Below are 72,089 nucleotides of genomic sequence, written 5' to 3'. Positions count from 1 at the left end.
GTGTTTTTTTTCAATCTGATACTTTCCTTTATTTCCTTAGACATCCATGGCTGACTATCTCTTTTCCTACAGTTCTTCCTTATTTTTGGAATATACTTCTGCTGAGCACTGTGAAAAATCGTTTTGAAAGTCCTCCACTGTTCTTCAATTGACCCACCATAAAGTTTTTGCTCCCATTCTACCTTAGCTAATTCCTCCCTCATCCCATCATAGTCTCCTTTGTTTAAGCACAGGGCATTGGTACTGGATTTAATCTTCTCACGCTCCACCTGTATTTTAAATTTGACCATACTGTGATCGCTCCTTCCAAGAGGATCCCTAACTGTGAGATCATTAATTATTCCTGTCTCATTACACAGGACTAGATCTAGGATAGCTTGCTCCCTCGTAGGTTCCATTACATATTGTTCAAGGAAATTATTGCGGATGCATTCTATGAACCCCTCCTCAAGGCTGCCATGACTGACCTGGTTTGACCAATCGATATGTAGATTAAAATCCCCCATGATAATTGCTGTACCGTTTTTACATGCATTAGCTATTTTTATGTTTATTGCCTGCCCCAACGTGATGTCATTATTTGGTGGCCTATAGACCACACCTATCAGTGACTTCTTCTCCCTGCTATTTCTAATTTCCACCCAAATGGATTCAACCTTTTGTTCAGTCGAACCTATATCATCTCTCACTACCGCCCTGATATCATCCTTAAAAATCAGAGCGACACCACCTCCCTTACCTTCCTGTCTGTCCTTCCGAACAGTTTGATACCCCTGGATATTTAACTCCCAGTCGTGACCATCCTGCAACCATGTCTCTGGATTGGCCACTAAATCATACCCATTTGCCATGATTTGCGCCGTCAACTCATCCACCTTGTTTCGAATGCTCCGAGCATTCAGATAAAGTGCCCTTATGCCAGTTTTTGCACCTTCTTTTTGAGTCCTATCACCTCCATTACTAACAGCTCTTGAGTTCTCCTTCCCTTTAACTTTTTTCCTAATTTTCAATGGAGTTGAGGCTTCCTCGTCACCTGCTAACCTGCTGCTTTGCCTTCCATTAATCGTTATACTCCCTGTACACTCATTCCTCCCTTTCCCCCTACTTACTAGTATAGAGTCCTATTGACCACCCTATTTACTCTTTTCGCCAGAACACCGGACCCGGCCCTGTTCAGGTGGAGTCCATCCCAGTGGTATAGATCCCTCCTGTTCCATAACTGATGCCAGTGCCCCATGAAACCACTCTTTTAGCTACGTGTTTACTTCCTTGATCCTCGCCTCCCTATGCCGATTTGCACGTGGCTCGGGCAGCAATCCAGAGATTATGACCCTTGAAGACCTGTTTTTTTAAATTTTCTTCCTACCTTTTCATAATCCCGAAACAGGTCTTTTTTCCAATCCTGCCTATGTTGTAGGGGTAGCATCAGAAGGCTAAAGGGACATGGTAAATATATTGAGTGAGTAGTTACTGCAGATGGAGGGGCCATCTTCATAACTTCATAATCCTCCCAATGTGCTCACCACTGCTTCCTCAAATACAAAGTACAGAGAGTGAAAAGCCCATGTAACCATCTACCAGGAATAATGACAGAAGCACAGGCTGGAGGAACCACTGCCAATGACACCAGTGCCTCGAGGTGCCACAGAGACAAATGCCACAATACCAGGGTCTTCACAGCCTCAGGTGAATCGATGACTTCCAATTGTGCGCATTCACCTTTATCAACAAATGAAAGCATTAGTCCAGGTGTAAAACCAGATCCCTGTCAGCAATATGTTTCAATAACTGGGTCATTCCAGCCAGTAGTGAATAGGCCAGGTTAAATTCCTTATTGTTTGAGCCAGTAATCCCAAGAAAAATATATTTTCTTTAATTTTTATTTAATTCATAATTCTTCCTTAATCTTCAAACTTCTTGCAAAGAAATAATACAATAAAGAAAAATCTTTTGGAAGTCAATAATTAGGCATAATTATACATTCCTGCAGCATTGAAGATTGTCAGTGATTCAAATGTATTCTTAAGCTGCTGTTTAGTCTCAGACCTGAAATATCTTTCTGGTTTAAATAATTTTTCAAAAACCAAATCCCTTATTAACATTATTTTATGTTAGGTGGTTAGGTAATGTTGACAGGGAAGCTTTCCATCAGACCTGGGTCAAAAGAAGTGCATCTCAGTACTTCAAAGAGTTATAACTCTAGCAGTTTAAAACCACTATTTATTACCTGAACTTTACAATCAGGCATTATTAATCTTTACCTGACACTAAAGTATGTTAATATATGACCACACAGATTCAAAGGCAGAGCTCCACAGGCTTTATCTGATGAGGTATGTCTGCCTGTCAGTTAATTTTTTGCTGGCTGTAAATAAAAAAATTGCTAAATGGGCACTTAAACATTAGCATTACATACATAAACAATAGAACTACTGTAACCTGTGGGATAACAAATGCAATGTTACCACAGAGAAGAAAATGCCCTTCTGCTCATAATATAAAACCTACTTTATATTACTCAAAAAGGTGGTGCACAACAGCACAATGGAGAGAATGCAACATTGTAAAATCTTAAAAGTAAATAGTGACATTTCAAAGAGATGGGAACTAATGGAGCAATGAAATCTGTTCCAGGAACACAGAAAACACCAATCTTTCAGTACTGTATTGCTTGAAGGTAAGCAGCAGGGGGCTCATCAGTATCAGCCTAGTATTAGAGCTGCTCTACCCATTTTAGAATGATCTCACCAAGCTCGCAGGCAAAGCTACCTTTTGAAATGGAGACCACAGTTTTAGTAAACAACATCAGCTGCGCTAATAACTTTTCACCAATTAGAACCCATACTTATCAAAACTATAATTCTTAAGATAAATAATATACTTGCAGCCTTATGTAACACCTAATTGAATATGACGTTGCATTTCACTTCCTAAGTCCAAAATTATAATCTTCTAATAATCAAAACAATGTGGATTGGCAGAAATAACAATTAAGGAACTTCTCTAAATCTTATACTTTAATAAATTGGGAGAAACATCTTTAATTTTTTGAACACCAGTTCATATATATTTGTGTTTTCTGCTGATAAAAAGTAAATTAATTGAAAGCATAAAAATTCTAGCTGCAGTAGTTTCAGGTTATGAAAGTGGTTACAGAATGAAATAGCACTAAATGCAGAACAGCACATTAATTAACAAATAAATTTTGCATTTTTCTAAATAAATGAGCATGTTTATTACAGAGAAATAGTCGCTAAGCTGTGATAAAGGATATCTATTTTAAACGAAATTGACAATATTGAGGAGAAATATTGTTGTATCATTACAAAGAGATGAAACTTTAAATTACAAAGAACCACAGAAAAACATAGATCATTTCAAATGTATTATTATATTTTCTTTCTACTAATTTAATAGACCAGACCCATTTATGGCATGTTCCAGTGTTTAATAATGACATTTAGCTATGCATTTATTTGAAATATCTGTGATAGCCTCGTCCCGTTAACACAGATAATTATCATCATGCATTGCTGCTGATTTGACCTGGAGCTTCTGTTAGCAGGCATTCTTTTCTAGTTCTTTTCTGGTAGTACACTCTCCAGTTACAGCTATTATCCCAATCTCTCTGCTTTTCGACAACTCACCTATGCGAACACTCCTGCGAATCATGATACCAATTTCCTGTTTATTATCTTAGAATCTAGAATGGATAGCAATAGAATGCATTCACTGAGACTATTATGTTTGTGAAAAAGATCACTAATGCTAAAAATGACTAAACATGTATTTAGAAATGTTCTTACCTTTTATTCCTGTATTTTGTTATAACAATATCTACAATTTCTTCTGTCTGGCTGACTGGCAGTGAGATTGGGTGTCGTTTACATCCATTACATTCTCAATGATGGTGTTTTTGTGGCCAGTTACTCATGTGTGTTCAGATCCAATGCTAGCAGGATGAAGACAGCAAAGATTTATGGTACTGGGTCTGAACTGCACCATAGACCTTACCCCCCAACCCCCACCACCCCACCACCTCTACCCCACCCCTCGACACAAGGCTTGATTTTATGTCATGATCAATCACTAGATATGTGATTTTGTATTATCTACAACTAGACATTAATTTTTTGTATATTTCATGCACTTTACAGTACAGAATTTACAGATTTGAATGTATTTATCATATATATTGAGCACTTGTGCTGCATTTATAGGTAAGAGATTGGCATTGGTTGATAGTTCAATCTGGGTCTCCTTGAGTGGGAGTCTGCAAGTTTAAACTGGGTCCGCCAATGAAAAGGAGGATTGAAACTGTCCAGGGATTGGGGATTATTGTCTCTTCAGTAGATGTCCTTATAGCACACTTAGAAACAGATTTAAGAAAATCCATGGCACTGCCTACATGTTGGAAAACTCTGTCTCTTCCCATTCCACCCACCTCCAGCCCCCAGCAATGGAGAGTTGTGGGGATTTAAGGGGTTACTGAACTGATTGTAAATTAAAACCAAAAATGACAAAGTAGAATTTTGCATAAAAGGGCCTTCTTTATCCCTGTTAACAGTAAAGCAAGTTCTTTCTCCATTCATGTGAATTATTCAACAAATTCAAAGGGCTTGATATCAGTAATATTCCATATAATAAAGTAACAGCAATGCTAGAGATTTTCAGTTAATTAAAGCATATTTCTTCATTTCTTTGTACCTCAAAAAGATTATGAAGTAGGTACCTAGGAAAGTAAATGTAAGATGCTGCAGTGTCTAATACATATGGGATAATAAATGGCTGACAGCAAGCTAAGCTTGAGTAGTTTATGAATGTCAGATGAACCCCAAGATTGAATTACTGCCTTGAAGTCACTGGCGGACATTTATTATTTGATGTAATATATAGTTTTTAATGTTATGCGACAGACTGAGCAGGGTAGAGGCAGCGTGAGGTAGATGGAAAAGTAATAAAGATGGTTGTGATCTAGGAGCTGCCAGTACACTGTATCACATGACTAAAAGCATGTAGGAGCAGCTTTCTCAAACAGATTATAGTAAAGTGTACCCCATGCTGCATATCATTTCTAATTATTGTACATCCAACAAAACTCTTATTCACTAGTGCCCTAAAACCATCTTGTTTCCTTATTTTTACCGTAAATGTATTATTATTTGTAAGTTATTTTTGTAAATACCATTTGTACCTGTGAATTGAACAAGTCTCTAAATCTGTGTTTGGAATACGCAGTGTTGCTAAATGCCTCGAGTGTTACATTATGCAGTGAACTTTGTTTCCTTATATTGCTTACATCTAGTAGCAATCTGATAATCATTCAGCAACAAGTATAATATTCAGTTGTGAACCTGTACAAGGGAATAAAACTGTTTGTGTTGAGTACTTGAAAGCAGACGTAAGTGCTTCGAATTACACAGAATCGCACAGAAACTGGCCATTCAGCCCAACATGTCACTATTGATGCTCCCTGTGTGTCTCTGGCCTCCTTTACTTCATTTTATTCTATCAACTTGTCCTTCTTGTCCTTTTCCCCTCATGTCTAAAGACACTTTATTTACAGTTCTCAGCACAGGTTAATGTAGGCAAAATGCTACTCACTGGGCCAGCCAAACCTCAGAGGAAAAGAGCAAATAAATTGCCTTCTCCTGAAATATGCTTCTGTTCTCATGTCTACAAGATCATGCCAAACAAATCAGTTTTCCAATGTGCAAACAAAATACATGGTGCCTATGCCTGAATAAATACTTAATAAGTAAAACATAATTAATTCATTATTTTAATTATCATGTGATCATATTTCATTGCTAGGGCTGGAACATCTAATTCTTTCAAATACTTCTTGCATGGCATTCCATTTTACCAAATAAAGAACCCATTTATAAATTGGTTAACATTGAGCTGTAATAAGTAAATGCCATTCTTCTAATATTTATAGTCTCAGAAAAAAATGACTATTAATAAATAACTACTCATTTATAACAATTTAGGTACATAATCAAGTTCTTTAGCATCGGCAGTTTTACTATCTCTACATCTTACTACCTCATCACTATAAGTTGTGATGGGACAGTGGCAGCTATTTTAGACAGATACATCCAGTTGAAATTAATATATCACCTTTAACATTAGCTGTTGTCCAGATCCTTGGTCCACATGAACTACTATTTTATCATCAATACTCTTTGTATGGCTTTAAAAATGGACATAACACAACTCTATTATGCTTAGGAAACTTGAAATATATTTCTGAAGGACAGTTTAGCTACAATGAAACATAATTTACTAAAATCTGATGAAGAACAATGGAGCTAAAAATCAGTGGTGTACCATCAAACCTGAAACTTAAAAGGCCACTCTGGTACCTGTACAAGCAATAGTTGTGTAAGCAGACAAATCATACAGCAACATAATACAATGTGCTTTCTTTCACCATCTACATTCGTGACATTATTAGATTTTTCCTTTTGTTTACCTGGCATTGGTTCAGTTGAAGTAGGCTAATTAATTAAATGAACAAGTTACACATATAACTGTATTGATTGCAGTCCCAGACTAACTCAAAAAGTTTTCCTTATTGTACTCAGTTGACAGGTTCTACATAATGTGCTCCATCATGATTTATCCCCTTCCCTTTTCTGCCTCGCCTAAGTCTTATTCTGTTATATTTGACAATGGCTTTATCATAGTAATATGTAGTGTCCTTTTCAGTCAGCACTGCATGGGGTACCATAAATATCCAGATCTCATTGTTGCTACTTTTTAAATTTTTTAACTGAATGTCATAAATAGAACAACTCTTCTGTCACAAATGCCACTCAGTTTGAATATATTCACAGTTATAGTTCTAAATAATATCTTACTCTAAAAGTCTTTATTGCATTCATTTTTAAATAAATACTAAGACATCTTAATTTGAAATGCCTCCTGCTATTCTACACTGTGTATACACCTAAAGTAAGCTGAAAAGCTATCATGGGCCATTCTTCTTTTAATTAGAATCTTGCAAAGGGGTTCTGGAACAACTCCTTTACATATTATTCAGGGGAAACTACGTGGTCCATATGCAAAAAGAGAGTCTGTAATCAAAACAGGGAAGGATGGATTAATATTTCTATACTGATGTAACGTATAACATTCTTTCTCTTTCAGATACTATTTGACTTGTTGGATATAGTCAACATTTCCTATTTTTTCACTGGCAGGGATTGTTTCAATTTTGATAGGATTTTATATTTCAATGTGATACTTTAGACTAAGTAAAACAAACAACTGCACATCCTGAACATATTTACATTAAAAAAGAAAGGAAGGCACCTTCCTGCCTTAGCACAATATTCAACAATTTAGCTTCATATGTACAATTTAGTCCAGCAGTGCTCTTCCTAAGTACTATGAGCCGTGAGAGATAGGTCAAAAGTGAAATTTTGTGGTCTATTTCCTGGATGAATGAATTATTAGCACCTTTTTGATGTTAAACATAGAAGTCTTTAAACCTTACATTATATGGTTCTATCTTATTTGGACAAATAGGAAAATAAAATCTATGTGGAGAAAGAGCCTCTCTCTCGACAATGGATGACAGCTTCATAGATGAAAATATGCAATTTTCCTGTTTGTTCATATGTTGTCTAGATATTAAGTACCAAGGTTTGAAGTATTTCTAGCATTTCTGTCCACTGTGTGTGGCCTTGGTGCAGCTATTAACTGAAAGTTAAGTTAACCAGATTAAAGGCTTTTCAATTTAAGCACGTTTGTTTAAGTGACATTACCATCACTTAATGTGATGTTCTAATGATCTTTTGTGACCTATGGTAATTAAATTGTGAACACAGGCCTTTAAGCAGCAAAACTGGATTTTTTTATTTGTTGCATTTTTTCTTTGTTATATAAATTCTATTCCAAAATAAAATATATTGCATCAGGTCTGAATATACGAGAAAAGCTAAAGACAACAGTCGTTGAAATAAGTAGTTTATTTGAATATTAAATGATAGCCTTATGATTAAGAATGCTACCTTTTAAAAACATCTCCCTGAAAATAGATAAAAACCAAATGACTCAATAGTTGTCAAGCTAGACAGAATTACGGTAATTTTCAAAAGTTTACAAATCTTTATGATGTCTGTACGTTTTCTACTTCCCTTTTACAATTACTCCTGGTGGGGAGGCACAGTCTGGTTTGATTCCTAAGAAACCTTATTTAAACACTGTCTTTCTGCTGAGTGGGGAGTGCTGGTGATAAGTGATTCATGTTGGATTTACTCTCCCAAAATGTAAACAAAAGCAGAGGAGTTCCTTTCACCCTGTTGTAAAAGAGCTTGAACTTTTATGACAACTTTTATGGTGTCAGATCAATCCTGCTGCTTTTGGATGAAAAATCAGCATAAACCTGGAGTTATCTACTTAGTAGAAATTGTAACATAAATAGCAGCAGGCATGTAGTGTCTTACTTTCAAACAAAGATGTTTGTTTCTGTAAATGTAAAAGAGTACACTACATAATCAGTCTTTTTTATGCTTAATTTGCAAAACTGTCGTTTTGCCCAGTGCAAACAGAACAATGTGCTTCCTATCTGCATGACATTCCAACCTTATCAACCTGCTTACCAGACACAGGCCAGTTACCAGCCATCGGTGATTTTGCACTTAAGAGGTGAAAATAAACATGATTGTTTGCCTGAAGAATACAACCAAACATGCCTTTTAAACACACTGAAAGTGTAATTGAAATTGTTCTGTGACTTGTCCTCTTGTTATGTATATACTTGACATAGAGGTGAAAGTTTAGACTTTAATTATATGCTGTCTAGTGCATGGCACCATTTATCATGTAAAAGTGATCCTATTAGAATACTATTGAGTTGGTGACATTCCTTTACACACAAACTAATGCCCAGTTCACAGGAAGATTGAATTTTCTTCACATTTATTAGTCCAAACTGAATTCCATCTTCTGCTGTGTTTACATTGCACCTTATCTCAAACTAAAACATCACTGAATAGGATCAATTACAGTCTGATGTATGTACTGTATTGTGCAAAGCAATATAAAATCAATAGGGGTGCCACCGTTCTGCTTCTGCAATAGTGATGCTTTGTTTAAATCTATTTTATATGTACCATGAGGTAAGTATTTTTTCACTCTGCAGTAAGAATTACCTGCCCTATTTATATGAAGTATTTTTGTTTAAAATTACTGTAAATGTACACAAAATAAATGTGCAGCTGCCCTCTAAATAGGGCATTGAGGGCTGACACACTCAACGTAATAAAAATCCAGAAAAAAAGGCACAAAATGGAGGTAGGTGCAATGAATATGTCATGTGATAATGAATTCTTCCTGAGGTTAATCCCAGCAATGAAATCACAGTAGAACTGGCTAGATCTGGATGAAAGCTTACAGACGTAACAATAAAAATGGCGCCAGGCAAGCTATACTGTGTAGGAATGTCAAAGCCAGCTGTTAAAGATTGTGCCACTTCAGCAAACAGACACGATTCCTATGCCGACATTCAGTAACTCTACATTTTGTGTTAAGAGATATGATGAAAAGAAACCATGTAGGAAAATCACTGCAAGAAAAGTTGCCTTCACATCCATGAATTGTCTGCCTGTGCTATCTCTTGGAGCCTGCTACATCAACAAATAAAAAGCTCTCAGCATTCTCTCACACCAATTAGAGCCATTCATCCTGACTGGAATTGATGTGCATGTCTGTGGTCACACAGCTAATAGTAAGCTGTCAATTGAAAATAAATAAGAGGGTTATTTTATACTATTTTTGATCTAATCATATCTTTAAATTATTAGCTGTGCTGTAGAAAAGCCTTGCTGTCAGTCTTTTAGACACAGTCTCAACAGAATGTGCTTAACATTGAGGAAAAGCAGGAATTCAGAATTCTAGCCATTTAGTTAATTTGCACAAGCAAATGAATAAAGGTACACCAAGATGATGTTTACAGAATCACAGTGTCTCTAATATCTGCACTGAGCTCAAGGCCACTAGAAATTACAAAATGATATAGCATTCAGCTTATTGGTTGATGGTAACCAAAATTCATTACAATAGCGGTACCGAGTTCCTTATAACGGCTGATTACCACTAATGGAAGACAATTAAAACATCTTTGAATTTATCAACTGTTTTCTTAAAATATGTTGGAAAGCAAAAGCAGATGGGTCAATGCCTTGTTTTCTCATACTCCCTTAGCCTTGTCATTGACCCTGTATATTCCCAACATTAGGCACAAAATATGTCTCCATCATTAGATGGAGTTACACTTAATTAAAAACCTTAGTGATGTCTGTCACATAGGTCAAATTGTTTCTGTTGATAAATATAATAATTCTGGTATGAGTTGCTTTAATTTGCTGTCTATTTACTCATGCAGTAGCAATTAACTTTCATTACATTATTTTGTGTGATTACATTCTTAATTGCTTGTATTAAGCATCCATTTGATATTTATTAATAACCATACTCTAAAATCAGGCACTGTGAAAATACAAATTGTTCACAATTTCCATACCAGTAATTACAAGCAAAAGCTTAACTGTAAGTTCTTTCAAATCTGAACTATGCACTGATTATACAGATAGAAAAGGATACCATTCATGTGAAAAGGTTGCACCATTCACTAACTGTTTCACTCATTTAAAAGGCAGCATATCCAATTTATACAATACAATTAATGTCCCCATCTATTCTCAGTCGTAGAATGAATTATTTGGTCCAGATTCTGTGCTACACTGTCCAGACCTTTTCTAAGCAATATATATCATTTATTTATTGTGTATATGTGTTCAATCTGTACTTATAAAAAGTAATGGAACAAAGTATTTCAGTGGTATCATCCTAATGTAGCAATTATACTTTTTAAAAACCTCTCAGCAGAACATTAGAAATGAAATTATGAAAATTCTTAGAGATTGAATCTGTTGTTACGTTTCCTTGAAGCTTGCTATATATTTGAAAATAATGCAAGACTGGCATGTCAAAAGTCAATGATGGCTCAAAATCTCAGCATCTAAACCCAGCTAAATTGATGCCAATCCAGATGATTGCTGTTACAGTGGGCAGCATCATTAGGCTTTGCTTTCAAATTATCTATCAGCCTGTAGGCTGAGAGATGCTTGCAATGCAAGGTTAGAAGGAAAATGATGGCTGCATGTTGATGCTTCACAGACCTCATGATAGTTTCCGTCTGTCATTATTTACGTCTGACTAGACGCGTCATGTCAACTACCTAGAAGGCAATTTTAATATGAAACCCTCTGTTTTTCCTGCTTTTTGCACAACCAGAGCAAGCTACCATTATTTCTCTGCTTCACTACACTTATCTGAAATCCACTTCTGCTTCAGAACAATGAGTATAAGGCTAACCGGTGGTTGTGAGAATATTGTGGGAATGAATTGGTTAGCTGTTCTTTGCCTGGATACATCAGCACTATGCCAATATTGCGAGTGGCTAGCACCACTTATATCGAGTCTCCATTGATTAATGCTAGCCAGCGTTTCTACAAGACTTGGCGCAATGTGTCTGGAGCTGGTGCTACCTGTCATGGTTATGGAGAATCTCACCAAAGAGTGAGTAAAAGCACAGCAAGGGAGAGAGTGGACTCCAAAGTATTCAGACAGTATGCTGGAGGTCAGGTGGATGAATTGGAAAGCAGGATGGATGCCCTATATTTGAGGGACATGGGGGAAAGAGGCCTACAATAGGATGTGGGAGGAGATAGCCAAAGGGGTCAATCACAGGAGTCATGCCCAGATGATGTGAATGCATGAGTGATCAAGTTCAGTGAATACCAGAATCTTTTCACATGTATTACCAGCCCTCACAATAGTGCAGCTGAACAGCACGCAACAGGATATCTCAACATTGACAGCCACCCTGCTGAGTACTCTAGGCCCATTCAGAGCATTCTAAGTAGCAGAAGTACTGTTCCAGCAAGTATATTTCTGCTCTATCACATTTCATGTGACAGCATGTTGTTCTACACTTGTGCACTTGGATTGTCACTGTGTTCATCAGCCATGCAATCGAGGAACAACCCTTGGTGTCCAATAGCCACCTGTTAATTTGTTGTGGTGCCTCAAATGTACACGCAGCAGATTGGTACAGATTGAAGACTTAATGCCTGCTGCCAGCATACCTGACATTGACCTGCATGCCTTGCTACTTACAGGTACCACTGGTTGAAAAACTAGGGAAATGAATCCCTTTCAGATCTGTATTGGGAAATTTTGGCATTATGTTTTGACGTGGTGGATGCAGAAAGGATGTTTCTCCTGTCTAGTGGTCTAGATGAAAGGACACAGTCACAGAATAAAGGGCATGCAATTTAGGACTGAGGTGAGGAGTAATCCTTCACTCAGACAGAGAGAATTCTCTCCCCCAGAGAACTGTAGAAGCACAATCATTGAGTATGTTCAACATCGAGATTGCTAGATCTCTAGATAGTAATAACCTCAAGGGAAATGCGAAAAGCACAGGAATATGGCATTGAGTTGGATGATCAGCCATAGAATTGGAGGCTTGAGGGACTAAGTGGCCTACTCTTGCTGTTTTGCAGTGACTGCAAAGCAATGAGTCGCCTGTACCATGAGGAATCCTGGGAGACCAGAAAAACAGTGTGCTTATTCAACTCACGTTTCTCTGCCAAGAGAGAATAAAATGCACGTATCTCTCCTTGACTGCAAAGTCTACCTTAGGCAAAAGTAATAGGCACAAATTGCAAGACATTTTAATATATCTCCAATTCCAACTTGATTAAACATTTGTCGTAACTGCCACAATGCAGTCACTGGTAAAACAGTACTTGCCCGGCTCCGACGTTATAGTTGTGGCTGATTTCAATGGGGATACACTCACTAAGGTACAGATATCTTACATGTTACAGTCAATGCCAGAAAAATAGCCCTGCCAACCTACAACCTCAGTGTCCAATAATTTCACAACAGTGGTCATTGTCTGTGAGAGTGCTCAACTTCATCCTTAAAAGCACAAATTAACTTTTACCTTCATATACTGCTTAATTCATCACTCCCCTTCACTCATCTACTAATAATCCCTGTGAAGCATGACTTAAACCCAGCATTCATTGTCTCAACTCACCCTACAAACTTAGTACTACTGCAAGCAGTTTTGGTCTCCTTACTTGAAGAAGGATGTTCTGGCTGTGGAATGAGTGCAACAAAGATTTACCAGACTGAATCCTGGGATGGTAGGACTGATCAGTTATCACTAATTCCTAGAGTTTGAAAGAATGAGGGGCGATCCTGTAGAAACCTATAAAATTCTAACAGGACTAGAGAGGCTAAATGCATGATGGATGTTCTCATGACTCAGAGTCCAGACTCAGGGTAGGCTGTTTAGGACCGAGATCAGAAGAAATTTCTTCACTCAGAGAGTGATGAGCCTGTGGAATTCTCTGCCACAGAAAACAGTTAAGGGCAAAGCATTCAATGTTTTCACAAAGGAGTTAGATATAGTTCTTAGGGATTAAGGTTTCAGAGGGTTTCGAGAGAAAGTGGGAATCAGGTACTGAGTTGGTTGATCAGCCAAGGTCACATTGAATGAGAGGCAGACATGAAGAGCCTACTCCTCCTCATATGTTTCTCCTCAAATTCCACCAACACTCATCCCATTTTCTGACTTACAAGCTACAGATCTTTTGTTTTCTCACCTCCTCCACTCCACTATCTCCACCCAGCCTTTCCATCACCTCAGCTCCATACTTGAGCTTTTCTCCCTTCAGATATGCAAGAACTGTCATCTGGTCACCAACTGCTGTGGGAGCCTGAAGCACAAAAGGAATAAGAGGCACATAAAGGAGAATCCCCATCACTAAATCCCAGTCCCTAACTCAGAGAAAAGATCTGAACATGAGTTACTGGGATGTGAACTGCAACCTGGACAAGGGCAAAGGCTGGTAAGTGTGCCAGCTCCCTGCAGGGTGATATGACTCATGAGTTTTTGTGTAGTAGAAGACTCAAAATGAGGACTTTGACAGGGTGGCATACAGGAGAAAGCAAATGGGCATACATACAGGAACATTTGGTGTAAGGACAAGTCTGCCATTATCACAGTTTAGGGGTATGGTGGAGTCAGGATTCCATTTGGTATAGGATATTATCTGGCTTGTTAGCCATCCTTTCTGAGGTGGAAGTGAGGGCACACTCCACTTAAATACTTGAGGATCCAACATGATGCAGCCTCTGAAACATGATGTCAAAGCTTTCACTGTAGTGCAAGCAGAAGCCACCAAATGTCATGGTACTGCTGAGGCCAGGAAGTCTCTGTTGCTGTGCAAGCTCAGACTGTTGGTATCAGATTTGTGGTATCAATACTCAACAGGACTTTTAGAATCTTTCAGAAGTCCAGCAACCTGTGTGTAGTCAGATTACTAGGAATGCTAAAGTGCCACCACAGGGGAATGACAGTGGCTTATAGAGCATGAACTGCAATCCTAACTCTGGATGGCAGTGTTTCTGCTCCCACCATTATGCCCTTTCTGTTGCCTGTCAGATAACCATCCCAGACTCCTGTTGCTCATGCCAAGATGGTGCAGCTTGAAGCTGCATTATTTAGGCCCAAAGCCACTTAAGCATGTTCTCCAAAGCCATATGTAGTCTTTCCCAGATACTGGGATGGCACAGTCTAGGAACATGAGGGCAGATGAAGATATCCAGTGGACAGACACTAAGGGAATGCCCATGAGTGATTAGTTGTTTTGTATTGGATTGGCTTGATTTATAATGTTAGTTTGAAATGGTTGATTTCTGGTGTCTTTCATTTCAGGTCTATTGCTAAGAAGATACTGAGGCAGTCTGTAACAGGATAGTAAAGTGTGGGAATGCCATACAATTTTAGATTGGGTTTATGGAAACCACAGTCAAATGAGACAATCATGGAAAGCCTGGTTGCAACTAGGATGTGATGTTTATTTTGACCTATTGTCCTCCTCCTTCCTGAATTGTGAGCTTCTTATTTGCTGCCTCTACAACATCATCCTTTAACACTGAGGCACATGGGAATTGCAACAACAGTCCCCATGGCTCAGTGGAAGTTACCAGAAACCTCACAATCACAATCGAGGCCTTCTCTACATGCAGCGTCACTCTGTCTCGCAGCTTCGATAACTGTTAACCCAGTCTTGGACCAACCAGTATTTTCACAATCTCAGACAGAATTAGGATAGATTAATCCGTAACTATTCTGAAAGCAGTCAATGATACCATAACACCATAAGAAATAGGAACAGGATTAGGCTGTTCAGCCTCTTAAACCTGCTCTACCATTCAGTAGGATCATGGCTGATCCAACATTTCTCATGTCCACTGCAACTCTTGATTCCATTACTGATCAAGAATCTATCTATCTCAATAAATATATGCAAGGACTCTGCATTTACCCTGTTAAGCCCTTAAGAATCCCATATGTTTCGATGAGATCACTCTTATTCTTCTAAACCCCAGTGAGTAAGAGTCCCAGCCTGTTTAACCTTTGCACATAGGACAATTCCTCCATACCAGGGATCATCCAAGTGAACTTTCCCTGAACTGCCTCCAATGAAATGATATATTTCCCTAAATTCTTAGTACTCCAGATGTGATCTCACCAGCATCTCATCCAGTTTCACTAAGACTTCCCAGACCCAACACTTCATTTGCCTTCCTGATTACCTGGGTACTTTTAAACTGGTGGGAGGAGTGGCATTTCTGAACACATGTCCAGGTGTGCATTTTTAAGACAGGGCCTTAGCTGGAGGAGTAAGGTCGAAAATGGGAGCACTGTTAACCATTCAATATTATTCTGTCTATTCAGCCTACTTGTACCACGTACTCATAATGCCTGCATTAATGCCCATATTACCACTTGCACTAATACCCTGATCAAATGAGAGTTGGCACAGACTGCCAGAAGAGTAAAGCTGGTATTACTTTGATACCAAAACAGCACCTGTAGTACTGAATATATAGTCTAATTGTGTGGGCATTTGCATCTCGAGAAATAGACATTTAAATATTTTAGAAATAGGATAAACTTATAGTTGAAGATTAACTCTAACCTCTGAAAGTGTACAGTTATTTTCTTTACAGTGAAGTTAAGAACCCAACTATGACGATAGTATATCAGCCAGTTATTTCTAAGCAGAGATTGAACTATTAAGTTGGGGGGTAGAAATCATTTTGCATTTTTCTTGGGGGTATGTTCCATCGATCTGAAACAGGGGCCATAAAGTCAATTACTGCCCCACATGGTGAACTGCCACCATATGTGGGTTTTGCCTCCAGCAGGGTATTTGTACTTGATGCCGCAAAGCTTATGTGGGTTTCAGTAATGTGAAACTAGACATGGGTAATGTGGTATTGAAACATTCAACAAATGTTTATGACAGGTCCTTTATATATATTACATACACATACACATATATCACAGTCACAGCACTTCATTGACTAATATTAAGAATTTCAGTTACAAAGATTACTACACTCTCACCAACATGTCATTCTTCAAGCGGCCCCAGTTAAGATAGAATCTGACTTTTCTACCAATGGGTTATGTGCGCAGAGATGGTGCTTTTATCATGATCATGCCTTTTAAAGGCATCCTACATATTAACTGAGAGACATAACACAACGCATGGAACAATGCTAGAAGTGTGCACAATGCAACATTGTTTAAGATGCTCACTCAATGTCCCAAGCCAAAACCTGAAAGAAATGCAAGCATTTATTTAAATATGTTAGTAAGATTGAATATACCTGAAAATACCTGAATTTCGGCCGTTCTGAAAAATTGACATTTAAAAGCAGTTGGTACACCATTAACCCAGTGAATAATGCTGGAACAGTCAGGAAACAGCTTCCACAAGTTCTACTTAAAGAGATTTTGAGCTCTATTATGGTAAATCTCATAGGTTTAGGCCTCTAGCATGCTTTACGTAACTGGCAAAAGAAACGATGCAGCATGAAGAAGATCTTTTTACACAGCAAATGTTTAGTATCTGGAATACACTCTTGAGTGTGTGGTGGAGACGGAGTCAGTGAAGGCATTCAAAATGAAATTGAATTATTATTTGAAAAGGAAGAATTTGCAGGGCTTTGGGGGGTAAGAAGGTATGAACTAGGTGAATAGTTCCTTCAGAGAGGCAGCTCAGACATGATGGGAGGAATCTTAGAGCAGTCTGAGCAAACTGTGCTGTGGGGAGACCTATGGCAGGATTGCATGGAGGGGTTCAGTGAGGTTTATTTCCAAATCAGGAGCAACTTGCTGCAACTTTTAACCAAGTCCCGGGTGTTGAGGTGAGATCCTCCAGGCAGCGATGAGTTGCCTGTTAATGGAAATTATCGATCATTATGAATGAATGATTTATTGTCACATACATCCTGAAGATACAGTGAAAAGTGTTTTCTCATTACCATCTAGCACCATTTTGAGTTAAATAAGGATAAAAAGAAATTACTTAATTAAGAGTTCATCTTCTGTTCAAACTGAGGCCTTGAGCACAGTGTCAGGGTTTCTGCAAGGTCTCTGCAAGGTGTTCCGGTCCTCAAGGAACAGCAACAATGATTGATCCAGGCTCTGGGTACCACCACAGCCAAGAGTCCAGGCTCTGGGCCTACCGCCACCAGGACTCCAGCTCCAGGCCTACCACTGCCAGGGGTCCAGGCTCCAGGCACTGCCATCGTTGCTGGGAGTCCCAATCCACACTGCCAATGCTGCAGCTGACACCGCTCCGGCTTGGAAGGTGAAGAGGAAAGGAAGAAGAGAAAGGAAAAGAAAAAAAGATGAAAAGTACGTAGACTACATGTAAATAATGCCATTGGCCTGGAGCAAACAGACTCCGAAGAACCTCAATACTACCTCCCGTGCAGGTGCCATCTTGAATCTGTATTAATGACCTTATTAATTTTTTTTAGAATTCATTCATGGGATGAGAGCATTCACTGGCTAGACAGCATTTGTTGCCCATCCCTAATTTCCCAGAGGGCAGTTAAGAGTCAACCACATTGCTGTGGGTCTGGAGTCACATATAGTCCAGATCAGGTAAGGATGGCAGTTTTCTTCCCTAAAGGACATTAGTGAACCAGCTAGGTTTTTCTGACAATCAACAATGGATTCATGGTCATCATTAGACTCTCAATTCCAGATACTTATTGAATTCAAATTCCTCCATCTGCCAGGGCGGGATTCAAACCTGGATCCCCAGAATAATATTGGGGTCTCTGGATTAACAGTCCGGCGATAATACCACTAGGCCATCGCCTACCCAATTTTGCACATCTTGCCTTATTAATATGCAGTTTCCATTCCTACCATCCGCTGTGGGCAGACTAGACGCCGAGAATTCTTGACATGGAAGTCATGGCGGATAACTGACAATTTAAAAACAGAAGTTGCTGGAAAAGCTCAGCATCTGTAAGTTCTATGAGTTGAAAAAAATCAGAGTTAATGTTTCGGGTCCAGTGACCCTTCCTCAGAACTATTGGTAGCTGGGAAAATGTCAGTTTATATGGGGAGGTGGGATAGGGAGTAAACGACAGAATAGAGCCTAATGAGATAGAAGAGCAGTTGGACAGACAAAGGGTCTGGGGCAGCACGGTGGGTCAGTGGTTAGCATGCTACCTCACAGCGCCAGGGACCCAGGTTTCGATTCCAGCCTCGGGCGACTGTCTGTGTGGGGTTTGCACATTCTCCCTGTGTCTGCGTGGGTTTCCTCTGGGTGCTCCGGTTTCCTCCCACAGTCCAAAGATGTGCAGGTTAGATGGATTGGCCATGCTAAATTGCCCATAGTGCCCAGTAATGTTTAGGTTAGGTGGGTTAGACATGGAAAATGCAGGGGTAGGGGAATGGGTCTGGGTGGGATGGTCTTCAGAGAGGCGGTGTGTACTTGTTGGGCCGAATGGCCTGTTTCCACACTGCAGAGATTCTATGAGTTGATAATGATCTGGCTAGGAGGGTGAATAGTTGTTAATGGGGGCTGTTAGTGACTAACAATAGGCAGTGTGTAATGGCAAGCTATGTGATAACAAGGCCTGGTGTGTGAGGTAGGGGGCTGTGACATGGGAGAGTTTTGGCCCTAAAATTATTGAACTCAATATTCAGTCCTGATTGCTGCAGGGTCTCCAAGCGGAAAATGAGGTGTTGCTCTTCCAGCTTGCATTGAGCTTCGCTGGAACACTGCAGCAAGCCAGAGACAGAGATATTGGCCAGGAAACAGGGTGGTCTGTTGAAGTGGCAAGCAACAGGTAACTCAGAGTCTTTTTTGCGAGCAGAACGTAGATGTCCTTCGAAGCAGTCACCCAGTCTATGTTTTGTTTGCCCAATGTAGAGAAGACCATATTGTGAGCAACGAATGCAGTCGACTAGATTCTGGGAAGTGCAGGTGAAGTGTTGCTTTACCTGGAAGGTATGTTTGGGCCCTTGGGTACTGGGGAGGGAGGAGGTAAATGGGCAGGTGTTGTACTTTCGCCGGTTACAGGAGAAGGTGCTGTGGGGCTGTGGAGGGGTGTTTGGGGTGAAGGAAGTGTGGGCCAGGATGTCCCGAAGGGAACGGTCTCTGAGGAAGGCAGTATGCTGTAAATCAGGAGCAAAAACAGAAGTTACTATGTTGTAACGAAGCATAGACTGGGTGACTGCTTTGCAGAACATCTACATTCTGCTCGCAAAAAAGACCCTGAGCTACCTGTTGTTTGCCACTTCAACAGACCACCCATTCCCTGGCCAACATCTCTGTCTCTGGCTTGTTGCAGTGTTCCCGCGAAGCTCAATGCAAGCTGGAAGAACAACGCATCATTTTCCACTTGGGGACCCTGCAGCCCTCCAGATTCAATATCGAGTTCAATGATTTTAGGGCCTAAACTCTCCCATGTCCCAGCCCCCTACCCCACACACGAGGCCTTGTTATCACATAGCCTGCCATTACACACCCCCTGTTGTTACCCTCTGTTGTTAGTCACTAACAGTCCCCATTAACAACTATTCACCCTCCTAGCCAGATCATTATCAACTCTTTTGTCTGTCCAATTGTTCTTCTCTCTCTTTGGGCTCTATCCTATCGTTTACTCACTATCCCACCCCCTCCCTATTTTCTGCATATAAACCAACATTTTCCCAGCTACCATCAGTTCTGAGGAAGGATCACCGGACCCGAAACATTAACTCTGATTTTTTTCTTCACAGATGCTGCCAGACCTGCTGAGCTTTTCCAGCAACTACTGTTTTTGTTCCTGATTTACAGCATCCGCAGTTCTTTCAGTTTTTAACTGACGATTTAAGGCTGCAAACAGCATCTTGTGGTATGCTGTATGGGTGCTGAACAGGCACCCAATGCCCTCAGACATATGCTAGTCTCTAAGAAACCTCAAGGGGGCACTTCTCAGCTTCACTTGCAGGATGGTTAGAAATTTGAGACCTTCATTTCAGGGTGTACTGGTGACTAGTATTGAAAGGCTGCTGCAAAGATCCTTTGCCCAAAGGGTCAGGCACCCAGCTCACAGATTGGACCAAGCGGTACTTGTTTGCTAAGCACTCAGACGCTTAGCACCCACTTGAATACTTGCAGTATCCACACCGTGTCTTGCCTTGCCATGCTGTGCCATGCTTCTTAACACATTGGTGCTTCAGCCTGAGCTTGAAGGCTTTCAATTATTCCATATCGATGAGCTCTTTATTGCAGGCACGCAGATAGGCTGCCTGTCAGTAGGAAACTGTCTGGGGCAAGGATTAGGGGATGTCATGCTGTATGGCAATATACAGCATGTGCCAGCTACCTGTGCAGGAAACACACATATTCAAACAAATGGCCATGTCAGAAAGTGGGTGCAGACTTGTCCTGAGTCCAGACCAGGGATGCCTGCAATTGGTCACAGGGTCCTGGTCAATCACTCATGGGTACAGGCTACACACAGTCCAGCAGATTGGTCACCGTCAGGTGTGCACTTGGTCATGGTCAAGATATATTTTGGATTGCAGTCCTGGGGTGCAGCAGACAGCACTCAATCCTGCAGGGTCAGAACAAGCATTCAGGGGAAGAGTGTATTTTCAGTTAGGGAGTTGCACGACAGCAGACAGAGTCTGGCCAGTCATGTCTAGGAGCTGTTCATCAAAGTTGGTTGGGCTTCTGGATTGAATCTAATCCACTGTCTGTGTGGTTAGCAATGAGGAAGGTGCAGGGAGGCGGTGGTGTTTGTACCAAAGGGGACACTTATCAAAAATTTTTTTATTCAATCATAGGACAGGGCCGTTGCTGGCCAGGGCAGTATTTATTGCCCATCCCTAATTGCCCAGTAGAGAGTCAACCACATTGCCTTGGGTCTGGAGTCACATGTCGGCTAGATCAGGTCAGGATGGCTGATTTCCTTCCCTAAAGGATATTAGATAACCAAGTGTGTTTTTCCGACAATCGACATGGCTTCACAGTCATTATTAGACTCCTAATCCCAGATTTTTATTGAATTCAAATTCCACCATCTGCCTTGGCGTGATTTGAACCAGAGTCACAGGACATTACTTGGGTCTCTGGATTAATAGTCAACTGATAATATCACTAGGCCATTGCCTTCCCACCAAGGGTGTCAGGCAGTCATGGCTATGGACTGTGGTCCCTGCTTTCTGTTCTCTAGACGCTAACTTCAACTGGAAAATGTCTGGGGCAATATCGAAGGTGGGTGGAGTCAGTGTGAGGCTGATGGGTGAAAACACAGGATCCAGGTCTCATGGATGCTGGGACGTTGAAGGGGTAAATACATGAGGTATGTGTTTGCAAACTGTAGCTATGTTTAATTTGCAAATACTTCACTGTCCATTTGCAACACAAGCAGAGCGAACATGCTACAAATGTTGTTCAAAGGTAATTTGGACCTTGTGATTGCCCCTTGAAAACTGAACAGGCAGATATTGGCCGAAAGTGAGCCATAACTTGTGACACCTGCAAGGGTGCTGTGTGAAGCATAGGCCATCGCTTCATCATCTGTCGTGTAAGTATTCAGATGGACTGTAATGCATGCAGTGCTATGTTTTATGGTTGAGGTGGGTCTGAGATGGGAAGCACCACAGCTAGTCCCTTTGTGATGGGATGTGTTGGTCATTAAAGCAACGATGAGCTTCACCAAGTTGGTGCATGTGCTGAGGCTGAAGCTGCATGAAAGATGGAGACATAGCCCTCACAACTGAGTGCAGCACATCTCATCTCGGGAGGAGTGCACGCAGCCTTCACTTTCATTACTTGGAGTATTGCGTACAGTTCTGGTCACCGCATTATAGGAAGGATCTGGAAGCATTGGAAAGGGTGCAGAGGAGATTTACCAGGATGTTGCCTGGTATGGAGGGAAAGTCTTATGAGGAAAGGCTGAGGGACTTGAGGCTGTTTTCGTTAGAGAGAAGAAGGTTAAGAGGTGACTTAATAGAGACATACAAGATGATCAGAGGATTAGATAGGGTGGACAGTGGGAACCTTTTCCTGGGATGGTGATGGCTAGCACAAGGGGACATAGCTTTAAATTGAGGGGTGATAGATATAGGACAGATGTCAGAGGTAGGTTCTTTACTCAGAGAGTAGTAAGGGCGTGGAATGCCCTGCCTGCAAAAGTAGTAGATTCGCCAACTTTAAGGGCATTTAAATGGTCATTGGATAAACATATGGATGATAATGGAATAGTTTAGGTTAGATGGGCTTCAGATTGGTTTCACAGGTCGGCGCAACATCGAGGCCGAAGGGCCTGTACTGCGCTGTAATGTTCTATGTTCAGAGTAGGCCACGACTGACCTTTCTCAGAAATAAGAACCTGATTTGCTCCTTACTTTCCCAACTTCCTGGATTTTCATCAAGAGTAATGCCCCTTGCTGCTGGTGAGACATTGGTGGCTATGAATGGCTCTCTCAGAAGGCAGATGCAGAAGGACCAAGCCTGATGACAAGCAGCAAGCCTGTATGGAGGCCAAGGAGACCCCTCAGCCACAGTGCCCCCTCAGGATGTGTTGGGTCCACAAGAAGAAAATCTCTAATTTAGTTTCCTGTGAATGCATGATGTGCAATTCCAACACAGATTCTGCATGACATGGGACATTCTGACGGAGCCATGCTGGATTTTATAGCAGGATCAGAGGGCTGCAGGAGCAGGAGGTCTTCCTGTCCCCGTGGCTCTGAGGGTGACAGCTGCCTTGAACTTCTATGCAACTGGCTCCTTGCAGGAAGTGATGGGTAACCTGTATGGAATCTCTTAGTCACTCAGCCCGAAATGTATCAGGACAGTAACAAAAGCCATCTGGGAAACGAATTTCACACCAGTTTTTATCACTCCCCCATTCATAAGGGGAGTGCTGCAGCCCAGGCAGTAGGATTCGGGAATACAGTGACTTCCCCCATGTGCAAGGTACCACCAACTGCACACACGTGGTTCTAAGACGGTTGTATCAAAGCGCTGCAGAATTCATCAACAGGAAGGGCTTCCATTTGATTTATCTTCAGGTGAATTTGTGATCACTGTTACCACTTCCTGGAGATGTGTGTCCACTACCTTGGCAGCTGCCATGGCTCCTAGATCCCAGAACAATCTCATGGACCTGGGGCATTTGAGGGTCCAGGGGCTTTACAATGCTGGTTACTGGGGAACAAGAGCAAATCACTGCAATCGTGGCTCATGAGAACATTACACGACCTCGAGACTGATGTGGAATGCAGAAACTATGCTGCCTATGTCTCGCCAAAGTCATGGTGGAGCAGACAATAAGTCTGTTGAAGATGTGGTTCAGCTACCTGGACCAATCTAGGTGGGGTCCCTGTAATACAGTCCGGCAGAGCATGTGGCACCATCTTGGTGGGCTTTGCTCTGCACAATTGGAGCAGGCAATGATGTGATGAGCTGGTTGCTGAGGAACTGGGAGCAGTCTTCCAACGAAGAGGATTAGAACACTGGGGAAAAGGAAACCCTCCTTGTACAGGACAGAGCTCACCAGTGTGGGGAGGTACAGGCCAGACAGAATGTGATTAACACTCAATTCCTGTAGATGGGAACTGGGTGCAGCAGACTATTGGGGAATGTTAAATAGTCATTGGTCATCATGCCAGAATTAGTTTTGTGTTTCCTTTTACCATCTGGAAGCAAAGGCTCATCTTGGAATTGTCCGATTGCTTGCCTGTTTGAGATGTTCACCTGGCCAATGACAAGGTCTACAGTTAGCATTGGTGACAGAGTACAGCTGACAGAGAGAGGGTGTTCACACAGGATGTTACTAAGCACAGGTAAAGTGTGTGGCCTGGTGGTTAAATGGTGACAGGTGCGAGAGAATGGGGCCACATGTGCGAGAGAGTGTCCGCCCTGCACCCTGAACAGCATAGCACTGTGTCTTCTGGGGCTACTGTGCCATTAGGCTTCCAGGGGTCAACCTCAGATAGCTGAAGATGTCTGGGTGCACTTGAAGATGGCATCGGTGCCAGGATGTTTGTCCTTTGTCAGATATCTGCTGGGTAGTCACTTCTTCCAGAAGAGCTAGGTGACTGAATAAGGCCAGAATCAGGCAAAAGGGGCATCATACAGATGAGTTAAGTAGTTAATGAGGTGAGTTTAGTATGAGTGATCTCACTTGGTCTTGTTATCAAGTCTAGACCTAGATAGTAGCCCAAGTCACCGTTGTGTCTCAAGCAAAAAAGAACGCTCAGCAGTACAAGAAAATAGTGAATGATGTGTGCTCCATAATTCCATTATTCCATAATGCATTGGAATAGATTTATGAGCATCTGGAGTTAAACAGCATCGGGTTTCTTCGAGTTAGAAAGTCAGGAATTGATTTTATTTTGCTTAGCAGGAAAACCTATAGCTTGGAAAGCTTCTTTGCAGTTTGTAGAAGTCCTGGCTGAAGTTAGGTGTTAGAAACAGATTCTCCAAGAGAACGGCAATCATTTGGAAAAGTTAGCACATAGGTTACTCTGAGTAAGGATTTTTAGTTTGAGTATTCCAGATTATAAGTGTTTGGTTAAAGCCTGCAGGGGTTATTCAAAGCTGATAAAGTCAGCGGTGTGAATAATCAAGGTTGAGGCTATCAATGTCGCAAGACCAGAAATTGAAATAAACAGTTCAGTCAAACCTACAGATCTGATAGAGAAGGGGATTATCTGTGGTGTTTGAGTACTATTATGTGATGATATTGGGATAGAACTGATTATATTTTTATCATTTAATTTAAAATCTTTCAACTTGTGTTATATGCAAACTGCTTGATTCATACCATTTGATTCTACTTCCAGTCCATTGCCAGGCTCCAGACGGGAAGTGTACAGCATGCTGCAAAAATGTGGAACACCCTTTTTGGCTGTACTGCAAGGCATTGCTAAAGTCGTCAAGGCCCTAACATCTCACCTGAATGCAGACCTATGATCTGTGACACTATGGTACTGATGGAAATATGAGTAGCATTGTGTCGTCATTCTACATCAATCTGTGGGTTTCGTACAGGTGTTATCAGCTATGTTTGGAGGGGCTATGTCTCCCAGCAATTCCCTGCTTGCCCAATGACCTTGAAAGGAGAGTGGCACGGTGGCTCAGTGGTTAGCACTGCTGCCTCACGGCGGCAGGGACCCAGGTTCGATTCCAGCCTTGGGCGACTGTCTGTGTGGAGTTTGCACATTCTCCCAGTGTCTGCGTGGGTTTCCTCTGGGTGTCCCGGTTCCCTCCCACAGTCCAAAGATGTGCAGGTTAGGTGAATTGGCCATGCTAAATTGCCCTAGATTAGATGGGTTATAGGGGGATGAGTCTGCGTGGGATGCTCTGAGGTTCGGTGTGGACTTGTTGGGCCAAAGGGCCTGTTTCCACACTGGAGGGATTCTATGAGGTAGGAACCTGTAAGTTCTCTAATATGTTAACATCATAGTAGCTTCCAGGATGTCTAGTGTAGTCCTCTAGAATCTGGCACTTATGATCGCATATAACCTGAACATTGAATAAGTGCAAATCTTTTCTGTTGACAAACTCTGCAGATTGGTGGTAGGGCACTGACCAAAGCAATGTGCATTCAGTCATTGTGCCCTACACCTGGAGGAAGCCAACAATGGTAGAGAATCCCATTGTCCATGCTGCTTGACCTTCCTCATTATTCAGAGGATGTGAAAAGATGTGAATTAGAGAAAATGGCACCAGTAACATCCCAGGTAACAAATGGACAAAAAGACTGGACTGTAGAGGCAAGGTGATAGAGAATGTCCATCAAGGTATTATTTGACTGGGTGTGGCTTCAAGCAGCCCTTGCAAAACTACAGTCCACAGGAATTGGGGGAAAGCTCTCTACTGGTTGGAATCATATCAATCAAAAAGGAAAATGGTTGTGACTGTTGGAGGTCAATCACCTCAGCGCTAGGACTTCCTGAAGGAGTTCACCAGGTTAGTGTCCAAAGCACAACTAGCTTCAGTGGCTTCATCAATCACCTTCCTTCCATCATAAGTCAAAGATGTGGAGGTTCACTGATGATTGCACAAAGTTCAGCACCATCTGCAGCTCCTCAGGTACTGAAGCAGAGAGACTTGAGACCATATCCAGCTTGACCTGGTAAGTGGCAAATAACATCTGTGTTACACAAGTGGCAGGTAATGGTCATCTCCAACAAGAGAAACTTGAAACATTTCCCTCGATATTCAATTGCATTACCGTCACTGAATGCCCACTGTCAACATTCTGGGAGTTACTATTAACCAGAAACTTAACTAGACAAGCTATATACATACTTTGGCTTCATGATGACTACAACAGTCTTGGCAGGGCTTCAAATTCAAATAAGTTTACTCCATTTCTGAAAAGTAACTTACTCTACCCGCTCTGCATGTGGAAGCAGCCATTTTATTCCGTTATTGTGCAGTTAGCTTTGGATCAAAGAAAGTAGTGTTTCAACATCACACTCCTGTGAGTGACTTGCAGGCTTTGCCTGAGACACAAGATGATGTTCCAAACCTTCATGTCCCCTTTGCTGTTACCGTCCCTGGGGCCACTATGATCTTCTAACTTCCTGTACAGTACTCTCCCAAAACTCCATTTCTGTTCAGCTCCTTTATAAAATCATTAATGATTCCAATTTACTCCCAGAGCCCATGTCTTTCCAAATTGCCATGCATTTATTGACCCTACACCCTCCCCATGAAATGGCCAAAGTGATAGTGACCTTTGAAAGTCCTGCCTTCCCCTCCAATCTTCCATGAGATCCCACATCTATATTTCGCATTGTCCCCTTTCACTATAATCATTTGCTTAGTAACCCAGCACATTGAAGCCCATCACAGATTTGAGTTACACACATTCCCCAATAAGCCCCCTTGTTATTCTTCAGCAAGGCTCCAGGAATGACAGGATCCACCCTTGGGTTGCATTGGCAGGACAATCCTGAGGGAAAGTGGCGTAACTCCCAAGTGATGTCTCCACAGAATACCAAATGATGTATCTGTACTGCCCAATTTGCATTTGATCTGCAGGACTGATCATAACCAATCCCCAAACTTCAAGCCCATGCATCCCTGCAGACTGCTAAGACAAGTGTCTGACTCACTGTGGCCAACAACTTAGACTGCTATCAGACAAGTCCCCTGACTGACGTAGTGGCACTCCATGACTGACTGTAGTCCTCCTTGACCCACTAAGGTCTACTCCCTTTTGACATTCAAACACAGCCATTTGGGTGAAGCACGTGCAGTGTGTTTGGCAGTAAGTTCCTGGGACATGTTCTAGTTATGACACTAATGTCGCATGTTGCTGTACAGTGACATGTTCACCCCGTGACTGATCAGTGCTCCCCACTGTGACACACTGCCTGCCTCTATCTCTACTTTGAAAAGTAATGCAAGCCAGAATGGCTGGCAGCATCCAAGTTAGTGCTAAGTAAGTGTGCTCTAAGAAATCAAGCCAAGAGCCATCATATGCATCCTGTCTATATATGAGATATGTGTATGTGTGTCTATGCACAAAGGGACCTGGCAGAACCATGGAAGTAGGTGTCCCTGAGCTCCAAAGTCAAGTGTTGAAGGGCTGAAGTAATGAGAGAGTTGGACTGACAGCAGGCACATAAATGTGGTGAGACTGATGGTTTGCCATTGATGACTTGCATGGGTGAAGGGTGGAGGAGGATGGTGTTTATGGAGCACAAACAAATATTGTGGTGAAGACAGAGTTAGATGAAGGTACAGACAAGAAAGCAACAAGCTGCAGTCACCAGCTACTGGCTCTGATTTACAAGTTAGGAACCAGCACTGTCTGGTTTCTTGGGAAAGTAAAGGAGAATTGTAAGTAGCATAATAATGAGATGAGTTGAAGGTCTATTGAGATGAAAATGCATGGAGACAAAATGGCTGCAGCTCAATGGTGAGATTCTGAAGTCACTTTTTAAAGTTTAAGAGGAAATTCAGAATTTTTCTTTTCAACTTCAAGATTCCAATTTTTTCATTCATATTTTTTCCAACTTTCTTGTGATTGCCCATGGCACTTCAGGGAAAGGAACATTTTTCCCTCTAGTTCTATATTGAACTCAGATTCTCTTTAAATAGTACTTGTGAAGTTTACCTTCAGGGTTGCTATTGGTGCAGGACTGCCCATAGCCCTGAGTGTCCCCATCAGAAATCTAGACTGTTCCTCCACAAGATTTCCCTTAAATCAATGTACAACTTGTTTGAGACCACAGGCAGTGAGTCTGGTACCCAGTTTCCTGACAGTAGAAATAACGTTTTCCTTCCACATCAGTCCTCAATTCTCCCTTTGTCTCACCCAGACAAATAGTGGCAGATGGCTGGGACAGGGCAATTCCTCTCACCAAAGGACCTCGGACTCATGTAATGACATAAAAGGCCAATTCAATCAGAGCCATTCAACAACAGTGTCTTCAAACAAGTGGTGTCTTGAAACATGGTCAAACAGCAAATTATTGAAAAGAAATTCATTTATGTTTCCTCCCAGGGCACCAATGACCCTTCCTTTCATCTGTCTTTAGTTCTTATGCCCACCATTCTTAGAGTCCTCAAACAATGTAACTTCACCAAAATAATGGAAATTAAAAGCAATCCAAACAAATAAAGAAGGGTCGAGACCCGAAATGTCAGCTTTCCTGCTCCTCTAATGCTGCTTGACCCATTGTGTTCATTCAGCTCTACACCTTGTTTTCTCAGATCTCCAGCATCAGCAGTTCCCACTATCTCTCTCAAACAAATAAACTGTTTATTTTGCTACTTCAATTTTGATTTGACATGAAGCTACATCGATCATTTTAACCTCAAAACACTCTGTGTGAACCTTTAAGTGCCTATCTTGTGGGTATATTTGCCTGTTATTGTGCTTCAATGAAGTAGGTTCCAAGGCTTCACATCAGCTTTTCTACTTCTCTGAGTGACAACAGTGTTCAGACATGCTAGGAGGTCTTGGGGGACTTCTTCCATACATCTTTTACATCTTTGTAAGCTTGAGGATAATACTGGAACCCAGAACCAAACTGGCAGCAGTCTAACCTTCCACTCCGCTGTTAGAAACACCATTAGAGAGACCATCACTGTGGATCTTCCTGCAGTGCTCATAGGGCTGATAATTCATCCCACCGATAACTGCCTGGTTGCAAATGATGTGTGTGAAAATCCAATATACTCCTATATATTTTCTGACATTATGCAATAGCACCAAAGACTTTTGCTCCAGAAGTAGCCATACACATCGCAAAGCTGTTCCAGTAAAAGTACAAAGCTGGCATCTACCCAAAAATTGCCCAGGAATGACCTGTGTACAAAAAAAAAACAGGACAAATACGGGACCACTAACATCAGTGTATTCTCAATCTCAGAAAGTACTGGCATGTGTCATTAAAATGCCATCAAGCTGCACTTGCTCAATGTTAATCTGCGCACTGATGATCAATTTGGGTTCTGTCAAGATCACCCAGGTCAACACAAAAGAGAAATTGAACTACAGGCATTGGCGAGACCACATCTCCAAAACTGTGTACAAGTTTACTCTCCTTTTTTTAAGGAAGGAAGTGAATGCACTGGAGGCAATTCAGAGGTTTACTAGATTGATGCCTCGAATGAGTGTGTTGTCTTAGGAGGAAAGGTTACACAGGTTAGGCTTGTTTCCACTGGATTTTTGAAAAGTGAGGGATTGAAGTATATAAGATCCAGAATGGTCTTGACAAAGTGAATATGGAAAGGGTGTTCCCACTTATGGATCAGTACAGAACTAGGAGACACTTTAAAAATTAGGGTTTGCTGTTTTAGAACAAGGATGAGGAGGATTGTTTTTCCCCCCTCGGAGAATTGTGTGACTTTGGAACTGTTTACCACAGAGGGCAGTGAAAATGCGGTCACTGAATATTTTTGAGAGAGAGGTAGATAGATTCTTGCTAGACAAGGGAATTAAGGGATATTGGTTTGATGGGAATATGGAAATTGAAGTGCAAACAGATCAGCAATAGTTTTATTGAATGGAGGAGAGGCTTGAGGGGCTAAATGGTCTACTTCTGTTCCTATCTCATTATCTTTCTTTGATTGGAACGTTAATTTTGATTGTATGAATGTTGCAATGGAGAAAGCAGCAGGGTATTATTGAATCCCCAAACTGCAGATGATGCAAAAAAAAACACAAGTGTTGATTAGATTCCTTTAGCTTGTGTAGATTGGGTCCCTGCAAATGAATGCATGTTACATCTGGTAAGTGTAAACGAGCCATTTTACATGCTTGACTGATGATCTCACATTGGTTGTTAACGTATCTATTAATACAATCAGAATTGTTTGGCAAGTATTTAGCAAACACAAAATCACATAACAGTTGATGCTTTGCCTTGGGTTTTGCTAGGTACCCTGCTGGTTGAGTCAGGTCTGTACTCTGCCCAGTATGAGCACCAGAGGAATAATGTTCTTTGAAATGATCAGACATTGTATCGGACATTCATTCTACATGCCTAGCATCACATGGCACTGAAATTAAACTGCAATATTGCTCAATTCTGAGGTAGGTAAAACATCCTGTTAGAATGACAGCAGCACCCTGTTACAGGAAATTACCACTTACATGGCCACTGCATAGTAGCTGCATGAAACAACTTGCTATGTTGTTCAAAATTTTGGTAAATGTGTCTTTCCCAGGAAATTTGAAATTGACCAGGCACTTTTCAGGTCCAAATGAAGCAATTATACCAATCTGAGCCTCTATTTGAGCTTGAACTCTGTGTGTGATCTCTGTATTGTCCCCCAAAATAAGCTTACACCAATTTCTTTCCCAATCATTTTTTTTTTCTATAAATGCCAAAATCCTTATTAGATTTAACAAGAGTGTTTTTAGCAATAGTTGTTTTAGCATTATTCCGAGAGAAGTAATTAAATGGCATTCAATACTATTCAATTACAAATTTACACTTGCAGTGTGTTTTGCAAGTGATAGTAGTTTGTTGGCTATTTACCTTCAACAGTGAGCACATGCTGGAAATTCCAATTACAAAATTCATGAACATTGAGCCAAGTTTGAGCTCAGAAAACAGTCCTGACGATGGGTTTGAAGCCAAAACATTGACTTACCTGCTCCTCAGATGCTGTCTGACCTGCTGTGTTTTTCCAGCCTCTTACCTATAACTATAAGAAAAAGTGGCTCAAAGCAGGCAAATTGAAAGGGCACAGAATTAACCACTTTTGAGGAATAGGATTAAAGGTTATAGCAAAATTAATATATCTTGTTAATTCAAACATGAATTAGAATAATCGTATGAGATCTTAGTTCAAGCAGGAATTAACAATTCACAACTGAGCTAGGTGTGAATGGTCTGTCGAAGGAGCTGGCTTCATGAGTTCAATGGCCTTGTTTCAAATTTTCCACTGTGTCTGAGTAAAATAGGGAGGCTCTGGGCTACAATGTTATAAACTAATTACTCACCCATACTTCCAGAGAGCAAACTGCCCCCAATTCTCCATTCTGCTACAAACATGGAATTACAGAATTAAGTGTATAATGTCACAGGTTAAAAGTGATGTATGAAAAATCTCCAAATGCTAGCCTGAAAGTAAACCACTTCAATCCTTTCAATAATTATGAGCGAAGTCACAAACCATTTAGCATCAAATACTCAGTATATTGTACAGCTGATGATAACAACAAGGCCAGATTAACTGAGCATGCAGGTGGGTTCCTCCTGTAACTCCAGTGGCAGTCTGAGAAGCTCAAAAGCAGGCCAGTACCTGGTTAGAACAGGCTCCATTATGTAGATTTCCTACCCAGCTGGAAACTGGTGGTGGGTGAGGGCTGGAGCTGGAAGTTGCTATTCTGGATCCCGTTTTTCCTGACCCACACTGGACCCATCATCATAAATTGAGAGGTTGGTTTACTTGTTGAAAGGGAGGAAGTGGGTGAGCATAGAATTCAGCTAAATTCCCTCCCATTGCAATGGCTGGGCTCCCACTTTCCAGCAATGCACTATGGGTAATGTGGTCAGCAGCCTTTTTGTGCCTGTATTATTTATGTAACATTATTAAGGTATGATTTTAAGTGTATGTTTTTACTACTTTAAAAGTATGGAAAATATCTCAGGAGTTCAAGCACTAAATGTGTTACAAAGGAAATTTCAACTTTTCCCGTTTAGTTCTATGGCGTTATTGATCATTTTAATGCATGACCAAAGGATTGGCACAATCCTGTGTGGTTTTACTAAAGCAAATGGTTTCGGTAAACAGAAGAAGCAAACCAAAGCTAGATCTCAATTTTAGTACTGAAACCGTTAGTATTCCCAATCGGAATTTAAGCATACGGGCATAAATGGAAATTAAGTCATGAATGACCTTTATAACATTTCAGAACTTGATACACTAAGTAGAGACGATTAAAACACAGCAAATTTGAACAATGATTTCAGATAATAGACTTAGCTACGGCAATCTAGTTTAGTTTGTTTCACGTTAGTTAATATTGTTTTTTTTAAAAAAAACTTTTAACTCGAAGAACCTCCTAACAGGCCCACAAACACAATTCGCCTGAAGTCACGATCAATTTGGCGAAAAGCTCTGGATTATGGCCGCTGGCAGTTTTGTGTTTCTGTGTAAAAAGCCCTCACTAAAGATGGTGCTCGTCGTGACTTAACGCCTGAAATTCCGGGATGGTTTTGCATTGACAGAAGCGCCACAGGCTGATGCTCTGGGCGTGACTGGTTGATCCAAGCGGATTGCTGCCTTCACCAGCGTTGGTGGATGAGGAAGGGAAGCATCAGCCACGGTTTCTGATCAGTTTCACTGCCTGGTGACCCCCGAATGGTGTGCAGATAGAGCCTGCTCGGAGTCTCAAGGTCACCTGCATAACACCCTATTACAGAATGTCGAGCACACTCAGATGTTAGCAAGGGTTTCTTCATGAATACTGATCGCTGGGCGAGGAATTGTAGATTGTCTAGTCCTTGTGGAATTGTAGACCAACAAATAAAACAGACACCTTCAAAGTGCGGGAGAAAGCTTGAAAGAATAATGGAGTAAAACAAAATTTGGATAATGAGCGTGTCAATTTAATTCTGGGCCCCAGATTCATCAACCTTTCCCATATTTGAGGCAATTTAGGAACGGTGACTGTCTCAAGCAAAGAAGATAAAACAGAAAACCATTAGAGGAATTCTGGCGACTTTTAATTCTATCTGACCATAAAAATGTGCATTGATATTGCGCGTCACCTCAAAATGCTTAACATCGAATGAAGTATGTTTTTCAAAACAAACGTACTTACTGTTGTACTGAAGGAACTTTTTTTTATTCAAATAACTTCAGTATTTGGTTACTTCCGTTCGAAATTTAGCGAGGTTTTCTTAAAAACGGCATTATGCCAGGAAAAGTGGTAGCGACGTCCAACACTGCCAGACAACTCTGTCCTACAACAATAAATAATATCCGCAGACTGCAGGAATAAACCGTACCTGAAACTGGTATTGAGACCGCATATTAATAATTCTAAAAACTTTCATTCAACATGAGAAAGATAAACAACAAATCGAATAACCACATTGTCATTTGCTCATATGCATCTTACAGTGCCAGGAGCGGAACACAGTTTCACTTTCTAATGGTGTACAACTTGCCTTTCAGTCTCATTCTTCCTTTAACTGTGCGTCCTGGACATATTTGTTCCGTATGTTTACAGATAGACGGTGGCATTTTAAAATAATACTGTTTATTTATTGAATTTCTCTCCATCCTAGCTTAACATATTTTCCCCATTTCCCATCAGAGTTTGATGTAAGTCATTACTACACCAATGGCCAATCACTGACTTGTCTTTAATCTTTTGTGTGTTTTTCTTTAAAATTAATCCTATAAACATAGTATTTAATATTCAAAATTGTTAGCACCAGAAGTTACAAATAACGGTATTAAAATACATAACCAAGATATTAATTCACGTTATGGGGTTTTAGAGTATTAAATGGTTAACGTATTATACATATATATATCTGCAAGAATAAGTTTAGTTTCGGGGAATAGATTATTTGATTTATGTTTTTATTTCTCAGTACTCACCAAAAAACAAAAGCAAATACAAGTAGCAACTTATAAAATATGAACACTAGGTGGCTCTACAGTATTCTTAGGCCTATCACTAATTTCTTTACAAGGCTGAAGAATGCCTCCGCGAACTGCTGGAGAGATGGCATTCAGTATTAAAGCTAAATATTAGGCAGTTTCCCCCTATAGAATATTAATATGTTATTTCTTGTTTAGGCATATACCTTTCCAAATAAACTTAATCCAAGCCTGACTTCTTTCTATTCTCCACAGTACGATTATTCACAGAATTTACATTGGGTAAAATAAGAAGGTACTAGCATATTGAATAAGCAAATCATAGAAAATCATTTTGTAAGAAATATATAAATGACCCTATTAAATAGCAGTCACTGCTTAACGCAGGTTATTATTTACTTGACATTCGTTCTACCAATTTCAGCGTTACATCTGTTAATTGGAAAAATCCCTACCTAAATATTCATAAAACTGGTTAATGCTTACATCAAAATAGGTCACATGCTATCTGATTTTCTTAATCCCATGATTTATAGCCCACTTTTCCTCTCCATTCATGATCAGTGATCAAAAATGACTAATAAAGATTCTAGATTCTTTAATAATTCCCTGTGAGCTAAAGTCCAATAGCACAGCTCTCAAAGAGCTCCAGTCTGTTGGAGATTGTTATGTTGCAGATAGAGTAATCATTTCTTCTAAATGTGAAAATAAATATGGGATAGCCCATAATAGCATTTTGTTTTACATCAAAAGCTTAACTTTATGAGCAGCCTCCTTCTTGAATATTTTCCTAATAGCATACAACACAGAGGAGGAAATTCTGTCTATTATGCCTCTGTTGGTTCTTTGAAAGACCTATTCAACTAATTCCACTCCACTGTTCATTTCCTATAGCTATGCAAATTTTCCTTATTCAATCAAATATCTAAATTTCCATTAGAAATTGTACTTGTGTTTACCCCACTTTCAGACAGTGCATTCCACAATGTGACAATTTGGCATATTAAAACTGTCTCCAATTGCCCCTCACCAATTGACTTCAGTCTGAATTCACAGGTTACTGATCTATTGGCTAGTGAAACAGTTTCACCTTGTGTACGTATCAGCTGTGACTCAGTTAGTAACACACTTGATTCTGAGTTGCAAGGCTGCAGGTTCAAGTCCCAGTCTGGAGAACTAAACACAAAATCTAGGTTGACACTCCAGAGGCAGTACAGATGGAATCCAGTGCTGTCATCTTTCGTGCAAGATGTTAAACTGGAATCCCATCTTCCCTGTTAGATAGATGTATAGGTACAGTTTCAAAGGAGAGCTTTCCCTGTTGTAATAGTCAATGTTCCCTTTAAGATGTCACACAGCAACTTAAAAATCCCCAAGTAGGCTGTGATCAAATTGGCCATTTTATGTGGCTGACCTAAAATGAATATAATGCTGCATGCTTAAATAAATCACTCTTGAACTCCAAGAAATTAGAGGGAACATTGGCTAATCATTACTCGTTGCTTTTTGTGGGAAATAATAATGTGCAAATGATTTGTGCATTTCATGCATTTCAATGATAACTATATGTCAGTAGCTGTAAAGTGGTTTGTGATGTCATACAAGGTTCTTAGATATTTGCAAGTCTACCTTTAATGTATTAAAATTCTGACAATCTCTGACAATCATTTAAATTTCTGGGTGCTAAGGGAACAACTTCGGCTCTGCTTGACTCACCATTTCTTGTGGTACAGTTCGATCACTTGTCACACAAAGGAACTTTTTGGACTATTTCCTTGTGATCAACAATATTGTTTGTTGCAAAATATCATAAATCAGTAACAGTTGTGTGAAAATAATGTTTGATTGTGTTAACACAAATTTAGAGAAACTAGCATTATTTAAATTACATTGTAGAATTTGCAAATGTGGAACTTTTCCATTTAAAAGTTACTTGAAAGATAAATGATTAACCATTCGGGAGTTTAAGATGTGGTTATACCTCTGAAGAATTACAGAAGAACATATTAGTGTAGATTTTAATTTTATTCTCATAAAATAGTGAACCATAATTATTTCTAAATCACTCTTATAAATTAATCTGAACTTACAGCCTATTCTTCTGTGATCTACCAAAACATAATTTGCTAAATGAAAAAAGCATAAGTTTGACCGTATGATGGCTTATTTACTTGCTGTTATTGACAATGCAAATTTTAAATAGCTTTTAAGTTACACATTTTTAATTCTTAAAATTTAATTTAAACAATTCCATTTTTTTCTAAAGCTTTGTTAAAGATAATTCTTTTCCATACAATACATTTCCTAAACCATTCCTCATGATCTGAACTGGATATCACTCTTCCACATGTGTGCTTCTCCAGTCTTTACAAAGATAGACTGGAAGACAACTGGTGAGGGATGACTAGGTATTAATTGTTATGCTGCTTTATTTCACCAACAGTAATTGAGTATAGAGTAATACACAATCAAATCCAATTTGTTTCAGTGGTTGTATGTATCGCTTCAAATGGGTAAACGTAATGGCCCAGTGTTAATGGCCAGCAAAGAAAAGCAGACACTTACTCCTCACCATAAAGGACGGTCTAGAGATTTCTGCGGTGTGGATTTCCCCTTTCTTGACATCAGGTTGTATCTGGCTCTAGTCATGGGATTCTCCAGGCCTCCAGCGATAGTGATGTCCTGAAGCAAGTTAACCAATTAATTACCTTAAAGTATTCTCATAGACCTCAAATATGAAAAAAAGTGTTGTTTTCATGTTTAATAAAGAGTTCACAAGAAGTGAAAGATGATTGGAAAAGGAATAAGAATTAAGACAGAAGCTGAAATATCAAAAACAAGATATAAATGAAAAATATTTTTTAAAAATGTGAATCTTTTATCATAATAATGAAATTTGAGAATCCACATAAAAAATAAGTTTCTTGAGGGTAGTGAGATTGTTCAGCAATAATTATGAACTTAGTACATTATCTGAGTACTAGATTGCCATACTATTTTACAGGAAAATCTATGTCCACATATATGAATATATAATATCTATTTTGTTATTTCCCACCATAGCAGAACTTGCAGAAGAGCAGTCATATCGAAGTGGAAGGAAAGGAAAAAGTGTGCGCTAATGTGGCTAGCTGGAGAAATATTGCTTGGAATTGGTAGAGTATCTCGATAAGCACATTTCCAAATGCAATAACATATTTGTTCCTTGGATTGAGTTAATTTGTGCTATTGCCCCTTTTATGCTCCTAAATGTTTCTGTAAGATATTGGTACTTTTCATTCTTTTTATACTGAGAGAATTGCAATATTTTTATTCTAACAGAGATTCTTTAACATTAATTTTAATAATTTAGCTCTGGCATTTCCTCCAATTTAGATGGGCTTGTCGTTTTGGAGAAAAATTATTTTAAAATGTTAATGACTAAGAAAAGCAAGATGCTGCAGATGCTAGGAATCTGAAACAAAAACAGAAAATGGAATGGGAACTTATCTGATTTGGCAGCATCTGTGGAGAGATTGAGAATTAATGAATCAATCTGATACAATTTGATATGACTCCAATATAAGGGAAACAAACATGATGGAACAGGCAGGAAATTAGAGTGGAGAATTATCAAATCAGCCATAATCTCATTAAATGACACTGCAGACCCACTAAACCAAATGGCCTACTTTTTTTCATGTACAAATTATGGTCTTATGACTCTTGAATAATAATGAATATATTTGTGTAGTAGCATCACTGGTTGCAGTGGAGTAAGCAAATCCTGTTCCCTTCTGCCTTGGTTTGGTACTCTATGTTCTTCCTGGAGTTTGCCTGTTGGAGATGCTACTCATTTTTGGAAAGTTGGAAGAGGTTCGCAAGTTTATAGCAATTACAATAATTAGCTAAGGATTTTACAAAATGGGGGCTGTGACCTTGTGTAGGGTCACAAGCCGAAGCAGAGATGACTCCCATGTGGTTCTCATCTAGTCCTAACAATGCACATGTGACCTCCCACTCTAACAATTCTCAGTGAGGGATTGTGACAATTTTCAAGCCTCGAAATGGTATCGCAGAAGGACTAAATTTGGAAAGCACTGATTTTGAGGAGTCCTTTAAATTGTTTTGGTTTATTCTATTTGTGGACGTTCCACTAACTTCATGCATTTATCAGTCGCCACACTATTGTTCCCATTTTGTGGGTTTGGACAGATGTAAGATGATCATAGCATAATTAGCGTCAGTATTCACCAAAGATGGTTAGATTAGGGAGGGGTATGTTGATATTCTGGGGCATGTCAACATTAAGAAAGAGGAGGTGTGGGGTGTCTTGAAAAACATCAAGGCAGATAGGGACCTGATGGGATCTATCCTAGGATACTGAAGGAGGCAAGGGAGCAGATTGCTGGGGCCTTTACAGAGATTTTTGTATCCTCTTTAGCCGCAGGTGGCGTCCCAGAACACTAGAGAATAGCCAATGTTGTTCCTTTGTTTAAGAAAGGTCACAGGGACAATCCAGGAAATTATAGGCTGGTGAACCTTACATCAGAGGAAGGGAAATTATTGGAGAAGATTCTTAGGGACATTATTTACTTGCATTTGGAAAAGCATGGACTTATTAGGGATAGTCAGCATGGTTTTATGCAGGGCAGGTCTTGTCTCACAAACCTGATTAAGATTTTTGAGGAAATGATGATGACAGTTGAGGGTAGGGCAGTCGATATTGTCTACTTTACTAAACCATTTAACAAGGTCCTTCATGGTAGATTGGTCCAAAAGATTAAACCACATGGGATCCATGGTGAGTTGGCAAGTTGGATACAAAATTGGCTTAGTCATAGAAGACAGAGGGTAGTGTGGAGAGGTGATTGTCTGACTGGAGGTCTATGACCAGGGGTGATCCACAAGGATCAGTGCTGGGATCTCTGTTTGTAATATATATAAATGATTAGAAGGAATATGTAGGTGGTCTGCTTAGTAAGTTTGTAGATCACACAAAAGTTGATGGAGTTGTGGATAGTGAGGAAATTATCAAAGGAAACAGTGGAATATAGATCAGTGGAAAGTTGAGTGGAGAAATGGCAGCTGGAACTTAATCCAGACAAGTGTGAGGTCTTGCATTTTGAGAGGTCAAATGCAAGAGGAAGGTATACAGAAAATGGCAGGACCTTTAGGAGCATTGATATACAGAGAGATCTTGGGGTTCAAGTCCATAGCTCTCTGAAAGTGGCAACACAAGTGGATAAAGTGGTGAAGAATGTGTAAAGAAGGCATGCTTGCCTTCATTGGTAGGGCATTGAGTATAAAAGTTAACAAGTCATTTTGCAGGCCACAATTGGAGTACTGTGTGTAGTTCTGGTCACCACACTATAGAAAAGATGTGGAGGCTTTGGAAAGGGTGCAAAAGAGGTTTACCAGGATGTTGTCTGGATTGGAGTGTTTTAGATATGAGGAGAGGTTGGACAAACTTGGATTCTTTTCCCAAGAGTAACAGAGGCTGAGATGCGATGATAGATGTATATAAGATTAGGAGAGACATGAATAGGGTGGATAGTCAGTCTTTTTCCCAAAGTGGAAATGTCAAACACCAAAAGACATAGGTTTAAGGTGAAAGGGGACAAGTTTAAAGGAGATGTGTGAGGCAAGTTTTTGCACAGAGGATAGTAGGTGCCTGGTACATGCAGCCAGGGAACATGGTAGAAGCAGACATTAAAGCAATATTTAAGAGGCATTTAGATAGACACGTGAACAGGCAGAGAATAGTGGATTTGGACCATGTGCAGGCAGATGGCATTAGTTTAAATGGCATCATCATTGGCACAGACATAGTGGGCTGAAGGGATTCTTCCTGTGCTATACTATTCTATGTTCTATGTGCACTCTTAAGAACATAATCACACCTATTTAGCAAGATGTAGTCCCAGTGAGATCAATGATGTAAAAGGGCAAATTCTCATCAGTTTAGTAATTTATACTTGTTTGTAGTCTGCAAATTCTTCATAAGTACACCTTATAGGGAAGTGTAGAATCTCTGATAGAAACCTCTGCATTTTCATGTTTAATTGCACATGTGCACGCTGCCGAAGTTGCTGTCAGTTTTAGAGTATTAATGATGGTGAACGTTGACAGATTTCCCATCATTACTATCACACAACATGCTCCTGAAAGGACTTCAATGGATTGAATTACCAAGAAGGACATATAACATGCAGTCAATGAAACACTACCCATATTGCACCAGCACCCAGGCAATTGCTTAATCTTCAAGGCCATCCTGATTATTGAAACTGTTGGATATAGCTTTTCTGAGTTTAATATATCTCTTAGATGTTTGCACCCTCTGTCAATTTCTTAAAACTATGCAATATGCCTTTGATTTAAAACACACCTAAGCATAATTTAATTTTAATATTATCTCCATGAATAAAGAAAATAGTTTTAGAAAATCCTGCAAGGTGACACTCCCTTATCTGTCATAGATTTGGAAATGTTTTGTTATGGTACTGACATACTCCTTCAATTCAGATGCAGAACAGCTTGTGCATGGGTAATGCAATTGAGTGGGATTACTTCAGCTGTTAGTATTGCCTGCTCTTAACAATGGAGTTCCACTTCCATTTTTGGTTAAAATCTGCCTGAAGTAGATTCAATATGTGTATTATCGCCTATTTAGTTTTAAGAAGTTAATTAATGTCAAATGGTTCCACGTAACATTTAGTGTTCACCTGAAAATCCTGCCGATTACAATACCATAATGATTATGTTCCTGATCTAATAATGCACAGACAGTTTGTTCAAATTCCATTTTTGAATTCTTAAATCCTTGTTCTAATATAAATGACAGTAAATAAAATGTCCAACTCAATTATTGTGAAGAGAACACTTTGATCATTAGTTATTTTAAGGAGAGTGAAACCAAAACAGCAGGCCATAAATATATGTGTAGACCATAAATACATGTGTATTAAAAATCCAATAAAACATCTAACCACAAAAATATAGACAAGCTTTTACCCTGCTTTTAAGATGACAGGAGACAGCTAACCTGAATAGCTCCAAGTGCTTATTATCCTCCCGTATAATTATCACATTAGAAGTGAAGTCTGGATTGGTGTACAACACAACATGTACAAAGGAGAAATATAACATTCTTCTCATGAGGCTGAAATGGCACAATGATGCAAAGTTAATAATGCAATTGATTATATACACAGTTTCATTCCTACAGCAAGATATGAGGAAGATTTGTTCTGTGAACAATCAAATGATACTACAGATATGTATTAAAATACAAAAGAACAACTAAATCTGTATCTTTTAACAAATTCAAGAAACAAAATGCATCACAGGAGGATTATAAGTTTTACACCAAGCCATATAAGGTGATGTCAGGACAAATATCCAAAAACATGGTCAAGGATGTGGGTTTTACTGAGTGTCTTAAAGGAATAAAGAGAGATAAAGAGGGGGAGAAGCTCAGGGGAGAAATTCCAGATCTTGGAGCCTGGGCAACTGAAGACCACCAATGACTGTGTCAATCACATTAGTCATGCCCAGGAGACCAGAATTAGATAAGCATGGATATCTCAAAGGGGGACTAGCAGCTAGAGGACATAATTATGATAGGGAGGGGGTTAAAAACAAGATAACAGTTTTAGAAATAAAATCTTGCTTAATGGCAGCCAATGTGGCTCAGCGATCATAGGAGCAGTAGGTTTTCAGAACTTGGTGCAAATTTGGGCACTATTATAAACCGAGATTGTGGTTCTACAGGAAAGTCAGATCCTAGAATTATCACTCTCCACAGATGCTGCTAGACCTTCTGAGCTTTTCCGGCAAATTCTGTTTTTGTCCCAGAATTAAGACAGGCTTGACAGATTTTTTTTTTCTTGAATGTGATGGTCATTCACTGAAACATAGTCACTTAAAGCTGCAGGATTTCTTTAATGGCAGAACAGAAGTTTATTACACAAAAGGTAGAAACAGAAGAGAACCTATGTAGGTATTGAAGACAGGTTAAGAAAATCTTACAACCCACAGCAATCTAAAGTTTTCAACATGTTTCTCAACACCTTCAATCTACAAAGACTTAAGTCCAGGAAAATAGCCCTCCATATCAAATATTTAAGTTCCACTTAACTGATTCTTTCAGTTTCTTTCTTGGAACTGTGGAGTCTTCTTACATGAATACTGACAAAGCTGACAGCTTACATTTGTTCAGCTTCTATAACTTTCAGATTGCTAACCAAACTCTGCTGGTTTGGAAGCTTCACAAACTAAACTTTTTTTTCACTGAGGTGGTTGTATTTTCCCTGAAATGGCTAAAACTCCTTTAAGGAGAGAAACTAAACCTTCTTCTGACCCCAGTCAGGTCTCCACCAGACTTCCCTAAAAGCTTTCGATCTCTGGGTTTTTAAACAGAAATCAATCCTTAATTACACTGAACTGAAAACAAGCTAATGGCCTTCAATGTTTGCCCACCTGTTGTAAACCACCAAATTACAAACAACTTTCCATTAACATACCACAGGGACCTGCAACTACTTGCTTTCTGAGCAATGTGAGAATAAGGTCATGTTTCACAAGGACTCTGTCATTGAATTTATTTAAAGAAAATCTCTATAGAAATAAATCACATTCATCTGCCTGTATTATAAGATTCGCCTTCAAAAATGATATTAATGATACTTTTTTCATCACAGCACTGACAGTTTTGAGTCAATTCAATTTTAGGGACAGGGCCATTTAAGAATCAGTTAGAGGAAGCATGTCAATACTTAGAAAAGCTTAAGAACCCAAAAGCTTACGACACAGTGGTATTGTCCCCCGTCTGGGTTCTAAGTTCCACCTTCTCTCGAAGGTGTCCCGCAACAAATTGATTAGAGATATAAATAGAAAAGTTTCAAAGTTTGTTTGAAAAGGCTTCTTCAATGATAGAAAATGCTTCACATTCAGAATATCTCACAATTTCTGTTGTTGGTAGAGAACAGAAATTCACAAAGATGCCAATAATTGAGTAACAGCTTTCTGTGGAAATAATATATGCAGGGTATAGAATAGGTGGTAGAGTCCTCAACAAAACAGGAACAATAAAACCTATTTTTAATAATGAGCCAGAGATAAAGAGCTATTTATCTACTGGGTGAGGATAATTCATGGAGAACACAAAATCTGCCTGGTAGCAGAAAGTTATGGATACAATGGTCCCAGAGGACTGCTGTCTCATTAGAGAGAGACAACTGGTGGTAAGTTTAACCGGAGGGTTATTATACTTCAGACAAGAGGCTAGGTCAAGAAGGAGCGACTTTCACAGTGGCCAGTTAGTAAATAAACCTGGTTGTGTTGGCTTCACACTGCATCACAAACCAACCATCCAGCCAACTGAACTAACTAACCTTTGGTAGTGGAAAATATAAAGAAATCAAGAAACAGTAACCGCATCTCAGATCATGAATGAAATCATATTACTGACATGCAGGCATCGTGAAAATTGTACATTAAATGTGTAAACATGAATGTGAGAGAAATGAATGTTAAATTGCCTGACTTGGAGAATTTGATGGAATTGTGCCATGTTAGTACATTGAAGAATGTTGATGACATCAAAAAGGAACAGCAAATAGAACATGCCAGAAGATAGAGCATGCTGGAAGGGGAGACCAGACTGGAGAGGAAACTATGTGGCTCAATAAACCTGGGACATCAAAGAGATTAGAAGCGTTCATTCTCTATGAGGTAATATGTTACACAATTAGTTACCGAGTTAGAGATCCTTAATGTGATGACAATAAGGTTAGCTAACAGTAACGTATAGAGCAGTAGATCAGAAAAAGAAGAAAAGTAGACTGTTTAAGGTAAGGTGGAGGGTATGGAGAAGTGATAATTACAAAATGATTTTATTGAAGACTGTAGTCAACCTGATTTAAGTAGGAAATAACCAAGTGATTTAGAATGCAATGTGATAAAAATAATTAATGATTATTTCATAATGCATTGAATTGGGGAAGCTGCAAGAAGCAGTGCATGTCTTGACTTGGTTATGTTAAGCAACTCAGAGAACATGCAAAATGAAAGACCCCTGGGAAGATACCTACTGCAGATTGATTAAGTTAGGTATGACCTGGAATCCAAAATGCTGTGTATCAGAATGTAGCTATAACATGAAGATTTGTGCACTTTCTGTTTCATTTACACTCCTGTGACATAGTTTTCTGTCATGTTTTCTTCAGTCATGTCTTCCACCTCACAGTTATGCTTATGTCCCACCAATTATCCCATTGTTTTCCTCATGTTCTACTGTCACAATTTTTCATTACTTCTCTTTTGAGTCTTGCCATAGATTACAGGTGAATTTTCAGCAGTGAATTTCACTGCTTTTATGCGAGTAGTGGTCCAGAGAAGTAGCTATATGAGCGTTTTCTGAATAAGCATATTTACACGTTCAATCAAGCAGCCGTTGAACATACTAAGTTGATGTATAACACCAAGTTGACAGACAAAGCAGCAGAGCATGGCATCAGTTGGAGAAGAACATAGGCCTTTACCTCCAAGTTCTCCAGGAGGCATGTACTTTCACCAGGTTAACATTTCATTTTTACGTTGCTTGGTGCAGCTCCTGGCATGCACTCTTCATTGAATCAGGGTTGCTTTCCTGGCTTGATGATTATGATAGAGTGGATACAGTTGGGCCAAGAGGTTACGGATTGTGATTGCCCCAATTCTGCAGCTGCTGATGGCACACAACACCTCAAGCATTCCCAGTTTACAATTCCAGGATTGTTCAAAGTCTGCCCCATTTCACATGGTGCCAGTGACACACAACATGATGGAGAGTATCCTAAATGTGAACAGGACTTTGTATCCAAAAGGGCTGCATAGTGGTCACTCCTACAAATGCTGTAATGGACAGAAAGGTCTGCAGCAGGTAGATTGGTATGGACAATGTCTCTCTTGTTAGTTTGCTCACCATCTGCTGCAGATCCAGTCCAGCAGCTATACTCTTTAGGACTTGGCCAACATGATCAGTGGTGGTGCTACTGAGCCAATCTTGTTGATGCACATTGATGCCCCTTACCCAAATTACATTGGGTGCCCTTCCTGTCTTCAGTTCTTCCTCCAAGTGGGTTACAATATGGAGGAGTATGGAGGTGGGGACAGTAGGTGGTCATTAGCAGGAGGTTTCCATAACCAATTTGATCTGATGTAATGAGACTTCATGCGGTCTCGAGACAATATTGAGGATTCCCGGGACAACTCCATCTTGATGTATACCACTGTGCTGCCACCTCTGGGGACAGTATGCTCTGCCAATCAGACAGGGCGTCTCCAGGGACGGTGATGATGATGGCTGCGACATTGTCCATGAGGACATATATGTCAGGTTGTTACTTGAACTGGCCTATGAGACAGTTTTCTCAATTTTGTCCCCCATATGAAGAGGACTTTGCAGGACTTTGCTGGGACGTCACTGTCATTTCAATGCTAGGTCAATGCCAGGTGATCCTTTCTTTAGACTTTATAGCAGTGTGATTCAATTGAGTGGCTTGCTAGGCAGGGGGCAGTTAAGAGGCAACCACATTGCTGTGGTTTTGGAGTCACATGTAGGCCAAAGCAAGTAAAGATGTCAGATTTCCTCCCCTGAAGGACATTAGGTTCACCACATTTGGAAGGCAAGTTGTGGTGCCCTGCTGAGCCATCAGCTGTACATGGTCTCTGAGATATGGAACAAACTTCTTGGAAAACAAAAGAGAATGAAGATGGAGTATGGTCGATATGGCTATCAGATCTGTACATAGGACAGAAGTCAAAATCATATGCCAGGAACATAGTTATCTGCAGAGTTTTCCAAAGTGTGTAATGTGTCAAAATCCTATAAGGTCACAATACTGAATGAAGCATCATTGAGAAGGAACAGAATCTAATACAGCGAAGTATACAATACTTCAATTGTGCACAAAACACAGATGAAAATAAGCTTGAATAATAAAGGTGTGGAAGACCATCAGGACAACAAGCAACTTGCTAAAAACATGCAATATTCCAACAAGTTGAGAAAACTCAAGTATGAAGTCTAAACCTCTGCAATATTATGCATCATAAAATTCAGATGGATTATCAAACTCAGATTCTCAAACTCCAAAACTTTAAATTCTTCCTTCAATGTAAATAGTTTTACAACTACTCTAATATATACATATTTTCACGTTTAAGATATGTAATTTAATCATGAAAAAAATGTATATTAATCTGTGTTTCTTTAAGGGCTAATGAACCAAGGGCAAACCTTAAATTATATGGCCAACTGTGTCTAGGAGGTTGTCCTTTACTCCAAAGGGAATGAAGTATAAAAATATACAGATCTTGCCAAAACTTCACAAGGCATGTGTTAGACCACACCTGGAATTTTAGGAATGGATTTAGAAAATATATTGGTATCGAAGGCATTTCAGAGAATATTCACTAGGTTGATCTTGGGTGTGGAGGGATTGCCTTATAAGGGGAGATTGAGCGTCACAAAGGCACCAAATGTATGTTGAGCGGAGGACTTCAGTGTACATCGATAAAAGTGGCTTAGTAGCGACATTACAGATTATGCTGGTCAAGCCCTAAAGGACATAGCTACTGGACTGGATCTGCGGCAGGTGGTGAGGAAACCCACAAGAGAGAAAAAACAGACTTGACCTCCTCCTTGTCAATCCCTCTGCGTCAAATGTATCTGTCCATGGCAGTTATTTGTAGCAGTGCCACTGTACAATAATTGTAGAGATGAAGTTCTGTGTTCATAAAGAGAAAAATCTCCATCATGTCGTGTGACACAACTATTGCACTAAACAGGACAGACTTTGAAAAGTTCTAGCGACTCTAACTGAGCATCAGTGAGGCACAGTGAGTCATCAGCAGAATTTTACTTCACCACAATCCATGAGAGCGTGGCCCAACTATATCCCCTACTCTAAGATTACGCTGAAGCTGAGAGATCAACAATGAAAGCAGAAAGTGCAATGGGCTAGAAAACTATGTTTATGTGCTGTTGACAAAAAGGGGAGGAAAAGCAGAACATGATGAGTGCCCAAAGCAAAAGATACAGGGAGTGCCACATATCCAATCATGAATAGTGGTGAACATGAGGTAGAGGAGGAGGATCCGCAAATATTCCCAGAATAAACAATGGGGATGTCCAGCATATCAACACAAAAGAGACAGGCTAAATCATTTGCATGAATCTTTACTTGGAAGTGTCAAGTGGATGATCCATCTTGACCTCTTCCAGAGGTCCCCCAGCTTCAAACTGCCAGTCTTCGACAAATTGAGTTCACTCCATGTGGTATCAAGAAGGCACTGGATACTGCAAAGGCTATGGCCCCTTGCAATATTCCAGCAAGAGTACTGAAGACTCGCGCTCCAGAACTGGCTCTGGAAGTCCATATAAATAACATCCAAAAATACTCTTGTATCTACTATATAAGTCACCTCTTTCAAAAAATTCAGTCAGGTTTGTTAGGCATAACCTTCCCTTTACAAATATATGCTAATTTTCTCAGATCATCTGAAAATTTACAAGGTGCTCAGTCACCCTATCCTTAATAATAAATATGAACAATTTTTCAGCAGGTTTCAATTTAAATGATATTAAATGGCAGAAATTAGGAAGAAATCACTCTGCATAATTTTCCTGCCAGAAAACATTTTGGATAATTATTATACGCCATTATTGGAATAAGGTTGTCAGCAGACTGATTCCTGTGATGCCAGGTTTATTGTGTGAGGAGAGATTGGGTCGATAGACAGGTTTTTAATTATTTAGGGAATCAAGGGTTATGGGGATAAGGCAGGAAAGTGGAGTTGAGGATTATCAGATCAGCCATGATCTCATTGAATGGTGGAGCAGATCAATGGACTGAATGGCCCATTTCTGCTCCTATATCATACGTTCTTATGGATCAGGGTAGTATTAACTAGTGTTTAGACAAATGAGAAGGTATTTCATTGAAACATATAAAATTCTGACAGGGCTCAAAGTCTCAGTGTACACAGGAGGCTGTTTTGGACTGAGATGAAAAGAAATTCTGTCATTCAGAGGGTCGTGAACCTTTGGAATCTCTACAACAGAAAGCTGCATAGGTAAAGTAACAATATACTCTAAGAAATAAATAAAGATTTTAGAAAAGCTTTAATACAGGGGTATGGTATTGAATTGGAGGATCAGCTATGATCATGTTGAATGGCAGAGCGGGCTCCATGGGCTGAATGGCTTACTCTTGTTCTTATTTTCCAAATTTCTTAGAACTATGAACATATTCACCACAAGGTCGTCAATGTAAATTACCCAGTTACCATCTTTAGTTTGGAGATCTCCACCCACATGACGCTGCTTCAAAGATTTTAAAGCATCCAGGTGTGGTTTGGGGATTTTCCATTTGATGTCAATTACATTTAAGTTTATGGTTTCAGTAGTTTACTGCCCTTATCACCTCTGCCATTTCTTTTGTTAGAATGGTCTTCTTGTACTACCAGTGGTCTACCTGTTCTTAGTTGTCACTTATTTCCATTGATTGTCTTCATTTGTCATCAACTTTTTCCGAGTAATTTTTGGTGCCACCATCCTTCCCCACCCACTTCTGTCTACCCCCAGGACTTAAGTCTACATGTTGCTTCCTTTGGGCATCAGGCCTCAAGTCTTTCCAGTGTAATTTATTGCTACTGGCCTTGGAGTCTCAGATCATTGCAGCCTGCGCAAATCTCTTTGCAGATGTGCCATCTTAGTTGGGAAACCAGCACTTCCTTTTAAAACTAAAGTCAATAGATAAGAGTCATAATTAACTCTCCATTTCCCCTTCACTCTCAGCAGTACTCAGCTGGCCTTCAAGGTAGCTGTTCATTATTTTATACCCAATTTATACAAAATCAAAATATTTACCGAGGCTTTTCAAAGCTGGAGATTAATTTCCCCAGTTGAAAGATAGTTTCTACAACTGCATATGCCAAATCTTTTCCAATGAAATATTTTATAAAATGCCACAACTTTGAATTTCATGGTGTTAGTGCACATGAGTTGAGTAAAGCTTAAAATGCCCTTGAAATGTTTATAACAGGGGGACTGATGTGGATTAATTTTTGGTTCTTAAGATTTATATTACCCTTTTCCCAATTGCACCAATCTGAAGTACAGGAAGGCACCATCTTTATAGCTAACACAAATATTCAGCTGTCATGAAATTCAACAATGCAGCCTGTTTACAAAAAGGTATGAACAGCAGCAGTTTAACGAGTAAAGAACTTTTCTTCTGTTTTCCCATCCTCTTGAGTTTTCCCTTCCTCTTCTGGTGAAAGTCTGGCTGAAAACTGACAAAACGTCCTCAAGACAATCAGAGCATCACATCACTTGTACCTTCAAACATTTGACCCATGCACTGTTGCTCTAGCACTTAGTCATTTTAAATCTGAAATATTTTGAGACTGACAAAATGGATAGCAACTCTCAAAAGAATTTTGGTCATTCAGTACTTTTGGTCCTGTTTATACTTTTGTGCAAATCTATGCTTAGTATGAATGCATTTTTATTTAACCTGGACAATTCCCGGGTTCGATTCCAGCCTCAGGTAACTGTCTGTGTGGAGTTTGCACATTCTCCTTATGTCTGCGTGGGTTTCCTCCCATAGTCCAAAGATGTGCAGGTTAGGTGGATTGGCCATGCTAAATTGCCCATAGTGTTCAGGGAGGTGTAGATTAGATGGGTTACAGGGGGATTGGTCTGGGTGGGACGTTCTGAGGTTCGGTGTGGACTTGTTGGGCCGAAGGGCCTGTTTCCACACTGTAGAGATTCTCTGATTCTATGATTCTATACAGAAAGGCAAAATAGAAACAGAAAGAGACAGATAACATGTTATTTGCTAAAAATACTTCAAAAATATGTACCAAGTGAATGCATAATTTACATTAAAATATAAGAAATAGAAGCAGCAGTAGACAATATTGCCCATCAGGCATTCGTACAATCATGGCTGATCATATCTCTCTAGTCTACTCCCCACCTCTTCCCCATATCCCTTGATCCCTTGAAAGACCAAATATCTGTCTATTTCAGCCTTAGATAAAGTCAATGATTGACCACCCATTACTCTTGGGGTGGAGAGCTTCAAAACATCATAACCCGGAGTGAAGAAATGTTTCCTCATCTCAGACCTAAACGATTCAAACAGATGCTGGTACTTTGTCCTGATATTTTAGATTTCTAAGATACTGTGAAATAACTAACTCCATTGCCCATAAGTGAGAGAGGGCAAGTATCTGACCCTCAATAGGCCTCAATGTTGATGACCTGGGTGCCAGCAGCTCCTCTTGGAATGCGGGTGATCACCAGGAGAGAGGAGTTGGAAGCAAGGGCAGACTGATGGAATTCAAAGACACCCCTTGTCTATCCCCAGATAGGGTGCCCCAACACACCAGGATGGTTCTTCACCGTTTCCCAGTTGGGAAACTATTAATTTTCCTTTTCCCAGTTGGGAAACTACTCACTTGCCTTGCCCACTGGGGAGGTAGGTGATCAGGGAATTAGCAGGTTGAGGCCCCTTACTGGTCATTAATTGACCACTTAAGGCAAGTCAAGAAAATTGCCCATGTATCATATCAGAAGACAAGGAGGGATGAATTTCTCTCCATGGCCTACTCATCCCATTATTTCCCCTTTTCACTATCTGTCTTGCAACCTTCAGGGAAGGGAAAATCACTCCCTACACCTTTAGCAATAAGGTTGTGCCTTTTCCTGCCAATAGCTAGGTATATGTATGGACAGGGGCGGAAATCTCAGGATCTGATGCTACTCCTGGCCTAGAGCCTTGGCCATGTCCTGGACCCCTGAGTTTGAACACTGGAGTCCCACCCACACCCAGGGGGCTCCTGAGAGCCTCAGACCCCAGTTACCCAGGCTTGTCCTGAATCCTACGCGTATGTAAAAGAGCCTGGGGTTGAGCTGAGAACTCTTGCCACAGCCTTGCAATTTATGTCATTTGCTACCCATGATCTTCTCAGGCAGCTGAGTAGACAGCCAAACAGACTACTAGATAGATAGCTCTATTGAATACAAAGCAGGTCAACAAGCAAGATCAGTACAACGAGAATACTTACAGTAATTAAAAAGCTAACTGTTCTCAACATGTCAAAGGGAGAAAGCATTTCAGTTGCACTAATCCGAAACATGAAATTAACTCTTGAAATATGGTTATTATTTCTTACATGGTTATACACAACTACTGAACCATTTAATTAGACTGCCACAGATAATCTGAATATTGGCTGCTGTTAAGATCCCAGTCCTGACCACCAAATGAATGGCTCAGGACAAGTAACCCCTTCTTTTAAAGTAGGTGAATTGTGAGATCCAGGGGATTTACTAAAAGAATGAAGCCACAAGATTCTGTAGTTTTGAGTGAACAATTAACTCTGAATAAAATTAGAACAGTAATACAATCTAAAATACATGTACAACTTATTTCTAAAATCCAGAATTAACATGCTGTAAATATAGGGAATAGACTGTGATCTACCAGGAGTCCCAGGTTCAAGTCCTACCTGCTACAGAGATGTGTAATAACATCTCTAATCTCATAATAGAATAAGAAATAGGACTGCGATTAAACATCCACAGCAACATGTCAAAAAGCAAAGGTAATGAAGACAGATACTGCAGATTTCTCAGTAATGCCCCCCTCCCTGCCCCCAGACATTCATGACTCGATGGTTCGTTGTGAAAATTCACAAGGGATTACATTTCTTTAGTTCTGCTGATCTGGCCATGAAACTTCCTCTCAAAAACCACTCCATCACGGACAGCCACAATGATTGCTCCCTTCTTGGAGGTTACTCTCTGTTGCTGGCTCAATGTTCCCCTGCACTCCAAAACTGTACTCCAGTACTCATTCACATTCATTATTCCAACTCTTTACCAAAAAACTAGCTTCACTGAGCTGGTTGTACCCCTGTATTTTTCCTGAGTTCCAATCTTGCTCAGTTACATTGAGCAAATGTTGCTTATGAGATTTTTCAACCATTGTTCTCTCAGCTACACTGAAGTATTAATGCTCTCAGACTGCAACTGAGATCCTCCTGGCTACTCCTCAATCATCGCTAGTGACCTTCCCTTTATCTGCTCCCCAGGAGTTTTTTGAGTCCTGATGCCCACATGTAGCCACCTTCAAATTCCTGGAAACTTCTCTGAGTTCCAAAAGCGTAGAGTATTCCAACTGCTTTTGATTTCTCACTGAATCTCCTACACAAAATCTGTGTAATTCAGCTAACTTCCCAGCTATACGCCTAACTGCGGCATTCAGAGCATGATGTCTGTTTCTGTCTCTGTCTTCTTCCCCCAACTCATGCATTTTTCCAAAGGCGTGTCACCTTTGAAATCCTCATCAGTGACACCCAATGAAGCAAGTGACCTATTAAAAACCTTACGGTAAATCTACCCCTACAGCTGGACGGAATTGAACGTTGCTAACATTTTGAAACTGTCATATGTAGCAAACTTGGAACTGAGTGTATGCTGCAAATTGTATTCTCACAGAATGCTGGAGTTGGATTTCATCAGAACCCTACTTTGATCTACTTTAGGGACCTCGTGGCTGCAGGAGACAAATGGTCCCACTTGTTTATCTCACAAACCTTACTCACATTTTAAACAATGTTAGTTAAATTTATTAACTTGGCAACAATGTGCGATTACATAGGATATCTACATTTGAGGAGCAATTGATTTGTCCCAGCTGCTTATAGTAATTTGTGATCACAGGAAATTTATACTGATCTACTTACCTGCAATTGTAGAGCCTGGGCAGAAGCACACCAATGGCCCTGCATTGTTTTTCAATCTAGATCTTTGCCACTTCGATTTATGATGAATTTCCTAAGTTGAACGATGATACACTGGTGCCCAAATTCAATATTGCTGCTATCATTTAAGTGCATAAAAAGAGTACAATACTAACAAATCTGGGCTACTGCAAAATCAGTCAACGCTTTTTTAAAAGCAGGAATGAGCTTTCGTCACCTATTCCAGACCCAGATTTATAAATTAATTTCAGGTTGTGCAGCGCCTGCTAATCAGCATTGTGAGGTATTTGGCTGACAAGCTCTGCTTAAAAGAACTATTAGAGACTGCTCAATTAAAAGTACCAAAACTTTGCAAAGTTTAATTTTTGAATGAGTCAGAATGAGCAGGTATGTGTTGTCTGCCTGCATCAAGAACTGAAAGCTGTTGCTGGCTGGACTGCCCTTTGTGCTGTGGCATCCACCACCATGCCCCTACCCCCTCAGACCCAAATTCCTTTCCAGATTCCTATGGGCCTCAACACCATTGAACATTAGTTAGGCTCCAATCATTGTGCTTTGGTACGGGGATTGATTGTACCCTGTCCACCCATATCCCTCCAAAAAAATGAAGATGAAACTCAAGTTGGCCCTCAAACATTGACGTTCCAAACTGATTTTGCATCAGGCCTGCTTTGAGGCGCTAACAAATTTAAGGTCCAGTACGTTTCAATTCTGCCTTTTTAACTTTTCAGTCAGCTTGAACTTTGATATTAGAGTCATAGAATCATAGAGTCACACAGCACAGAAACAGACCCTTCTGTCCAACCAGTCCATGCCAACCATGTTCCCAAACTAAACTAGTCCCATCTGCCTGCATTTGGCCCATATTCCTCCAAACCTTTCCTATTCACGAACTTTTCCAAATGTCCTTCAAACATTGTAAGTGGACCTCTATCACTATGGCAGTTCATTCCACACACAATCCACTCTCTGTATAACAAAGTTGCCCCATGTCCTTTTTAAATCTTTCTCCTCTCACCTTAAAAATATGCCCCCTAGTTTTGAACTCGCCCACCCTAGGGAAAAAGCCTTTGTTATTCACCTATCTGTGCCCCTCATGATTTTATAAACCTCATTAAGGCCACCTCTCAACTTCCTCTGCTCCAGTGATAAAAGTACCAGCCTTTCCAGTCTATTTTTATATCTCAAACTCTCCATTCTCAGCAACATCCTAGTAAAACTTTTCTGAAACCTCTCCAGTTTAATTATATCCTTTCTATTACAGGGTGACCAGAACTACACACAGTATTCCGGAACACGCCTCACCAACATCATGCACAATCTCAACATGACCTCCCAACTCCTATACTCAAAGGTCTCAGCAATGAAGTCAAGAGTGCTAAATGCCTTCTTAACCATCCTGTCTCCCTGTGATGCAAATTTCAAAGAATTATGTACCTGAACCCTTAGGTCTCTTTGTTCTACAACACTTCTCAGGGCCCTACCATTAATTGTATAAGTCCTGTCATCATTTGTATTACCAAACTGCAATAACTCACATTTATCCAAACTAAACTCCATCTGCCACTCCTCAGCCCATTGACCAATTGATCAAGATCTCTTTGTAATCTTAGATAACCTTCTTCACTGTCCACAAAACCACCAATTTTGGTGTCATCTGCAAACTTACTAACCATGCCACCTAAATTCTCATCCAAATCATTTGTATAAGTGTCAAACAAAAGTGAACCCAGTACCAATCCCCGAAGAACACTGCTGGTCACAGGCCTCCCGTCCAAAAAAACAACTCTCCACCACCAGCCTCTATTAACAATTAAAATTGGGTTTATGTTAGGAGGCAGAGGCTGGTGGTGGAGAGTTGTTTTTTTGGACTGGAGGCCTGTGACCAGCGGTGTTCTTCGGGGATTGGTACTGGTTATGAATATAGTAACAAACTAGAGTGGTAGATTTATCTCTATGGCTAAGATCAACTATAATGCTCGATGGACTTTACATATTCCTGATGGGGCAGTCCTAACACTGAGTATAAAAATTATTACACCTGTAATAATATGCATTAAAAATTAGCTGTTAAGTATAAATTAACTTACAAGGTCCAAAATGTTAGAATTTTTTTTGAATAAAAATGTTTTATATTCAATCTTAACTTGAAAACCCAGGCTTCTCCTTCAAATTGTTACTGAGATGTAGATATACAAAGGGTGTTCTATCAGTTTCTTTTGAGAACTATGAATTAATCATACCAGTGTATTCGAGTATGTGTAATCCATATGGTAACAAATAGTGAAAATGGTTGGTTGACATCTTTAACCTGAATCAAAAATAACAAAGATTTTAGGAATATTGTTCAATGATGAAACATATTTTTAAGTTGAACTTAGTTTCAGAAGAAACAGTTAAGTAGAGTCATGTGCAGTACGAAGTAACGTTAAATTATCATTGAAGATATGGAACATCAGAATAACCACTTGACATTCAATAAAGTATTCATTAATGAATATTATCTGAAAATAATATAAAAGCATATCCATTTTCAGCCATCTAGAATCGTAGGCCTTTGCTCAAGTGGCTTTGTATTTAATTGCAATTGTTGGAAAAATGCAATTCACTGGCAGGTGAACAAAACAAAAATAAATCACTTGGCTTAAGACAATCAAGTGTTCTGTTCTCATCAAAAAATGTGGCTCTGCAGAGGATTAGTGAAATGGGTTTACAGTTAAACAAATAGCCAGGTACTCTCAGGCGAGGAAAAGTCAGCCATCTGAACATTTGTAATTGTGAATGGCAGAATAGACCTAAGAACCATTTAGTGCTTATGATGCTCACATTTCCTCTTAAATTTTATGAAATTGACTTTCAGTGAAGTAGATAATGTTCAGAATAAAGCTGATTGAAAATGTTTTCCATAAACAATTTTTGTTCATCTTAGATCAAAAACTGTAATGTGCTTTGAAAACAGGAGAAAAGGGGCAATAGGGAAAGAACAGTGATGTGGTGCTAAAGGCTTGGCTATTGTTCCATAGAGTTAGCATATTTACGCGAGGCCAAATGGTCACTTCTGAACTGATTCTATCATTCAATTCAAGGGTTGAGAGGTATTAATCTTGGCTAAAGACTTTCTTTAATGTAATAATGCAATTGAATTTAACAGTTAGAAGAAAATATACCACTGACAGAATTTCTTTATATGATTGATTTTTATAAATTCAAATAAAGCAAATAAAAATTATTTTCTGTTTATCGTCCCACAGCAAATGTCTGGACGGTAGCCTAAAGTTTATTGCATCATCTTGATGAAATTTGTAACAGTTCACAACTGAAATTCAAGTGATTTGAATTGGGCTCGGAAAACTGATGATCAATCTGTTTATTTAATAAAAAAGCAATTGATTCACTTATAACGTTATTGAACGTTTCCATGTGTCTTTTGACATAAATGTTCCAAATCTAGATAAAATATTTTTCTTTCCTGTTTTGATTAACCAGAAGAGCAATCGTTCTTAATGTAAATTACTCTGAATTGATTTTTGAGATATATAATGTCTGCATTTATTTTACTTACTTTGTATATCTTATCCATTCAAAGCTCTGTTATGGCAAAAGCAAATTGTGATGTAAAATATAATAAAGTGTCCAAAAAATTTGAAATATTAGTGAAGGAGTGATTTCACCCAACTTTGCCAGTATTTCTTGTCAGCTGATAATGAAGAGACAGTACAAATGATTGTTGGCAATTCACACTTAAAGCAGGAAATGCACACATGTCCTCTGGGAGGAAATTGCAGCAAGAGGCTTTTCATCTGTGTAAAGAACACTCGAGATGCACTTGAGATGCAGCCTTTTAAAAAGGATTGGGATTGTCAATGTTCACTCCTTCAGAAAATCTGCTACAGGGATTAGGTCAAGAAGTGATGTCACAGGGTATCGTTTGTTTTGTTTTAATGGGCAATGCAGTCCAGTGGGAATAGATAAAAACAAAACATATCCTTTCCTGTTAGAGTAACCAATTAGAGCACTAGTCTGTACCTTTTTAGTAATATTAATGTAAACCAATTAAACTAAATTAGACTACTCAGACCTTTTACTTGATTTTGCATCCAACATTGAACTCTAAGCCACCATGCAATTTAAGCTTTTTGAGACAATAACGTTTTCCAGTAGCACATGGGCACTCCAAATAAATGTTTAATTTGACATTGATCAATTTCCTTAATAAGAATTTAGAAATAAATATTATATTAATTCCAAAATGCACAACAAGTATCAATATTCCCTAGTTAATTTTATGGTATTTGGGTCCTGAAAGATTTCCACTAAAGGGTATGATGTTGTGTGTCCTGGAAGAAGGCATAATAAAGTTTGTACTATCATGTAACAGGATCTGATGACCACCCTATTGATCATATTTTAATATAATTATAATGATTAAAGCTGTGTATACATTTTTCTAATTGCACGATGTAGGAGTTGTTCAGTTGGACAGTTAGATGTGTTTTTGTGATTTGTCTTCTTTAATAGGGGCATGGGACAAAGCCTCCTGATAATCTCTTTTGTACTGCAGCTGTGTAGATTTAGACACTGAATATCTGGAAGGTTGATGACTGTTAAAATCCCAAACTAGCCAGATTATCTTTGCTTGATTTAAAAGAAATTAACCAGCAGCTGAGACCTGTCCTGTTTGCTATCACATTAAAGATTTAAGAGACACGAGTCAGAACATTGGTGAGAGCTGATAATTATCAGCCAGCAAGCACTAAACATATCAACGATTTATGTGTTTATGATAAACAGCAATCAACAACAGTGGATGCAATATCAACAGTACAATTTATGAATTCAAACAAGAATATGGTTACTGACTTGATTACAGTTACATTTTTCATCAAATTAAAACACCATTTTTTTTATCCCATAATGTGCTGAAGACTTAATTGCTCCAGTTTCTTATGGCACCACACAATAAATTTCAATGGCTGCTCAATTACTGTTTGAATACGATGCCAACGGCAAGTTTGAAAATGTCAGCTTGTTTTTATAAATCTTAAAAAAAAGATTAGATAAATTGCAAGTTGTACAAACTGAAGGAACAAGATTAACAGTAAGCATGATCCTTGGATTTGCAAAAATATATATTTCAGAAACCAAGCCAACAATCAACAAAGAAAAATCCTGACTGAACTTTACACATACAAGCGCTGTTATTTAAGTGCAGCGGGGTGGTTCCCTTGACAAGCAAATTCCTGCCTCCCAAAAGCTTCACATTCATGTATCGATGAAGGTCTTTGCCCCAAAGTCAATTCTATTACCAATTATGGTGTATAACCTTACACAACTCCTTTCCCAGTGAACTGTTCCTAACTTGATGACAATTAAATGCTTTTAAACATTAATTGCAGAAAATTAAACCCTCAACTCCAACAATACCATAAAATTACACTTAGTCTATATATTGTTACCTGCCATGCGTACTTAACATTCTTTCTTCTGCTAAGTATCGATTTGATGAAGTCACAAGGTATTAGAAGTAAAATAACCACACTGACACAGAAATAGTTATGGTACAGATAAAAAAAGAAAAGAGGGAATGTGTTATCTTTTCAGATCAGTGGAATGAGGTTTATCTCAGGGATCGATACTGGATCTCTTTTGCTTTCTATTTAAACATAAAGGTGTTGGACATAGATATCAGAGAGATCATATTGAAGTTTGCTGATAATAAAAAAATTAGTGGCATGATAAATTGTGAGGATAGAAATTATTCCAATACATTATAGACAAGTCAGTAATGTGAGCAGATATATGGCAAATGCCTTTCAATGTGCAGAAATATTTATAAATGCTGGAAAAAACATCAGTGAGAAAAGTATATCCGAAATGAGAAGAATTTTAACAGTACAAAGGAATAAAAATCAAGCATTTTGTAACTGTGACCTTTTAAAGTAAAAATGCTCGTATAAAAATGGCTGAAATTCTGGATTTCATGCATTAAACATAAGAGCAAGGGAGTCAGGTAGAATTAATGAAAGACATTGTTTCAGGGTATCACAAAATAATTCTGAAAATCGCATTGTGTGAGAGTTATTAAAGTCATGGAAAGGATACAATGAAGATGCACTGAAACAAGTGTAATTAATTGTTCAAGAATGTGAACATATTTAGGGATTTTTAAAAACTGAAACAAATAAAGGTGTTACAGAAAGAAATATAAAAGATGTTTTCAAAATTCTGAAAGATTTAGACCTTAAATACTGCATGGTGAAACAGCAATGAGATAGCATCGCCAAAGATTATCACCAGAGGATTGATGGGGAAGACTGGAAGAATCATTTAATGTCGAAGGTGATTAAAACATAGAATTATTTACCATGACTGAACAGCCAATAACATTACCTGAAAAGGAATTATATAGATACTTGAACAGCAACAAGAAAATAGACGTAAGTTACATAGTGTCTTCAAAATAAAAAAAAATTCTAAGATGCTTTAGAGGACTGTTTTAAAAAAAAATTGACATCAAGTTGCATAAGGAGGTATTAGGACAGGTAACCTGAATCTTGATCAAAAAGGTTGGTTTTAAGGACTGACTTAAAAAATGAGAAAGGTGGAAGGTTAGGGAAGAGAATCCAAGGGCTTTAGCCCCTTGGCAGCTGAACATACAACTGTCAATTGTGCAAGGAATTAAAATTGGGGATGTTCATGAGGTTAGAAAAGAAAGGATACATATATCTCAGATAGTTGTAGAGATACAGAAGGGTAATGCCAAAATGCAAGTAGAGGAGAACAGGATTTGGTGTGAAATGACCTTAATACTAGTTAACGTGCCCCTCCAACAAAATTTTAAATTAGCTCAGGTTTATGAATGGCAGAGGATGGGAGTTTGACCAGAAGAACACTTGAGTACTTGTGATAACAAATTAACAATGAGAGTTACAGTAGCAGAAGAATTAAGGTAAGGTTGGAAATGGGTAATGTTGCAAACAATGAAGTAAATGATCTTGGTGGCAGAGCAGGTCTATACTCATTATAGGATTAAATAACAAACAGTCTGATTCATTTCAAACAGTGACCAGGAAAAGTGATGAAATAGGTGCCTAGGAAAAGACAAAGTATGGATAAGTAGATTTTTAATCAATAACAGAATCTATAGTTATAGGGAAAAGGCAAGAAAGTGAAGTCAAGGGTTATCAGATCAGCCATAATCTCTTTGAAAGGCAAACCAGATTCATTGGGCCAAATAGCTCAGTTCTGCTGTTTTGTCTTATGATCTTACTGAAGATAATGTCTTTGATCTTCCAAATATTTACTAAGAGGACACTTGCTTATTCAGTACAGGATGTCAGACAGGCAGAGTGACAAGTCAGAAACTGTGGAAGGATTGAATGGGATGGTGCAAAATTGGAGCTGGATGGCATCAGTTAACATCTAACATTCTATTTTTGCATAATGTTACCGTGAGGCAGCATGTAGAAGAAAAACACAACTAGAAATGAAGAATATAAAATAATTTAGGAAGCACAGAAGAGAAATATGATTGGGGTAAAGAGCTCCTGTTGAACAGGGGGCTCAAGTACGAGTACATGTATCCTACTAGGTTCTACAATCAACTATAAACCTCCAAGATAAATGCAACATTGCGTAGAAAAGATTATTTAGGGAACCTATTTTTTTCATGAATCTAGGTTTTGTTCTGTTTCAATTTACAACAAATCCTGTATTTATCTTTCTATTTATTTAATAGCTATGCCAAATATTGCAACAATTTGAAATAGTTTCATTGACAGCTATCTGAAAGTAATTGAAGTTAACTGTGTGTCTCGATAAAACAGGTTCAAGCAAATATTTATCAGAATTGAGACTCCAGCAACCTTCAGATTAAAGGTAAACAAATGAAAGAATATTTTGAAAGAATGTTATTTCCCTTGTGATTTAATTACATTGGAGGAATTGCAAATGACTCTGAACTATTTTAGATGCAAGGATTCTTGCCTTATCAATTATAAATTGATTCATGGGATTCTGAATAATTCTGGCTAGCTGTTTCAATCTGAGACTTGTTAAATTTGTCTGGGTCTGATCCAGTTACAACTCATCAAGGCCTGAATGAAGTATGAACTAGTGTTCACTCAAGCTGGTGTCATGGCCAACATAATCCAATGTATTTTCGTTGCTGGTTCAGAATGAGATCTTCAAATACAGGTATCTTCCTGGCTGATGAGAGATATGGCAGCTGCTGGCTATTTTGTTCACCTGTTGATTAGGATGAGCATCACAAGCAAATTCAAAACCGAGATGCAATAAACTTATCAAATGATGTCATGAATCTCAAAAGTAACTGTTTGTAAACGGGATTGGGGGGATATTCTCTTCAATCTTTGTTTCTGTCTTCCAGGGATATCAACAATATAAAATCCAATTTTTCTGTACAATGGTTGAATTATGTCTCATTTTGTGTTGGGTACATGCACTGAGAAGTCCAAATCATAGCAAAAAATATTCGCAGAGACATTGGAACCAAATAATATCAATGAATTCAATAATAGCAAGAACCACAGATGCTGGAGTCAGAGACAACACAGTTGGAGCTGGAGGAACACAGCAGGTTAGGTAGTATCAAAGGAGCAGAAAAGTTGACGTTTTGGGTTGGGATCCTTCTTCAGAAATGAAAAAGGGTCCCGACCTGAAACATCAACTTTCCTGCTCCTCTGATGCTGTCTGACCTGCTGTGTTCCTCCAGCTCTAACTGTTTTGTCAATGAATTCAATCATCTTCATCAATAATTTTCCCTCATAAGGTCAGAAGTGGAGATGTTCGCTGATAATTGCCCAATGTTCAGCATGATTCACAACTCCTCAGATACTGAAGCAGTCCATGACCACATGCAACCAAGACCTGGAGAATATCCAGGCTGGGGCTGACAAGTGACAAGTAACATTGATGCCACAGTTGTGCTGGGCAATGATCATCTCCAACAAGAGATAATATAATTATCACTGCTTGACATTCAATAGTATTGCCATCACTGGATCCCGTACCATCAACATCCTGGGGCTTTACCATTGACCAGAAACTGAGCAGGACCAGCCATATCAATACAATGGCTGCAACAGCAGGTCAGAAGCTAGGAACTCTGCATTGAGTACTTCACTCCCTGATTCTCCAAATCTTGTCCCCATCCATAGGGCATAAGTCAGCAGTGTGATGGAATGTTCACCACTTGCCAGGATAGGTGCATTTCCAACAATATTCAAGAAGCTTGACACTAGGATAAAGCATCCCACTTGATTGGCAGCACATCCACAAGAAGATTCACTCCTTCCATCACTGCCATAGAGGAACATCAGCGTGTGCCATCTACAAGATGCTCTTCAGAAAATCACCAAAGCTTCTCGGACAGAATCTTTCAAATCCACAAAGAGTACCAACTGAAAGGGCAAGGGCAGGAGATGCTTGGGAACATTACCTCCTGCAATTTTCTCTTCAAACCACTCACGATCCTCAATATATTGCTGTTCTTTCAAAATCCTGGAATGCCCTTCCTAACAGCATTGTGGGTATACCTGTACCAAATGGACTGCACCATCGCCTTCTGAACAGCAATGAGGGGTGGGCAATACATCCTGGCATAGCCAATGAAGCCCAATTCCCCAAAATTAATTTTTAAAAATTAATTGTTTTAAACAATATCACTCGTGAGTAACCCACTCTCTTCCCCCTCCATTTTAAGCTTCATATTTGAGAAGGTGACAAGTGCACCCACTTGAAACCAGCTGGGCCATTATTTCAATATACGGACTTGGGCCCTGACTGATTTTTAACCAGTGGCCTTGGTGTGAATACTTGCAGAGGAGGCTAAGTTGCAAGGTACCCAATCCATTATATAAGCCTCTTTTATTTTCCTCGTGGCGCCAGGATCAATGTTTCTGCAGGCGGGAGGTAAGTTTGAATATCAAGCTTAAATAAACATAACCTACCATGGCTCTATTCTGTTTCCTGATTGCAAGTGTGTCCTAAGACTTCCATCCCGCAACTTATGTGGGCTCCAGTGACCACTCTCACGATACCACCTCATGGCTTCCTGGTACATAAAGTTACACTGTCACCCACCAACCAGCTAATACCTGATTGGTTGCTGGGGTTAAAGTTGCCAGAGTCTCTAAGTGATAAGGCTTGCAGTGCTTTCACCTCATTTCCATGCCCACTCAATTCCCGACCTGTACAGCAATCGACTCTTACATGTTTCGACACAAGTTGCACAATAATATTGTCTCTTTGCAAATAAATGAAAATGATTTGTTCAGTGGTTTTGCATGAAGTTAGAACCACCTTCATTTCTCAAGGTTGAGTTGCTACATGGAACCATTGAGGGTGATCTTTCAATAAAGAAAGATGTAGTTTATGGAGGTAATTCCTGAATTTGAAATGATTAAAATGAAACACTGTAATAAAATAAAAGGTAAAAAAAAAATTGGGCTGTCACGCAGGTCCAGACTTGATAACTGTGCAATTAGCCCCTGGTTGGAGTGGCCTAAACCGAAGCTAAGAAATTGGAACCTTTAGAAAAAGTGCACTGAATAGAATGAGTTCTGGCTCATTTTCTGTTCATTGGGAAATAATTTCAACAGAAATTAGGCCTTTATACGATTTAGCATTTGTTGAAGGGGGCTACAAATTGGCTTTTAAAAACATCTGCCTGGGCAGATTGGGTGCAGGCCCTCCCACAAATAAATGACTGTGCCCAATTCATGCCCAAAATGTGGTCATGACATACACCAATTTCTACTGCATGGATCTTTATTAAACTATTAAATGAAAACTAAAGGCAGAATCATATCAGACTCTGAGCAACATGAGCTTTGGTGAGATGATTGGCAGAATCAGGCAAGATGTTTGGCAAGGCACATCTCAGCATCAAAAGCATCTCATCATATCCTACCTGTTTTGCTCAAGTGACATGGCAAGATTCACACAAGGCAATGGTGAGGCTCCAATTGTCAAATGTCTCATTACCAACCCAATTAGCCACTGGTTACAAGCTTGCCAGACCCATCATACAATGGCCTTTTAAATATGGCACCAATACCTGGGATGTGGTTGATTCTGGGATCTCCAGTGAATGGTGAACTTCTCCGAGGCTATGGCGTACAGTAAGATGGGGTAGAATTTGGTCCTGATACATGACTTGAGGGCTGAAACGCCAATGAATGTGGCTAGTTTGGTCAGATATGGTGAGAAAACTAACTCAACCTCGTGCTGAATCACTCCAACAAACTTGTATTTAACCAAAAGACTTAAAGATTCAGTCCTAAATGTTATTATCCATAAGGTACAGTAGTATCCTAATATGTATCCAAATGCATCTTTTTTCAGCAATTTCTTTTACTCCTGTATAAAAATAGCAAGCTTGCAACATTCAAAACAATAATGCAATGCATAATGATTTAAGTAAGGTTACCTGAGATATAATAAATAGGAGAACCAAAGACAATTTTAGAAAGTGAGGCATCAGAACTTTGCAAAATGGCATGATCTTTATGCACTTTTATATATCCTTTCCTAAAGAAAATAACTTTCTGGTCTATTGGGAAATAGTCACCCTTGGTTCTAGGCCCTTCATTGGCCCCGGCTCCACAACTTGCATTTCCAGTAGTCAGTGGGGTGAAATAGGCCAATGCGAGTTTCAATATCAGAGGGGGCATCTTGGTCAGAGGTAGCTGCCAAGCTTCCGCCGCGTGTCAAACATGGCATAGTATAGAGGGCTGTATATGGGAGCCGCAGCAATTTTCACCATTCTATATCACAGTGAGTGGTGCCGCTAATACAGTCATGCTGGAAACATCGGCACATGCTGGAATCAATGTAATGGGGTTTCAATATGACTAGCCAAAAATCAAACAGGCCCAGGGCACATTACTGGTTACACACTTTTGACACAAAGTAACTAATGTACAGTTCTCCCACTGTCTGTAAGACAGCACAGCTAATAGACTGCCAAAGTACAAGAGTTCTCAACATACTTCAACGGTTGTGAAGAAACAAATGTCATTAATTCCATCAAGTGCCCAATGAGTATCCGAGATTGTGCCAGGAGGACCGGCGGTAGGTGCCCGTCTGGATTCATGGAGCATCTTTGGGACAGACATGTTGGAGAAGAGGACAAAGCAGGATTTGCAGAAAGACTTGTGGATGTTGCTCCCAGGCCTGGTTTCCCCACCAAGCCAGCCACAGGAAGGGGTTGTGTCAGTGAGACACAGACCAATTTAGAGTTTTTGTTAGTGGCAGGTTACCATAGTTATTGTTTGAGTTGAATTGTAGTTCTTGTTAGTTTTAATTAACGAAAGTGCATTACTCATTAAATGATGTGGTGTTGTAGGTTTTCAGACCACTAACTAGTGTCTGACATGGGTTATATGTACTTACTGGTATGGTTCCCTTATCCACATTTGGACAGTATCAGTGTGTAGAACCAGTTGCTTCCGTTCTTCCCTGCTCCCTCTAACATCCAGAGTGGGTGCTGGTTGGGGTAGTCCTGACAGTACACAGGGGCTGATCCTCCATCAGTGATGAGCGACATTAATACTTGGACAAGGTGCTCATCTGAGTGATTCTAAATGAGGCTGTTCAACCTAGGAGTTTTACAGCCACACTCAGTGGTATACTTTCCCAATTTCCAAGCACAGATGCGGGCCTGCCACAGAGAATGATTAGAAACAGGAAGTGTGTTTGAATTTTGCCATTCTTTATTCAGGGATAGTGGGTAGGTTTTAAATAGCTCAATTACCACCACACTTGAGATCAAAGTAACTGAGCTCACATTGAGAATGAAGGTGAAATTGAATCCTGTAACCTTTTGTTCTCTGTGGTTGAATACTGCATCAGGTCTTAAGTCACTGTTTCACAGAAAAGCTTGCAATTACCTTTTTAAAGCTGCGCCGTGAAAAAATTCAGCTAGTTGCACACAACCATGAAAATGTTAATGCAATTTCCACGCTGTTAATAGCTCCTCTAGATTACACTTATGATGCCATACTGCAGCCCATATTTATTACCTTTGCTTTACCTGACTGTACCCACAGGAATTTGCAATTTTGCCTGTTTATTGCTGTTGATTGCAGCAAAGATTTTATTGTACCTTTGACAAGGATCTTTTTAATTGCCTAATTGTTTTACAATCGTTAGATTCAGAATATGGTGTGAAAGAATCATATGAGTATAGATTGCACAATCAATCCTGCTGCTTTCTGTGATTTATCACCTAGGGAGTCTTCATGTGAAAAGGCAACTCCTCCAGCTCACAGCACATACAGCAAGTGCTGCAAATCTCTTGACCTCATTCCCAGACCAAAAAGACAGATAAATTGCCTGTCTACTGATGGTAGTGTTTCCAAGTGAACATGGTGGTCATGGATTTCCTCGTGTCACGTGTCATTGGTTTATTTATTGCTTTTATCTGTATACGTTGCAGTTTATAGTCAAATATCAACACATCAAAAACTGTCTGGAAACAATAAAGCTGTGACTCCATTGTCAGAAAAGAACTTGGCCCCTGCTTCATTGCAGCTTTTGTTGCCATTTCCAGTTGTGTAGAATCTGGATCTTCACATCTGATCAGACCTTGGGCCCAGTATACTCAAGTACAAACATAAAGATACCAAAGGAAACATCCATGATTCATTGACAAAATAGGTTGCATTCCTTTGCAGCTGTTTTAAACATTATGTTCAACAGGAATTCTAAAGGAGGAATTTGATACAGAGCTTAGGCCCTTTGCTTTTAAAGTGCTTTAAAACACCATCTGGATTTAAAATTGCACTATAATTGCACCCAACTCATTCAGCCACACAGCTCCTTGCAGGATATCCAAAGGAAGGAATACGATTCCTGAGACAAAACGTGTCTATAATACTCTTGTGTTGGAAAATTGTACTGGACAGATTCCCACGTTAAATGTTTGGTGAAACACTTCATTAGGAACAATCATAGTAAGAAAACAGATGATTTAAATAATTTGAATATTTTGGCAGTACATCCACACAGCACAATAAAAGTAATATAATAGATGTGGTACTGTTGAGACACCAACTGGCTGGTAAAGGCTAGATGCAGACTAGTGACTAACAGTGCACTCATTGAGTGCTGGTGATTGCAAACTGGTTAATCCCTGGGCTCTCACTGGGTAGAATCTTATTGATTTGATTTCAAATGAGAGACAGGACCATTTCCTGATCCAGATGTTTTCTGAGGATGGTTCCTGCTTGTATGATCTTACTGGAAGCAGTAAGTAGGGGTGGTGAGCAGGCCTCGTAAACAGGGGCAGCAGTGGGAGCGTCCAAGGCTCTGGGTGTCTAGTAGCCCCATGAGAAGAGGTGGATGGGCAGGATGTGGGTGGGAGGTTATTGATGGATATCAAAATAGAGGCACCCTCTGGAGACTTTTGAATGTTTAAAACTAAAGTGTGTCCATAGCTGCCAGGCCATCACTGTGAAAGAGGAAATTTACCAGAAGTTGGCCTGTGGCCACAAGTACAGTAGTCTGGAAAATATGACTTCTGGATGGGGAGAGAGACAAATCATGAAAGTCCAACTGGATACCAACAAACTATTTCCAGAATTCCACCTCAGCAGGCAGCCAGTTTGTATCCAGCTAGATCTCTGTGACCTGATCATTCTTCACCCACAGTGGGGTTACTTAATTACTACTAATTGGCCACTTGCCCCTCAATGTGGGTATCACATATTGCCATGACTCAGCTTCCCCCTCCTACCCCACCATCTACAAAACCGTCTCCAAGTGGCTGGTAAGATTCCGCCCAGCAAGTGATGGTGACGGGATACACATTGGATACCAGGTGCTGGGTGCTAGGAACCAACTACACAGCAAGTGCAGAAGTAATCTTTCCACAGGAACATGAAGTAGTTTTAAAGGACATGCTTCCATTCAGTTGTTGTTCTTCAAAGTAGTCCACGCAAACTCCAGCCCACTTGTCGGATCTGTTCACAGAGCTTCATGTTTGATTTTTGGGCAATAGTAAGTGTGATGAAACTCTCGAGTGTTTCGAGATGACATTCACAGTGTCCTCACACAGATTGTGTTTGTGGCTCATTCTACATGAAACAGCAGTCAATTCTTATCATACCAGCCATTTCATTAATAATGCATTTGTGCCATGCAAATATATTTAAATATTTGGATAATGAAACTTGTCTTGGTCATTAGCACAAAGCAGGCAAGATTGCACGAGACATGCTTTAATTAAAAATTTTCTAATCAATCTGTTTAGAAATGTTATTGCACACATGTGGAGCAACTGGGACTTGAACCCATGTCTCCTGGTCCAGGGGTTAGGACGCCTTCCGCTTTCTTATTTATTCATGGGATGTAGATATTACTGACTAGGTCAGCATTTATTCTGAGGAAGGGTCACTGGACCCAAAACATTAACTCTGATTTTTCTTCACAGATGCTGCCAGACCTGCTGAGCTTTTCCAGCAACTTCTGTTTTTATTTCAGCATTTATTGTTCATCTCCAATTGCCCTTGAGAAAGTGGTGGTGTGCTGCCTTGTTGAACCATTGCAGTTGTTAGGATATTGGGAAGGGAGTTCCAGGATTTTGACCCAACGAAAGTGAAGAAATGGCAATAGTTGCAAGTCAAGATAGTGTGTGGTTTGGAAGGGCAATTGAAGGTGGCAGGGTTCCGATGTATGTGATTCCCCTGTCCTTCTAAATGGTAGAGGTCATCAGTGTGTAAGGTGCTGTTGAAGGATCCTTTGTGATTTAGAACATAGAACATAGAACATAGAACATTACAGCGCAGTACAGGCCCTTCGGCCCTCGATGTTGCGCCGACCTGTGAAACCAATCTGAAGCCCATCTAACCTAAACTATTCCATTATCATCCATATGTTTATCCAATGACCATTTAAATGCTCTTAAAGTTGGCGAATCTACTACTTTTGCAGGCAGGGCATTCCACGCCCTTACTACTCTCTGAGTAAAGAACCTACCTCTGACATCTGTCCTATATCTATCACCCCTCAATTTAAAGCTATGTCCCCTCGTGCTAGCCATCACCATCCGAGGAAAAAGGCTCCCACTGTCCACCCTATCTAATCCTCTGATCATCTTGTATGTCTCTATTAAGTCACCTCTTAACCTTCTTCTCTCTAACGAAAACAGCCTCAAGTCCCTCAGCCTTTCCTCATAAGACTTTCCCTCCATACCAGGCAACATCCTGGTAAATCTCCTCTGCATCCTTTCCAATGCTTCCACATCCTTCCTATAATGCGGTGACCAGAACTGTACGCAATACTCCAAGTGCAGCCGCACCAGAGTTTTGTACAGCTGCAACATGACCTCACGGCTCCGAAACTCAATCCCTCTACCAATAAAACCTAACACACCGTACGCCTTCTTAACAACCCTATCAACCTGGGTGGCAACTTTCAGGGATCGATGCACATGGACACCGAGTTCTCTCTGCTCATCCACACTACCAAGAATCTTACCATTAGCCCAGTACTCTGTATTCCTGTTATTCCTTCCAAAGTGAATCACCTCACACTTTTCCACATTAAACTCCATTTACCACCTCTCAGCCCAGCTCTGTAACCTGCAACATCCTTCCGCACTATCCATAACTCCACCGACTTTGGTGTCATCCGCAAATTTACTAACCCATCCTTCTACGCCCTCATCCAGATCATTTATAAAAATGACAAACAGCAGTGGCTCCAAAACAGATCCTTGAGGTACACCACTAGTAACTGAACTCCAGGATGAACATTTCCCATCAACCACTACCCTCTGTCTTCTTACAGCTAGCCAATTTCTAATCCAAACTGCTAAATCACCCTCAATCCCATGCCTCCATATTTTCTGCAATAGCCTACCATGGGGAACCTTATGAAACACTTCACTGATATCCACATACACCACATCAACTGCTTCACCCTCATCCACCTGTTTGGTCACCTTCTTAAAGAACTCAATAAGGTTTGTGAGGCACGACCTACCCTTCACAAAACCGTGTTGACTATCCCTAATCAAATTATTCCTTTCTAGATGATTATAAATCCTATCTCTTATAATCCTTTCCAACACTTTACCCACAACTGAAGTAAGGCTCACTGGTCTATAATTACCAGGGTTGTCTCTACTCCCCTTCTTGAACAAGGGGACAACATTTGCTAGTCTCCAGTCTTCTGGCATTATTCCTGTAGACAATGACGACATAAAGATCAAAGCCAAAGGCTCTGCAATCTCCTCTCTAGCTTCCCAGAGAATCCTAGGATAAATCCCATCCGGCCCAGGGGACGTATCTATTTAGTGTAGTGTACTCCATACACTCTGCTGCCACTGTGTTTTGGCAGTAAAAAAAGAGAATGTTGAAAGTGGTGGATGGGAAACCAATCAAGCTGACTGCTTTGTCTAGATGGTGTCAAGCTTCTTGAGTTTTGTCAGATACGCTCCTGACTAGTGCCTTGTAGATAGTAAAAAACCTCTGGTTGCAACAGGAGGTGAGTTTCTTGCCACATAATTCTTCGTCTCTGACCTGTTCATGTAGCCACTGTATTTATATGGCTGGTCCAGTTCAGTTTCTGGTTAAATAGTTCTGGTTAAATCACCTCCAGAATGTTGATACTTGGGGATTCAGCAATGCTAATGCCATTGAACATTTAGCTTATCAATCGGTTCAATTGATGTTAGTGATACAAAATATCAAGTGGCTTTCATAATCGCTGCCCAAAAAAAATTCTTCTGCTTTATTTAAACTTTATCTGAGATAAAAGATGCTCTGCTATCAAGGTCTGACACCTCAGTGCTTTCTTTAGAGTTATGTTTTGACTTGAACTAACCTATCTGGTGAAACTTTGAAACCATCATATGGTAGGATTGGACCACATGAGGCTGTAGCTGGGTAATGTGGGTTGTACTTTGTAATCATTTACTGAGGAGAATGTTGTCAAATTGTACCTCAAACAGGTTGATATGAATATTCAGTTAACCATATGTCAGATTGATGATGCTGCTGTTCTTCAGTGCAACGGGGTTAAGAGTTGTTCTCCAACGTTTTTATTCAAATAAATTGTTATAGCAGTGATACATAGAGGGATACAGAACATAGTAGCTACAAAATGCTCAGGAGTGCTGAAACGTGAGCAATGTAGGGTCAACTACAGTCATTAACACCTCTGAAATGCAATAGGGGATTTGAGCAGGGTCAGAAGGTAATGGTGTTCTGAACACATTTCTCCAGGTGGGTGCAACACTTCCAGGAGCTGTTAAGCTTTTTTTTCAGTTAAGCAGACACTTGGGTACATTTGATGATAACAGAGACTCAGAGTTTTGCAGTTGCACAGGCAAAAAAAAAGTTGAATTCTATTTCACCTTAAATACAAGAGTCACCATCACTCAGACACAAAGTGGATCTAATGTACTGCAGGAAAACTTAATATTCCATAGGGGGACCAATGAGGGCCATTAAGAGACAGCCTTTTTAGTCCCATGCTGTGTTTTGCATTGATGTTTTGTGTATTGCTGTGACAATCTTTTTATAGACAGAAAAAAGATGATTTATTTTAAACTCAAAGCAAAATAATTTGCAAATGAAATCCGTAATACAAAAGAATACTCTGAATATAATACTAAGACTTTTTTTAAACCAATGAATTATTTGATATGTGTAGAATTCAAAAGAAGCCTGAGCTATTCAGTTTTAGTATAGATGACAAATAGTTCACTATTGTAGAACAGTAGAATTGCCTAAATGCTTACAA

This window comes from Rhincodon typus, chromosome 7, assembly GCF_021869965.1.
Source record: "Rhincodon typus isolate 14 chromosome 7, sRhiTyp1.1, whole genome shotgun sequence".
NCBI classification, from domain to species: domain Eukaryota; kingdom Metazoa; phylum Chordata; class Chondrichthyes; order Orectolobiformes; family Rhincodontidae; genus Rhincodon; species Rhincodon typus.
The sequence above is the reverse complement of the archived record's forward strand: the minus strand, read 5'-3'. Positions refer to the sequence as shown.